Source organism: Papaver somniferum, chromosome 10 (genome assembly GCF_003573695.1).
Source record: "Papaver somniferum cultivar HN1 chromosome 10, ASM357369v1, whole genome shotgun sequence".
Lineage (NCBI taxonomy): Eukaryota > Viridiplantae > Streptophyta > Magnoliopsida > Ranunculales > Papaveraceae > Papaver > Papaver somniferum.
This window is the reverse complement of record NC_039367.1, coordinates 87536716-87608804: the sequence shown is the minus strand read 5'-3', so window position 1 is coordinate 87608804 and position 72089 is coordinate 87536716. Positions and strand designations below refer to the sequence as shown.

At 35.0% G+C, this 72089-nt stretch overlaps 2 protein-coding genes across 2 annotated transcripts; one reads left to right on the top strand and one right to left on the bottom strand.

Moving 5' to 3' along the window:
- Window positions 1-31913: 31913 nt before the first annotated feature.
- Window positions 31914-32270, top strand: LOC113315882 (uncharacterized mitochondrial protein AtMg00810-like). The gene has a single exon (XM_026564125.1). The coding sequence runs from the start codon at window positions 31914-31916 to the stop codon at window positions 32268-32270; it is 357 nt and encodes a 118-aa protein (XP_026419910.1).
- A 1201-nt stretch (window positions 32271-33471) lies between these two features.
- On the bottom strand, window positions 33472-35341 carry LOC113316936 (probable inositol transporter 2). The gene is made up of 4 exons (XM_026565098.1): window positions 34796-35341; window positions 34080-34697; window positions 33913-33993; window positions 33472-33818 (listed from the first exon to the last, which is right to left on the bottom strand). The coding sequence occupies exons 1-4, from the start codon at window positions 34880-34882 to the stop codon at window positions 33498-33500; spliced, it is 1107 nt and encodes a 368-aa protein (XP_026420883.1). The 5' UTR covers window positions 34883-35341; the 3' UTR covers window positions 33472-33497.
- Between the last annotated feature and the right edge of the window lie 36748 nt (window positions 35342-72089).

Here is a 72089-nt window from a genome sequence, read left to right as displayed (position 1 = left end):
TTGGGCAGTAACAAAACCTTTTAAGTTTTAGAAAACTTTACAAAACAGACTTGGATTAGTAAAAGTAAAAATCTATAGGTGGTCAAACTTTTTAGGAAAAATAATCCTAATCAATGAGTAACAATTAGGACTTTATCCTTAAAATTAACAATACGCTGGAATTCGACTATGAGTACCCAAACACCATTTACAAGATGCACAAGCCATTTTCATAATCAGAAATCTAGATGGACTATCATTCTTGAGTTAATATTATGGACACTGTTAGAGCATTGCTCGGTCAACCTCGCATGCGTTGCTATCTCAATCATGTTTGTCAATGTTACTGATCAAAACTATAAGTCTTGATTTCTAGTCTATTATAGCTAAGTCTCGTACTAGGATAGAAAAGTTTAGTTGAGCTCAAGGACTTCATGGCGATTCATCATACAAGAAGAATAACTACTCAAGCAACCGGTGGAACTTCTCGACAAAAAGGTATGTGAAGACTTGAACTTATCTGTCACTCAAAAGTCTATCTCCTACTCTTTGAGACAAGAAGTCGTATGTTATATATATAGACTGGATTATACACATTTGGTATTTCGATCCGAGTATACCTCGCCTATATATATGTCGAAATATGTGTTGGTAAGATTTTCGCTTCGATCAAGTTTATCTTTACCTAGTGACGAAAGTCATGATATGTTTCAATCACTTTGAAAATTGCTTTGACGAAAAATAGTTTGTGAATAACAACTATATAACGTTCTCTGAGAATGTTTCAACGATTGAAATGAGAGTTTAGATTACATAACCAATGGTGGACATAAACATTATTATGGAAACACATTTATGTATAAGTCCTATTCCTTGAACCAAAGTTTGCGAACTTTGTTGATCAAGAGAAATCGGAAGTATGGCAAGTGCCAAGTCCGCGAACTGCCGAAGTTCTCAAACCCGAGAATTTCTGCTGGAGTTGAGAAACTACTTGCGTGAGCCAAGTCCGCGAACCCATTCCGCGAACCGGCAAAGTTCTCGTTCCGAGAATTTCTGCTGGAGTTTGTGAACTCTGTCCGATTGCTTAAGTCCGCCAACCTAGTTTGCGAACTTGAGAAAGGTTATATATCTGAAGATGATTTCTAAATTTAAACTTATAAAGACTAAGGAATGTAGTTTGCAAACCATGGATATAATGTTCATGAACCGATTCGAGTGAATTAAATCATCTTTGCTTCAATTGTATCTTGTATAGTACATGAGATTTCCTTGCAATTGAACAACTCTCTTAACTAGTTCAATTGAGTCATTTGAACTAGTTATAATGAAGAAAAACATGGTTGTATGAAATGCTCATATGACTAACCTTTTGGTTAACTATTATTGAACCAATAATGCACACGTTTGGGTACGGTTAACAGATCTATAGACGTGCAGTTCAAGTGTGCATAACAAGCTAAGTTTTCGATCTAACGGTTGAGAAATATTAAATTAAATCAGGTTTTCATCCAACGGTGAATATTGAATGCTTTGTTACTAAACTAACATTGAGTGCAGACCCTAAATTGAAAGACTATATATATGAGACATCTAGTATTGTGCAAAACTAATCCCCACACCTTACATGTGATACTAGTTTTCATACTAGAGTCGATTCTCATTTAACCCTCTGGTTTTCTTTTCTCAAACCGGGTTAAACGACTTAAAGACTTCATTGGGATTGTGAAGCCAGACCGATACTACTTTTATCATAGTTGTGTGATCTGATCTTGCATCTTCTATCGTACGAGTATAATCATATTGATTGGCTTGACATCTGAGAGTTCTCCGATAGGAAAGATATAAAAAGTAATCACAAACACTTCGTCTCATCGTTTGTGATTCCACAACATCTTGTTTAGCTACCATACGATTAAGATTGTTGTGAGCTGATTGATTAATCTAGGCTGTTCTTCGGGAATATAAGACCGGATTATCAATTGGTTCCTGTTTACTTTGATTATTATCAAAAGACGGAACAAAACCTTTAAGGTTTATCTGTGGGAGACAGATTGATCCTTTATAGACTTGTCTGTGGGAGATAGATTTTTTTATTGTTAAAGCCTGCGATTTTGGATCGTCGCAACTCTTAGTTGTGGGTGAGATTAGCTTAGGATATCAAGTGCGCAGTATCCTGCTGGGATCAGAGGTGTAGGAGCATAATTGTACCTCGGATCAATGGGATATTGATTGGGGTTCAACTATAGTCTAGCCCGAAGTTATCTTGGAGTAGGCTAGTGTCCGTAGCAGCTTAACACAATGTGTGTTCAATCTGGACTAGGTCACGGGTTTTTCTGCATTTGCAGTTTCCTCGTTAAAAAAATTCTGGTGTGTCTGTTATTTCTTTTCCGCATTATATTTTTTATATAATTGAAATAATACAGGTTGTGCGTTAGATCTATCATTTGGAGAGTCCGACCTAACGGTTCTTGATTGATCCTTGGATATTGGTCTTTGGTACCATCCAAGTTATCTCTCTTTAATTGAGACTCGCAGTTTGCTTGAGTAAGATTAAATTGAGAGATTGAGATAATAACTCCTTAATATATATTTATCTAGATTGAGTCTGACTGTCTAGTTGATTCTCTAGAAATTATCTCGGAGTTATTCCATACAGATTGGTAAGAGAAATATTGGGTGGTGTTTTTAGACCCTCGTTTTTTCAAACATACATTATGTAAAGGACAATAAACTTTATAACCTCAATAACTAGCTCTTTATGCCTCATAAAAGAGACTTCTTTATGATTTGAAAACAGGTTTTCCAATGTCTCATTCTAGGGACCACAACATACTTTTGATCTAAGAGAGATCTTTCAACGTCTTTCAAGAGACTACATCATTCCTATGATCTCAGTAGAGATCTTCCAATGTCATTCTTGAGACTACTACATTCTTTTTTATGATCTTAATTAATAATAAGCATAAAGACAGTTAAAACAAGAATGATGTTATGCAAACATAGGTATTTGATTATACACAATCAAAAACATACATGTTTCAGTCATAAAACTAAGACATAACAACAACACCCATAGAAGTTACATGCTCTTTAAATACCTTAGGGCTCAAACATTTAGTTATAGGATCTGCTTAAGGATGCACACGGTACGGTTCGGCTCGGTTCTTTCCAAGACCGAGTACTTGTACCTCCCTAGCCTCGGTTCCAAAATTTTGGACCGGTACCTGTACCTTTTACCTCGGTTCCGGTACCATTCGGTACACGTACGGTACCAGGTACGGTTCCGGTACCAATCAACACTTTTTTTCAGAATTCCAGACAGATTTTCCTGTCAGTTCTCCAGATAAATTAAGTACTTGTGTTACCTGTTTTTCAATATATTAAGCAGTATCTCAATCAAAGAATAAAGTAACAACTAACAAGTAGCAATAATACTAGCAAACCAAAGTGCCAAACAACCAAAGTCTTGAAAATCTGAAAAAATAACAACTAACAAGTAGCAGTACTGCAGTAGCACACAAACATACACACTGACCAACACAAACAATACTACAATAGTCTTAATTATTAAGTTTTACTGTCTTAACAACTAATAGAAAGTTAGCTGAAGTTGAAGTTGTAGCATTGGTGGTGAAGTGGTTGTGGTCCATGGAGATCTATTCCATGGCTGCACTGGTGGTGGCATTATTTTTAACAGGACCCAGTAACTCTGCAATAAAAAGTAACAACAAGTTAGGCAATTAGTAATTATTACTAAAAAAAGTAACAAGGAAAATGAAATTTATGAATATAATATGTTACCTTCTTCGACTTCGACATACTCATCTGGTATGTAGTCACATAAATGATTAAGTTGTATTGGCTTCCTTAGCCAGCTTTGTGTGCAAAGCAATATCTCAACTGTCCCTTTAGATAAAGAGCTACTACAACATTTCTCCCAGTGAATTGGCGCCATATTATGTTCCGAACCCTAGCTGGACTTGATGCATCCATGATTGGTCACTGAAAAACAATATACACATAATTAAAACATGATTTTAACTTTGCAGATAAAATAATAAGCATATTAAAAGCCATATACAATAACTATATGCTTAAGCAACTCAACCATATACAATAACTATATGCCTGAAAAAGCGGGGGTCTAACAACACCACCCAATAATTCGATTAGCAATCTGTATGGACTAACTCCGAAATACTTTGCTAGAGAATCAACTAGACATAAATACTCAATCTAGATTAAAGTATCTCAAGGAGTTAATATCTCTCACTTGTTTTCATTTACTCAAGCTAAAACAATAGCGAGTCTTTAATCCAACACAAGGAATAACTTGGACGGTACCAAAGACCAATGTCCAAGGATCAATCAATATAAATCAACAACTTATGGTATTTTTAAATGGTTGTTGTATAGTGGTTTTATAACAGGGTTCTTTTCAGATTTGTGAAGATAGATTTTTTTTTTAAAACTTAGAAATGTAACAAAATTAAACAAAGTGATGTGAATTTTAATAGAGAAAAATAGAGGTGAAGATTCCACCATTCAACAATATTTATGTAATGTTATTTAATTATTAATTATGAAAGTTAAACAATTGATTTGATTCTTAATAATTGCCAAAATCTTATTTCCAAAATATCAAATGTTAGTCGCAAGCATAATGCATCAAGAGTATAAAACTAAGCAGGCATTATCAAGAGAAAATACAATTGATTAATAAAAACCATTTAAATCATTTTTTTTCAATGCAATTAATCATATAAAAATATTGCAAAAATTAAATAAATAACAATTACCACATAAATATTGTGTGAATGGTTTCCTCCGTCACCCCTGGGATTGGGTTTAGCTCATCATGGTGTAATACATCTCAAAATCTTTTATTAATGCTCAAAAGTTGATTACAATGAAGAGAAATGTCAAAAAAATCAATATTCAACCGTACTTTGCAACACACAGGAAGCGTAAGGGAAGAACGATACAAATGAAGTGTTGTAAGCACTGTTTCTAAGTCGCGGGAAAGGAATTGGAAATTGTCGCAGTTAAGCGACACTTTTCAACGACTTTCCTGTAGCGTATTTTGTTCTTCGTCTTCAACTAAACCAGCAGAACTTTTCTCTTCTCTGCGTGATTTTCTTCTGATTCTCTCGACTCCTAAACTTTCCCCAAAGACTCTCCAAACTTCGCTCGCCTTTCCAAAACTGTTTTTCCTTGTATTTATAGTGAATTGGAGCCAAAAATCCGACCATTGATTGCATATATTCTCCATTTAATCCAAATATTCTCGGCTGCCAATAATAACGAAAATTTCCATTTTTAATCCCATGCACGCGTTAACTTTGATCCTGCACGCTCCCAAATGACTTATTCACGCCTCAACACTCTTCCAACGCCAGCAGAACTCCCCCATGCACACAAGAACTTCAATTTTGCTCGTGTTACAGTACACGTGCTCTGTTTTGGGTGTGTGAATCATACCGAAAATTCCAGCCAAATTTGATCGATCATGTCACCCATACTATGTTCCTTAACCTATATCACATCTTTATACCAAATTTCAGCCATTGAATCGACCCATAACCCCTTCATTTTGACGATCGAAATTCTGCCATAACTTTTTAGAAATTTCCCGCCAAAATCGTTTTGAATGGGGAAGAAACTGGTAGCCCCCTATCCAGAGTAGGGGTGCGAATAGCAGCTGCCTTGGGGGTGACCTGGGGGTGCCCCTTAGTAATTAGGTTACCCCTTATCCAAAAAAGAGAGTCCAAATAACACTTGTCCTCCGGGTGCCAAAATCAACTTTTCGAGCCGAATTTTCCAAAAATGTTTATTTCCTAAAAATACATAAAAACACAATATTAGTACAAAGATAGAGTTCCAACAATACATACACTGAGGACAAAGTAGATACAAAAATGTGTCTATCAAATACCCCCAAACCTATTATTTGCTAGTCCTCGAGCAAATCTAAAATAAAATGACTACACTTAGCACGTGCAGCAAGCCGTTAAACCATTAGGTGGCCCTAGTGGCGGAGTGTTGTCTCCGGAGTGTTTACCAGAGGTGTACCCACAAAACCTTTACTCCAGACCCTAACTATCTACAACGAACCTTGGAAGGCACTAAAGAATCTCCTTGGTTGGCATACAATCATTGACTATAGGAGGAAGTACCCTGATGAGAAATTCCAATTGTTGTACACGAGTTTACACTCAAGCATACTAAAATTCATATAAAGTGACAGAGCTCTACTCAGATAGTTGCACTATGGACATCATATTCGGAGTCAAACTAATCATATGGATAGAAAAAGGAGATGGAAATATAAAAATGTAGATGGTTTTGATGTTAACCAAATGATCGATGTTTCACATATCTGTCTGAAGGCCACTGCCAGAATGAACCTATCCTAATGGACTGAGATACCGGTCTGACTAATATCAACACAACTGGCATATACAAGGGAACCAGTGGTCAATAACTTAAATCTAGATCAACAAACTGGCAAATACAAGGGAACCAGCATTTGACTACACAGAACAATAACTTTTTTTTTAACGGCATGAATAGATCTTATTGATCCAAGCGCATGCTTCTTGTCAGCAGATTACACGATAGTTCCCACGGGTCCTGCATTCCACGCTTGCTTAGGCGACGGAAACAGGGAGAACACACGCATATTTCTATCCAAGTGTTAATACTTATTCCGATTGGTCTAACTGGTCCGGTCTTTTTTTGTTTTTTTTTTTTTTTGTTGGTAACTCAGTCACTCTAATTCAACCTAGCAGTGGTAACAACTTGAATCGTGGGCCCCACCTAATCACTTAGAGAAACATAGTTTAAAATGAAAAAAAGAAAAAAAAGAAATGAAAAGGACTCAACGAGATATGGTGCAACTATCATGTTATTTCTAACACCTGAGCTCTGTGCTTTTATGAATAGACTCTATAGATGTTTCCATCTAATCAGATTGGTTCCTCAACTCCTACAACCAAGATGCTTCCATCCACTTAGATTAATTAGTGCCATCCTGAATAGGCATAAATTTCTACGCTCTGGAGTTTATTTATTGCAACTAAAAGCTAACAAAAAGTTTCCCCCACCCCCAAACTTAAATCTAACATTGTCCTCAATGTTTCTAATTAAAGAGCAGTACCAAAAGTAAAATAACACGAGGAAAAGTTGGAAAGATAGTACCTGGGTGAAGAAAATCAAAAACTAATATACAACATACAACTGCCTCGATGGTCAATCAAGGGTAAACATGGTCCTACAGAGGGACCTCCTCAACATCACCTGTATGAAAGGGCTCTAAAAAGGGTTTCAATCTCTGACCGTTAACCTTCGAAGAACTACTACCATCCTGTGTCTCGATCTCAACAGCTCCATGAGGAAAAACAGTGCGAACAATAAAAGGACCCGTCCACCGAGAATGTAACTTCCCAGGGAAAAGATGCAAGCGGGTATCATACAGAAGAACTTTTTGACCTGGAGAAAATGACTTCCGTAAAATGTTTCTATCATGCACAAGTTTCATTTTGTTCTTATACTCCTTTGCACTATCGTAAGCATCTATACGAATCTCGTCCAACTCATTGAGCTGGAGTTTCCTATGGGCGCCTGCCTCGTCAAGCGAAAAATTTAGCTGCTTAACAGCCCAATAAGCTCTATGTTCTAACTCAAAAGGTAAGTGACATGCCTTGCCATAAACAAGCCGATAAGGCGACATTCCGATGGGGGTCTTAAACGCAGTACGGTAAGCCCATAAGGCATCAGTAAGCCTAGACGACCAGTCTTTCCGATTAGGATTAACTGTTTTCTCTAATATACGTTTTATCTCCCTATTGAAAACCTCTACCTGACCACTAGTCTGTGGATGATACGGGGTAGCTACCTTATGTGTAATAGCATATTTCTTCATCAGAAGCCTAAAAGGCCCATTACAAAAGTGCGACCCTCCATCACTAATTATAGCTCGCGGTGTACCAAAACGTGTAAGTATATTATTTTTCAAGAACTCAATCACAACCCTATGGTCATTGGTTTTACATGCAACCGCCTCAATCCACTTGGAGACATAGTCTACGGCGACAAGGATGTATAGGTTACCAAAAGAATTAGGAAACGGACCCATAAAGTCAATACCCCACACATCAAAGACCTCAACAATTAAAATAGGGTTCAAGGGCATCATGTTCCTACAGGAAATGGTTCCTAATTTCTGGCATCGTTCACAAGTAACGCAGTAACTGTGAGAGTCTTTAAACAACGAAGGCCAATAGAATCCACACTGCAATATCTTAGCAGCAGTTTTCTTAGCACTAAAGTGACCCCCACAAGCATGATCATGACAAAAGGAAATAATACTAGACTGTTCACTCTCAGGTAAACATCTCCTAATAATCTGGTATGGACAATACTTAAACAAATAAGGATCATCCCAAAAGAAGTGCTTAACCTCATTTAAAAATCTAGAACGATCTTGTTTACCCTAATGTTGGGGCATTCGACCAGTAACAAGATAGTTCACTATATTCGCATGCCAAGGTAATTGGGTAACAAATAAAAATTGTTCATCAGGAAAGCTATCCCTTATAGGAAGGGAATCATCTGGGGAACTGATAGACACAGTTATGTGTCTAATATATCTCATTTGTATATACTGTTAGTGCCCGTTTTTGTACTTATTGTATTATTTTATGTCTTTGTAGGAAATTTTAGAGAAATAATCCCTTGCGGCGAAATGGGCTCAAAAAGTGGTGTTTTACACCCCCAAGATAAAGTATTAAAGGCACCCCAGAAATGCACTGGAAACGTCACAGAAATGTCCCGGAGGAACCAAGAAAAATTACTATTTCCACCCAAAAATTACTATTTCAGCCCCAATTGCTAAAGGGACACCAGAATTGGATTAGGGGGAGGCCAGTTTTCTTCCCAAATTCAAATTCCAAAATTGGCGGGAAAATTTGGTTATTTACTGGCACATTTGCCAATCGATTTTTGAAGGAGTTTCAGGCCGATTCAATGGATGAAACTCATTGGGTATCTTCTGCTGGGCTAGACAGGAAGGATATGGGTGTTGGATGTGATCAAATTTGGCTGGAAAATCCATCAGATGAAATAAGAGCAGACGCGTGCATGGAAAATATTTCACGGAGTTTTGATGAGTTGGAAGTGTGCTTCTCGTGTTTGGATGGGGCTTGGATATATTCTGAAGTGTGTTTGAGATAAACAAAGAAAATATACTCACCATTTACAGCTCCAGACGCGTATAGAGATAATTCAGGGAAGAAAATATTCCGAAATATTTTTCTTCAATGACCGAGTAAATGAAGATTATTTGGAGTTAATGGAGGAGATTCAATGGTTCAATTACGTATAAATATGTTCCTAATGTGCTACAGAGAGGCTGTCGAGAGTTGGGAGAAGAGAGGAGAGCGCAGGAAGCAGAAATCACGAGTTGAGTTTCTGCTGCTGCTGCCATTGATGAAGGCAAAGAACACGAATAACGGACTCACGAGGGCATTCGTTTATCACCAGCGTCTAAGACGCACAACCGTGGGTCGCAGCGCAGTCTAAATATCAGCAGCACCTGTATCTTATCGTTCTTTTTGTGACAACTTCTGTGGGTCGTACATTCACTGTTTTACTCATTTTTATCATTTTAATCAACTTTTGAGCAACATACATGTATTTTGAGATTATGATTAATATGAGAAGCTAAATCCCAACACTGGGGCAATGGAGGAAGCCTTATTTCACACTTGGGTAATTATATTTAATTCTTTTCATGACTTTTGCATTGATTTAAATTAATTAGTTGTGATTTGATTTGATGGGTCATGCTTAGCTTAGATGATTTGATGTCCCATGCTTAACATTTACACCTAATATTTTGAGAATCTATCTTGGCAATAAATTAGAGTCGATATATTTAATATATTTTTCGAGCTATTATTGATAAAAGAATTATTATTTGAACCTTAAGAAATGAATTTGGCGGAATCCTACTCCCAGTACCTCTCGCCCATTGTTAATATTTTTGTATATATTTATCCTTTTTTATTAAGTCTAAAAAATTATCCTTCACAAATCCGAGAGTTTGAACCTCACTACTACAACCACAAAAAAAATCTATAATCAGGAACTAACAACTATCCTAGACAAGTGATCTGCTACAACATTTTCGGCACCCTTTTTGTCTCTAATGTCTGGAGAAAACTCTTGCAACAACAGATTCCACCTAATCAATCTAGGTTTAGTATCCTTCTTAGACAAAAGATATTTTAAAGAAGCATGATCAGTATATATGATGATCTTAGAACCTAAGAGATAGGGTCTAAACTTATCTAAGGCAAACACAATGGCTAATAGCTCCTTCTCGGTAGTGGTATAGTTCAACTGGGCATCATTCAGAGTTTTGCTAGCATAGTAAATCACATGAAGTAACTTATTTTCTCGCTGACCTAGCACAACACCAATAGCATAATCTGAAGCATCACACATGATCTCAAAGGGTAGGTCCCAGTTGGGTGCCTGGACTATGGGGGCGGTAGTGAGTAATGACTTAATCTTCTCAAAAGCCTCTAAACAAGCATCATCAAAGACAAACTTAACATCTTTTCCAAGCAAATTGCAAAGAGGTCTAGACATCAAGCTAAAATCCTTAATGAAACGACGATAAAAACCAGCATGCCCTAAGAATGACCTAATATCTCTTACGGTTTTTGGGACCGGTAAATTTTTAGTAAGGTCAACTTTGGCTCTATCTACCTCTATACCCTTTGAAGATACAATATGCCTTAGAACAATTCCTGAACGAACCATAAAGTGACATTTCTCCCAATTAAGCACTAAATTCTTTTCCTTTCACCTATTCAAAACTAATGACAAATGGTGCAAGCACTCATCGAATGATGAACCAAACACTGAAAAATCATCCATAAAGACCTCTAAGAACCGTTCTACCATGTCAGAAAATATGCTCATCATGTAACGCTGAAAAGTCGCAGGGGCATTACATAGCCCGAAAGGCATGCGTCTATACGTAAAGGTACCAAATGGACAAGTAAAAGTGGTTTTCTCCTGGTCTTCTAGGGAAATAACGATCTGATTATATCCAGAGTAGCCTTCTAAAAAGCAGTAGTGACTATGTCCAGCTAATCTCTCTAGCATCTGGTCGATGAAGGGAAGGGGAAAGTAGTCCTTCCTAGTGACCTTTTTCAATTTCATATAGTCAATACAAACACGCCAACCCGTGGTCACTCGGGTCGGGATTAACTCATTGTTATCATTCTGGACTACAGTAATACCAGATTTCTTGGGAACAACCTGAACGGGGCTGACCCACTTACTGTCTGAAATAGGGTAGATAATGCCTGCATCTAATAGCTTAAGAACCTCAGTTCGAACTACTTCTTTCATATTGGGGTTTAGTCGACATTGCATCTCCCTAGAAGGTTTGGTGTCTTCCTCTAAATAGATCTGATGCATACAAATAGTAGGACTTATACCCTTAATGTCTGCTATGGTCCACCCTAAAGCTTCCTTGTTATTTTGAAGGACGGTTACTAGCCTACTTTCCTGATCTCTATCCAAGTCGGAAGAAACAATCACAGGTAAAACACATACTTCAGGGTATCTGGCAATGGTTTTAGGTCCAACTTAGGAGGCTCTTCTAAAGAAGGAACTAGGGTAGACTTAGAAACTGGTAGTGGTTCGAACTTAGGTTTCCATCCATTACTAGTATCTAACAAAGGGGTTGAATCTGACAAAGCATTCACCTCATTAATCACCTTATCATCATCAAAATCAATCCCAAAGTGAGATAGGCATTTCTCTAATGGATCTTCTAACAAAGTGTTTGGTAATGACTCCTCGACTAATGTTCCTATCATGTTCACCTCTTCTATATTCGAGTCATCTAGTTCAGAGGGTAGCTTACTAATATTAAAAATGTTCAGCTCAATAGTCATATTACCAAAAGACAAATTCATAATACCATTTCGACAATTAATGATCGCATTGGATGTAGCTAAAAACGGGCGACCTAAAATCACTGGTATTTGGTTCTCTGGGTCAGGGACAGGTTGGGTATCTAGGATAACAAAATCCATCGGATATATAAACTTGTCGACCTCTATGAGAACATCCTCGATCACACCACGAGGAATTTTTACGGACCTATCAGCTAACTGAAGTGTCATCTGGGTAGGTTTCGTCTCACCAAGTCCTAGATTAAGGTACACATGATATGGAAGTAAGTTCACACTGGATCCTAAGTCAAGCAATGCTTTCTCAACACGGTACTTACCTATTGTACAAGCAATGGTAGGGGACCCTGGGTCTTTATACTCAGGAGTAGTGGTATTCTGAATAATAGAACTCACGTGACTAGCTATGAAGGCTTTCTTCTGGACAATGAGCTTACGCTTTCGCGTACACAAGTCCTTAAGGAACTTGGCATAAGAGGGAATCTTCCTAATTGCATCTAATAATGGAAGGTTGATATTAACCTGCTTAAAAACCTCAAATGTATCATTAAAGTTGGAATCCCTCTTAGTCGGAACTAGCAGCTGGGAGAACGGGGCTCTGAGAACAAAGTCGGGCTCATCAGGACCCTCATTGGTCTCTTTGGAGACTCTATCAGTCTCCTCATTTTCTGGCTCATAAGGGTGAACTACAGCATGTTCACTTTCAGGTGTGTCGACCTTATTATCAACTTTCCTTCCACTCCTAAGGGTCGTAACGGAGTTAACATGACTGTACGATTTCTCTCCTCTAGGGTTAGGATCAGTATGACTAGGGAACCTTCCTTCCTCTCTCTCATTAATATACTTAGCTATTTGGCCGACTTGAAGTTCTAATTTAGCAAAAGACTGGGCACTATTCTTAAAATTCTGTTTGGTTTCCTCTTGAAAATTACCCTGGCTTTTTACTAACATTTCCTGGCTTTGTGATAGCATCTCCTGGCTCTTCCTTAATATACTAAGGGTTTCTTCTAAGATAGTTATTCTATTCTCATATGGGTTCTGGGTCTGACCTGAAGAGTTCTTAGTATAACCAAAACCTGGGGGAGGCTGAGAATTACTAGACTGGCCTTGATTCTGGCCCTTAGACCAAGAGAAATTAGGATGGTTTCTCCAACCAGGGTTGTAGGTCTCTGAGTAGGGGTCAAACTTATGACGGTTTTCAAACCTAGCATTGTTATAGACAGCATGAGCTTGCTCTTCACTAACCTGACCTTCCCAGAATGAGTTATCGGGCTCTATTCCACAACTAGAGACTTGGGCGGCTCTATTAGGTTCAACAAGGTACCTACTTTTAGGCTGATTCAATTCCAAAGCTTTTAACCTTCTAGATAAAGCAGCAAACTTAGCATCTGAACCAAAACTTGTATCTACCACATTGGTGCTACTTCTATTGACCAAGAGTCTTTTAGGGGTTTCCACACAAGACTCCCACTGTTGGGATTTTTCACCGATAGCTCCTAAGAAGGTAAAAGCATCATCAACATTTTTACTAGTGAACTTACCAGCGCACATATATTCGACCATAGCTTTGGTCGAATAGTCCAAACCATTATAAATAATCTCTACAAGTTTCATCTTATCAAATCCATGGTGAGGACACTGGGATAGAAGATCATTGAATCTCTCTAAAAATCTATAAAGAGACTCTCCCTCTTGTTGCATACTAGTACTAATGTTCTGCCTAACAGCTGCAGTTTTATGCTCAGGGTAGAACTTCATATAGAAGGCAGCGATAAGTTCCTGCCATGTTTCTATGGATTCAGATGGTAGGTTGTTCAGCCAGGTCTTGGCTTTATCTCTCAAGGAAAAGGGAAACATCTTAAGTTTCAAGACTTCATCAGTAAGGTCTTTTATTCTAATTGTCCCACAAATTTCCTCAAAGTCCCTAATATGGAAATAAGGGTTCTCATCATCTTTTCCTAAGAATATAGGGATCATTTGGAGAATACTAGGTTTTATCTCGAAATTAGCCGTAGTGGCTGGCAATTTAATGCACGAAGCTCGGTTGGTCCTAGTTGGGAACATGTAATCTTTCAAAGTTTCCATCGCTGGCACAACAGAAGTACCAGGGTTTATGATATTTTCACGAAGAGACAGATTCTCAAAACTGAAGTTTCCAAAAACAGGGCTCTCAAAAGAACAATCTTCGAGCTCCCTGCTTATATCAGAATAACTACTAGGTTTTTCGCTAATCAATCGACCCAGAGTATCTCTTTTCCAAGCCCTATTAACAAAATCGTGCATACACTAACAAAATCAAAAAGAAATAAAAATCCTAACAGGAAGGTTCTAGCAATCACACAGCAGGCTGACTCGACTTTACCACAACAAACCTAGAGATTTCTAGCAAACAACAAGCATGATGGCTCACTTAGATTGTTTCTAGACTAGCTTTTATATCTCGAAAGGGAATTCGTTACAATTTAAGCAAACCCCTCTGGAATCAATCCGAGTCAAAGTAAGTTGAATCGAGGCGAGGGAAGCTTAGTGGAGCTTTGATACCCAAGGCCTCACCGCAGTACAATGCGGCGCAGTCACGCATTCAACTCACAAAAACCGTCATGAACTTCGAAGTATGCTAAAATAATAACCAATATCCTTCGAAAATTTTTCCTAACAAGCTCGATACCCTATCGGTCTCTTTCTAATCAGATTTTAAAGCTTGGGTTCGCGTTAGGTTTTGTTCTCCTAAAGCGGGGAAGAAGGGAGCGGTGATGAAATCTGAACCCTTATCTTGTTTAGGACAGGCCTTTCCCTTTAATAGGAAAATAAAGATAGTCTGGTTCGTCCTCAAAAAATTAGCACCTTAAGGAGTACAGTAACTCGCTTGCAGGGGATTCGCGAGTGTTTCGATTGGACTTACCTCCCGTACCAGACGGGGGATGAACCGTTGTCGTCGACTCGGGCCACGACTCCTATGCCGTGTGCGAACCCGAGGGGCCGAGGTGATATTGTAATCACTGTCCTTCCCTGCACACAGTTTGTATTTAAGGGTACCCTTCCGTAGGGTTTAAAAATTAAAGTCCAAATGTCCAGTCCAATTTAAAGTTCAAAAAGAACAAATAAAATAAAATTACAGTTTTCCTCACACACTCTAAAAGAATTAAAAATTAAATCCTAAAATTTTCCTCTTTTCTTCTCTTTTCGCTTTAAGCTTTTTCCTCTCAAGGTCCTTAGTTTTCACTTTGAACCTGCAAAATAAAGACAAAAAGAAACGTAAAAAAGGAACAAACAATTCTAAAAATACAAAATAATAAACCTAAAAAAAAAATTCTACCTAAGCACAGGTCCGCGTCGGCGGCGCCAAAAATATATGGTATTTTTCAATGGTTGTTGTATAGTGGTTTTAAAACAGGGTTCTTTTCAGACTTGTGAAGATAGATTTTTTTTTTAAAACATAGAAATGTAACAAAATTAAACAAAGTGATGTGAATTTTAATAGAGAAAAATAGAGGTGAAGATTCCACCATTCAACAATATTTATGTAATGTTATTTAATTATTAATTATGAAAATTAAACAATTGATTTGATTCTTAATAATTGCCAAAAGCTGATTTCCAAAATATCAAATGTTAGTCGCAAGCATAATGCATCAAGAGTATAAAACTAAGCATGCATTATCAAGAGAAAATACAATTGATTAACAAAAACCATTTAAATCATTTTTTTTCAATGCAATTAATCATATAAAAATATTGCAAAAATTAAATAAATAACAATTACCACATAAATATTGTGTGAATGGCTTCCTCCGTCACCCCTGGGATTGGGTTTAGCTCATCATGGTGTAATACATCTCAAAATCTTTTATTAATGCTCAAAATTTGATTACAATGAAGAGAAATGTCAAAAAAATCAATATTCGACCGTACTTTGCAACACACAGGAAGCGTCAGGGAAGAACGATACAAATGAAGTGCTGTAAGCACTGTTTCTAAGTCGCGGGAAAGGAATTGGAAATTGTCGCAGTTAAGCGACACTTTTCAACGACTTTCCTGGAGCGTATTTTGTTCTTCGTCTTCAACTACACCAGCAGAACTCTTCTCTCCTCTGCGTGATTTTCTTTTGATTCTCTCGACTCCTAAACTTTCCCCAAAGACTCCCCAAACTTCGCTCGCCTTTCCCAAACTGTTTTTCCTTGTATTTATAGTGAATTGGAGCCAAAAATCCGACCATTTATTGCATATATTCTCCATTTAATCCAAATATTCTCGTCTGCAAATAATAACGAAAATTTCCATTTTTAATCCCATGCACGCGTTAAATTTAATCCTGCACGCTCCCAAATGTCTTATTCACGCCTCAACACTCTTCCAACGCCAGCAAAACTCCCCCATGCACACAAGAACTTCAATTTTGCTCGTGTTACAGTACACGTGCTCTGTTTTGGGTGTGTGAATCATACCGAAAATTCCAGCCAAATTTGATCGATCATGTCACCCATACTATGTTCCTTAACCTATATCACATCTCTATACCAAATTTCAGCCATTGAATCGACCCATAACCCCTTCATTTTGACGATCGAAATACTGCCAGAATTGTTTAGAAATTTCCCGCCAAAATCGTTTCGAATGGGGAAGAAACTGGTAGCCCCCTATCCAGAGTAGGGGTGTGAATAGCAGCTGCCTTGGGGGTGACCTGGGGGTGCCCCTTAGTAATTAGGTTACCCCTTATCCAAAAGCGAGAGTCCAAATAACACTTGTCCCACGGGTGCCAAAATCGACTTTTCGAGCCGAATTTTCCAAAAATTTTATGTCCTAAAAATATATAAAAACACAATATTAGTACAAAGATAGAGTTCCAAAAATACAGACATTGAGGACAAAGTAGACACAAAAATGTGTCTATCAACAACCAAAGGTTGGATTTCCAATTGATGTTTTTGACGCATAACCTGAATTATTTCTATTATATAAACAAATATAATACGGAAAAGAAATAACACAGACACCAGAATTTTTGTTAACGAGGAAATCACAAATGCAGAAAAATCCCTGGAGCTAGTACAGATTGAATACACACTGTATTAAGCCGCTACAGACTCTAGCCTACTCCAAGCTAACTTCGTACTGGACTGTAGTTGAACCCCAATCAGTCTCCCACTGATCCAAGGTACATTTGAACCCTGCGCCTCTGATCCCAGCAAGATACTACACACTTGATTCCCTTAGTTTATCTCACCCACAACTAAGAGTTGCTACGAACCAAAATCGCAGGCTTAAACAACAAACAAATCTGTCTCCCACAGAAAACTCTATCAAAGGATAAATCTTTCTCCCACAGAAAAACCCTAAAGTTTTGTTTTTTCTTTTGATATGAAATCAAGGTGAACAGAAACCAATTGATAATCTGGTCTTATATTCCCGAAGAACAACCTAGATTAATCAATCACCTCACAACAATCTTAATCGACTAGCGAAAGAAGATGTTGCGGAATCACAAACAATGAGATGAAGGTTTGTGATTACTTTTATATCTTTCCTATCGGAGAACTATCAAGATCTCAAGCCAATCACAGATTATACTCATACGATAGAAGATGCAAGATCAGATCACATAACTACAATAAAAGTAGTATCGGTCTAGATTCACAATCCCAATGAAGTCTTTAAGTCGTTAACCCGGTTTGAGAAAAGAAAACCAAAGGGTTAAAGGAGAATCGACTCTAGGTAACAAACTAGTATCATACTCACGTATGGGGATTAGTTTGTAGAGATGGTAGACGTCCCCTTATATAGCCTTTCAAATAAGGGTTTTGCAATCAGTGTTAGATTAGTAACAAAGCATTCAATATTCATCGTAGGATGAAAACCTGGTTTAGATTCAAGCTAATATATCTCAACCGTTACATCGAAATTTTAGGTTATCATACACAATTGTACTGCATGCTTCTAGGTTTGTAAACCATACCCAAACGCGTGCGTTGTTGGTTAAATAATATTCAACAAAAAGGTTAGCCATTTAATCATTTCATACCAACCACTTTTTTCACCAAAACTAGTTCAATCAACTTACATGAACTAGTTAGAGAGTTGTTCAATTGTAAGGAAACCTCATGTACTACACAAGACATAATTGAAGAAAAGATGATTCGATTCGATTGAATCGGCTCATGAACATTATAGCTACGGTTTGCATAAAGCATTCCTTAGTAATTTAATATTCATGTTCAGAGCACATCTTTAGATCATAACCACTTAAGTTCACAAAAAAGTTCGCGGACTTAAGTAAACCGGTTGAGTTTTCCAAACTCAGCGGAAATTCTCGGAAAGAGAACTTACGCCAGTTCGCGAACTAAACACACAAACGAGTTTTGGAAAATTCAGTAGAAATTCTCGGTCGAGAACTTCCGTTAGTTCGCGGACTGAGTTTGCGGACTGGGTTCGCCGACTTGGCAAGCCAATTCCACAATCCTACCGATTTCTCTTGATCAACAAAGTTAGAAAAACTTCGATTCAAGGAATACATGGTTATGTAATCTAAACTCTCATTCCAATCATTGAAACATTCTTAGAGGACATTATATAGTTGTTGCACTATTTCTCGTCAAAGCATTTTCAAGATGATCGAAACATACATGACTTGTGTCACTAGGTAAAGAGAACATGGTCGAAGCGAAACGCTTACCAACACATATTTCGAGATATTGATAGGCGAGGTATACTCGGATCAAAATACCAAATGTGTATAATCTAAGTCTATATATATAGCATATGACTTATGTCTCACGAAGTAGGAGATAAAATAGATAGACTTTTGAGTGACAGATAAGTTCAAGTCTTCACATACCTTTTTGTCGAGAAGTTCCACCGGTTTCTTGAGTAGTTCTTCTTCTTGTATGATGAATCTCCATGAAGTCATTGATCTCAACTACACTTACTATCGTCGTCCGAGACTTAGCTATAATAGACTAAAAATCCAGACATATAGTTTTGATCACTAACATTGACAAACATGCTTGAGATAGAAATGCATGCGAGGTGGACCGAGCTATGCTCTAACAATGCCAGTACCACTTTGCAGATTGAACAATGAAGGTAATTGAATTATGAAAATTTGCTGAGGAACTACAGAATTCTGAGAAATCAAGATTAAAATACAACTGAATGTCATTCATAGACTCAAGTCTTATCCTAGTTTAAGCCTTCGTTGAAAACCAATCCATACTCCATAGTTCAACCACAATGAATTCAACATTCAACAAAATATGCACCTTCCCAAAATATGCAGCATTGACAAGTCTAAACAATTAACATTTCACAGATTGAATAGGAAAAATGAAGAGAAATATTGCAAAAATCCACTACTTGATCAAATTGAATCCAAGAACCCAAAATTATCATAATCAATCTTTCTCGAAGACAGAAACATCTCATTCATCAAATTCAACACCCAATTCAACAAATTATAACCGAGTAAAGCAATAAAAGTAAATCTGAAAGAAAAATTCATACCCCAAAATAAAATTTCTAAGTTGGATGGTTCCTTGAATCCTTTCCCTTCGTCTTCTCCTTGGCGTGATAACTTACCCTGTGAAAGCCTAAATTAAATTAATCCAGTTCCAACCAATTGGTCATCAAAAATCAAAATAAAGCTCAAATTAAAAAAAATCAAGGAACCCAATAGTCCAAATCAAACGATTTAAAGATTAAAATTGGAGAAGAAAAAAAGCTAACAAACTTACAATAGAAACACAACACAATCACTGATTTTTTCTCATTCTTCTTATGGATCGAGAACTGGTGTAATTTGTAACTTGTAGGTTGTAAGTGTAACTGGTGGTGGTGTTTGTGGAGTTGAGAAGTGAAGAAAACTCTTCTTCCCTGTAAATATAATGGAGTTCTTCTCCTTCTCAGAGAGAGAAGAGTGAAGACGGAGAAAAAAAATAATCAAATGAGAAACCCTAGCGGCCTCGCCTTATTATTCTATTATATACCCCTCCTTAATCTAGTGTCTATTATTAGTTCAATACCCCTAGATCTAAAGCCTATAATTAATCGGTATATTCGGTCCGGGATGGTACTGGACTAGGACAGGACCATGTAACTGTACCTCCTCAACCTCGGTTCCTATTTTTTGGACCGGTACATGTACCCCCTTCCTCGGTTCGGTAAAAAAACAAGTACGGTTCCACCGATTTCGGGACGGTCCGGCTCGGTTCATGTGCAACCTTATATTTTATAACATATGTTCAGTTGGAACATAAGAAATATCAATTTCTCGTCTTGATTTTGAGCTTTACTAAGAAATACTTGACATCTATATGTTTCGCTCTGCTTGTTCCTTGACAGTCTTTTGCAAAATTAATTGCAGATTGGTTGTCACAATATAATTTCATAGGTCTAGATATAGAATTTATAACTAAAATACCTTCCATGAAATTTCTTAACCAAGTGGCTTGAGTTGTTGCTTCGTAGCAAGCCACATATTATGCCTCCATTGTAGATTGAGCTTCAATGTTTTGCTTGACACTTCTCCACGAAACATCACTTTTAGCGAACATAAACACATAAGCGTATGTAGATTTTACCTTATCCGAGCCCATGAAATCGGAATCTGAAAAGCATTCAGCTTCTTTTCATTCGACCTCTTGTACACAAGCTGAAAATGCTTAGTTCTTTCTAAATATCTAAGCACTTTATTCACTGCTTTCCAATGTTGTTCACCTGTATTGTGTTGGTAACGTCCCAATACACCAACAACAAATGCAATGTATGGACGGGTGCAAATCATGGCATCCATCATACTGCCAACAACTGATGCATACTTCTTAGAGTCTACTCGACTCCTTTCCATATTTGATTTAGGACATTGTAATTAGTTAATAATGTCACCCTTAACAATAGGTAATTCATCTGGTGCGCAGATCTTCATTTCAAACCATTTGAGTATCTTCTTGATGTAGGATTCTTGAGACAATCCTAATAGACCCTTGTTTCTGTCTCGATGTATCTGAATACTAAGAACATAAGAAGCTTTTCCCAAGTATTTAATTTCAAAATTAGATAAGAAAGTGTCTACTGTCATGCAACATATGAATATTGTTGCTAGTGAGCAGAATGTCGTCAACATACATAATTAGAATGATAAACTTTCTCCCACTGGATTTCAAATATATACATCTGTCAACTTCATTCTCAACAAAACCATTAGTCGACACCACTTGATCGAATTTTAGATACCACTGACGGGATGTTTGTTTTAATCCATATATAAATTTTTTTAAGAAACATACCTTACCTTCTTGACCTTTAGATATAAAACCTTCTGGTTGTTCCTTGTAATTTTTTTTTTATCAAGATCACCATTCAAAAAAGTCGTTTTCACATCCATTTGATACAATTCAAGATCAAAACGAGCCACCATTGCCATAATAATTCTAAAGGAATCTCTCTTGGAAAATGGAGGGAAAGTTTCTTCATAATCAACCCCTTATTCTTGAGTAAATCCCTTGGCCGTAAGCCTAGCCTTGTGCCTTTTGATACTCCCATCAGCATTCCGTTTGATTTTGAAAATACATTTACAACCAACTGTGTTGCACCTTCAGGTAGATTTACCAAATCCCATACTGTTGTCCATTGATTCTAGTCCTTTATATGTGGCAGGAATCCAAAAACAATAGTTCGCTCAATTCACTTCTTGTGAATATGTCAATTGTTCTTCCAGATCATCGACTTTTCCGTCTGATTCTACCATGAAAGTACTAAAATCGGGTTTGATGACAGTTTTCTTGGTCTAGTAGATCTACGAAGAACCATTTCTTCTTTTTCAGCAGCTTTAGATGATTCTGGAATATTAGCTGTTGATTCTTTTCGAACTTCAGTTGAAATGATTTCAGTTGGATTCTCTTCTTCAAACACAATTTGGCGAGATTCACTCCCACTAATTTGATCATCTTCTAGAAACTTAGCATTATTGGTTTAAACAATCTCAACAGGTATGGAAGGATAATAAAACCTATAACCCTTTGATATGATTGGGTAGCCAACAAAGAAAAAACTTGTAGTGCATGAATCAAGATATTTTTCAGCAAGATTAAATAGCCGAGCTTCCGCTGCACAACCCCAAACATGTCTACCTGTCAAAATCTCATCAGAAATATTAGCAACTACTTTACTGGGTACACGATTCAGAATGTATATCGCTGTCTTTAAAGCTACTCCCCAAAATAATTCAGGTAATGTAAAGTTATTTAACATAGTGTGAATCATATCCTTGTAGGTTCTGTTACGTCTTTCAGCAACCCCATTTTGTTACGGTGATCCGGGTGTAGTAAACTGAGGTACAATACCATGTTCTCGCAGGAATTCAAGTAGCTTTCCATGAGATTCTTCACAAAAATCAGTTTTTCCATAATACTCTCCTCCCCTATCCGATCTCAGTACTTTAATTTTCTTCTCAAGTTGATTTTCAACTTCTGCCTTGTAGGTTTGGAAGAATTCTAGATCATCTGACTTTTCACTAATAAGAGAAGCATACCCATGACGCGAATAATCATTTATAAATGTGATGAAGTATCTCTGTCCACCTCTAGAAGCAATCGTAAAAGGACCACAAATGTATGTATGCACAATCTGAAGTAAGCATTGACTTCGAATAGTTATGTTCTTTCTTCATACAAGACATTGAATTCACAGATTTAATATCAACATTCATATTATAAATATTATCTTCATTCGGCCCAAAACCAACCAGTTTAGAGTTATGAAACATACTAAAACAACTACCACCGATTGAAAAGGTAAACCCCTTATAGTCGGGTCTACCAACTGATATCAAACATCTTCTTACAGTAGGTACATAAAATACATCAAATAGATCCAAAAAATTCCCAAAATCAAGAGGTAGTTGCACATTTCCAATTGCTTTAACTTCCACCACTTGAGCATTTGGCATGTATAGACACCACTCCTCCTTACTAGATTCATCTGGCTTGTGAACGCCTGCAAGGAATTAGCGACATGAATGATTTCTGCGGTGTCTAACCACCAAGTACTAACAAGATTAATATCAAAACACATCATATGAAAATCAGTATCTTGTTGTTTCTTTTTCAGCCAATTCTTATACTTAAAATAGTAATTCTTCATGTGTTCTGGATTCTTACAGAAATGACACTTAAATGGAAACTTCTTACCATCCTTGTTAACTTATGGCTCATTATTTGATGTTTCTTTTTTTTTCTGTTCTTGTGGTTTCTTATTCTTTCCAGATTTCTTGAAATATTTCTTTCAAGGACCAGTAGTAAAATGTGCATACTCTTTAGTTTCACGTCGCAGCCTTTCCTCTTCTTGCACACAATGAGCGATCAATTCATTTGCATTCCATTTTCTGTCACAAATGTTATAGTTAACCTTGAAAGTCTCGAACTTCTTAGGGAGTGAATTAACTGCAAGTTGTACTAGAAAATCATCATTTAGATTTATATCCAGACACCGTAATTTGTACCAGATCTTCCCTTTAGAGGATGTGATCTTGAACACTACCTTCACATTATACCGCATTGAAGTCAGTTGAACCATATGAGTACCAGTCACAGACTTCACTGAACTCATAAATTACGACTGAATAACTTCCATCATCTCTTTAGCATCATCTTTTATTGGAATTCCACCTCGAATGACATAAGGAATAGCACCTCGAATGATCATTATACTCATTCTGTTTGGCTTCTCCCATTTATGGAAATTTAGCTTTTCATTTCTAGTTGAAGTATAGACAAGCATGTCTGGCTTAGGTTCTCTTAGAGCGATGTTATATTCCAAGAATCCAAGGACTACATAAAGGTTCGACTTCCATTTGAAGTAGTTCGTGCAATTAAGAGACTCAATACCATCCAAATAACCTTGAACTTGTGTATGATTCATTGTAGCTGAAATATGGATGTATTCCGTATGAATGATATGTATATATTGAATCATAAAACATTCTTAAACACAATGATAACAACATGTTGATTTCAGACTCGATACAACCACAACTCCACCTTTGGGTAAACTCGTGATGTACCAAATCTAATAAAAAAAGGCTAATCAGCTTATACATAGTACTCAACGGATCTTTCGAACCTTTGGGTCGTAAAAATTTATCATTTACTATGTATAAATAGATTACCCTGTTCCATTACAAATATGACAAGTATGATTAACCATTGGGTATCTTCATATGAACAACATCTTAAACACAATTTTGCATAGTCCTTTCATAACCAAAATATACAACTTTTATCAGCTCCCAAAATATTACTTTGGCAACACATAGAAACGGTAAAATCTACATCAAAACTACTACAAGGATTCAAATAATTCTTTAGATCATCCTTGTAACATGGTGACAATAAATCACATATCTTACATGATTTGAATCTAGGGAGTTCATATCTAAACTAATATGTGAATTGCTGAAATTTCATAACTATCACCATAATCTATAAATCAAGTTTTGTAGAATATATTATACCTGAGGCTCTGATATTAATGTAAGATTATCAGCCTATAAACATGCTTAAAAATTCCTTATTAGTTGTAATCATTTTGTTTGTGAACATGCTTAATTCCTTATGCTGATATATAGTTTTATGCATGCCCTAGGATCATATATTCTATAACTGAAGACACTTAACATGAGGTAGATAGGAAGTTTAAGTGCATGCCTTAGATCTAGTAAAAACAGTAGAAAGAAATCTTGTAGGCAGACACTTCCAATTTTATCTTCTCCTTCTTTAATGGTGGAAAAATTTATTTATAAACAAGAGCTAGAATGGAGTCCAACTCATGCTATGAAAGACATCATTCAACCTTCCATCAACAGCTGAAAAACAACCTCACATAACATTGTTATAACTAGTATGGCATTCCAAATAGTATAAGAGATACTTATTATTATGTACTCTTAAACATTCATGATTAACATGGATAAACCTTAATCTCATTGATTAGGATTAATATTAGTCCATTTTAAAGGAATACAAATCATGTTTTGTTGATAAATCAACATAGAGACTAAGAGCTTCAACTCAATTGAAGACTTTAAATCAAATCTTCCTCCCACATATTAAGAGTCTATAATTGATTTCCTGATTACGATCGAAATGTGTGATCAAGGTGATGGAAATTGATAACAACTTGACAAAGTATAGATATCCTCAAAATCCGTACTTATATGAAATCCAAAGTGCATCCTAGATTATTATTCACCTCACAAGTACAAAACCTGTGGAATCACAAAGTTGAGATGAAGAGAAATTTGTGATTTCTATCTGTCTTGTTCAAGTGATAAATCAACAATTAAACAAGATCATGATACTCGAGTTGTCAAGATAAAACATAACTGGACCTGGCTTCGCGAATCCCAATGAAGTACTTATAGTCGCTAAACCTTAAAAGGGTTTCTGAAGAGGACGACTCTATATACAATTATGACACACCAAAAAAATAGTGTCGGGATTCAAAGATGCCAGTTTCTATGAGTTCCCTTTTTATAGACATTCAAATCATAGGTTGCTTTAGGTTTAAGTTAAGATATCTTTGGAACCAAGCAAACAACCTTCACTATTAAATTAAATTTTGAATCTGATTTACATAAACAAGAAATACACTCTAGTTAGGGAAAATTGTAATGAAACCATGTATAAATACTATGTTCAACATGGTTAGCAGAAACTAACCGGTTTGAACTAAAAAAGTTTAACACTTATTTTCATGAACAAAAAGACATTAACCTTGAGTCACAATCATGTGATCAAATAATTCTAGTGTTTCAGAGAATTAATCAAATGTTAATGATCTCATATAAATAATTTAATTCTACTCGAAGATAGTCGACATGGTTAGTAAATGCATGAAGTACAAATACATACACATTCTTGAATCGGCTTAGTCACGATACATGTACCGGTTTGTAAGTTAAAAATATAAACCAAGTTCCGGAGTAAGCATAAATTTGTAGGTTCGTGTACCGGTTTTGAAACCTTAAGACTATCACCGGTACTAGATTTCACAAAATTTTTTAAGTTTGTGTACTAAATGAGTTCAGGAACACATAATTATTTCGGTTCGTATAAAAGTTTGGATACTTAATCCCGGTTCTGTAACTACAATTCGAAAATGGTTTTCATACGAGTATGCATACCGATCCGGATCACGAGTTAAACAGATTCCTCATGATGTGCATACGAATATGCGTATCACAAATATGTAAGTCGATATTTATTGATACTCCACTACGTGTACGAGTACATGTAATACGATTTCTGACTTATAACAGTTATCTCAGTTTGTAAGAAAGATAACACTGTCTTGTATCTGAATATAGTAGTTCTATATCTTTCTTTAAATCGATTTAAAACATTCCTGAATAACATCAATGACACATATTCCTATTCCAGGCTATTTTCGAATGATAAATCTTGAATCATGATTTTGATTCCGAACAATAAATTTTCCTGAACCGAAATTCATCAAGTATGAACAAATATTCATTAAGCTTAATCACTATATTCTGAGAACCAATTATCAAGATTAACTTGACTCGAAATTCTTGTCTATGCAAGCTAGTCTAATTAGTTACTTGAAAAACATATCAAGGATAGAAAAGTGAATATAACTTGAGAAATAGGTGGTTCAGTCTTCATGTACCTTTTGTTGATGAAGTTCTCCAAAAGCTTCGATTGATCTTCGCCTTCAAACGGTAGAACGAAATGATGATCGGTTTGTTTCTCCACTACCTCTATTCTAGACCGACCTAACTAATTGTATCCTAGAAATCAAGATATAGTTTTAACAACTAAATTTGACAATAAGCTTGAGATAGCAACTTGTGAGTTCGACCGAGCAATGCTCTAAAAACCAGAATTCCCACAAACCCAACAAGCACCCTTAATTTTAGTAATGCTAGATTTTGGTTTATGAAACATAGCTTTCTTGTGAGGACCACACTTATAGTTGTGATTGTTATTGTCACCTATTCCATCTTTGGAAGATTTGTGTTCAGTCTAATAAGCCTTGCTGGTAACGTCTTTTGCAGATGACACATTCTTTCTTGGTGCACATAATTCTTCCACTTGAATCTTCTTTCCTAATTTAATCATTCACAGTACTACATCTGCAATCCATACACCATATTTTTGTTTGATCTCTTAATTTTTTTCGAATAAAATTGCTTTTGCTGTTAGAGATGTTTATTTTGTCAATTAGATTTCAGATTTCTATTTTGAGGATTTGAGTTTACCTTTTCTTTGTGGGAGAAATGAGAGAGGAACTATGGAGTTTTTTTTCGTGGTTATGGAAACCCCTTGAGTTTCGTTCTCCCTTTTCTACATCTTTAAGAAGAAATTTCATTTTAATTTGAGGGAGAATGGTGAAAGCCTTGAACTAATATAATGTATGTGTGCTCTTGTCTAATTCAATATTATGCTCGAAAAGGGGTTCAATCAGTGAACTTATGCTGAAAAATTCAATTTCGGTTGCCTATTATATTGCCAATTCCGGTTACTAAGTCTACGAACCTCTGCGATTGAAATGTTCAGAAATTAACAGGGAAGTAACTGAAACTAAGCTAAGTAAAACTTAGTAGCTTTAATGAACCCAACTCTCCAGTTGGCGATGATTTTTTAATGCAGTAATAAGAAATTGAGTCTATGAAGTAATATTTCTTTATTTTAAGAACCACTGTAAATTAATTTTCCAGATATTATAAAAGAGAAATCATATGGAGTTTCTCCTAGTATCGGGGATGAGTCTCAAGATTTGGATCATATGGAACAAGGGAAAAATTCATATTCTCTACATCTGTCAATTCCCCCTGGATTTAAAACATATAACAATTTTCAAGGGATTCAAGAAGACCAGGAGGTTGCTTCAAAAATCGCCGACATCAGCATTACCAAACCATCAGTGTCCGAGCCGGTTCTAGGAGCGAACACTAGATTGTGCAAAAAAAAAAATGCTCTTCAAAACCTCATCCTAGTCCTAGTAAGATTTCAGCAGGTAATCTCGTGGAGCTTGGTTCTATAATGGGGATAAGCTTTCCCTCTTCGAATGAAAATCGTAATGCAATATTTAGTGGCGTGGCGAAAAATCACAAGGGTTTAATCATGGAAGAGGTTGATGAAAATCCTACTTAAATGTAGCTTGCGCTCTTGATTTAGTTCGCAATTAATATGGTTGCTTAGTTTATAAGGTTTGTCAAGAGGCCTTTGTTGCTCTTTGTTTAAGAATGAAGAAAAACAGAATGGATCAACAAGAGTTGTTGATACAATAATATGGATCAACTATGAAAGTTGATAGAATGTGGTTGGATCAAATGGTACAGTAGATACGTTGTGAATGGATCAACAAGTATTGTTTATCTAGTGGTACGGTATTTAGAAGTTTACTTGGGGTACAAGCATTACGAGTTTTAAGAGTTTGTTTACGTGAGAATTGTCTAAGAAGTTTCTTTGTTAGAGTTTGATTATGTTAGGAAAGTCTTTTTACTTGAGAATAAAGTTTGCTAATCATATAAATAGGTTGTTGATCCATGAGTTGAGACACATCAATTAAGAGAAGTATTTTATGAGTTATTTTGTGTGTGTTTTTCATTAAATATTTGATATCATATTCTCTACATCTGGTATCAGAGCACTGGTATCAGATTCTAGGGCTTTGGGTATGAGTTGTTGAGTTGAAGAAGATGACGAGTTTAATTTCAATTAAGGTACATGTGTTTGAAGGTAAAAACTTCAAGCACTGGAGTTTGCAGATGGAGAATATTTTCATGTACCAAGAGGTATGGGATATTGTGAAAGACGGTTATGTAGAACCAGCAAAAGGAGTTGTAGTTAAAGGATTTGCGCAAACTCTATTAACTGAAAACATAAAGAAGAATTCTAAAGCCACATATATTCTTCATAAAGGTGTTTATGAATCTCTCATGGATAGAGTGATTTATATTAAACAAGCTAAAGCAGCATGGGATGGCTTGGTAAGCTATTACACATGATCTGACAAAGTGAAGAAGGTTAGATTACAAACTCTGAAGATAAAGTATGAATTGTTGCAGATGGAAACTACTGAAACAATATCATATTTTTTCTCAAAGACATTAAATCTTGTCAGTGAAATGAAAGCTAAAGGTGATACTAAATAAGATTCTACAATTGTTGAGAATATATTAAGATTCTTACCCGAAAAATTTGAATCAAAGGTGACTACTATAGAGGAGTGCAACACAGTTGCAACTATGAATCTTAATGAGTTATTGGGTTCATTACAAGCTTATGATCATAGATTACTAGAGAAGACAACTGATACAAAACCAATTGAAGAAGCACTTCAAAGTCAAGTTAGCTGGAAAAACAATCAAGGAAGACCTAATGCTGGAAGATTTCAAGGAAGATACAACAATGGAGGGATCTAATATTGGAGGTTATCAAGGAAGAAAACACGTTGATAGATCAAAAGTTCAGTGTTACAAATATAGAGATTGTGGACAAGTAGCAGCAGAAGAACAACCTCAACTTAAGTGGTATTTGGATACAGGTTGCAGAAACCATATGTGTGGCAGAAAAGATCTTTTAAAAGATTATATGAGTCTTTAAGATCCACAGTAAAGTTTGGAAACAACTCAACAATTCCAGTTATGGGAAAAGGAAGAATAAGAATTATTCTTAAGAATGGTTCTAAAGCATACATCATGGATGTATATTATGTTCCAGGTTTACCTCAAAACTTATTAAGTATGGGTCAATTGTCTGAAAGAGGATATTCTATGAATATTTTCAATGGTTTATGCTTCATCAGAGATAAAAGAAGAAGGTTGATAGCAAAAGTACAAATGACCAGAAACATGTTATTTCCATTGAATATTCAGCATAAAAAGGAAAGTTGTTACAGTACTAGTATACATAATGATACTTGGTTATGGAATAAGAGAATGGGACATGTAAACTTTAATAGTTTACAAACTTTAGCAAAGAAAGAGATGGTGTATGGATTAGCTTTCATTCAAATTCCAGAATCAAAATGTGAAAATTATATCTTTGGCAAGAAGCATAAAGATCTTTTTCCAGTTAACAAAGCTAGAAGAGTAGAACAACATATGGAGATCATTCATAGTGACTTGTGTAGTCTTATAAAAGTTACATTACATGGAGGTAATGACTATTTCATAACTTTCATTGATGATTTCAGTCGGAAAGCATGGGTGTATTTGCTTAAATAAAAAAATGATGCTTTTCATTCTTTTAGAAGTTTTAAAGCATATGCTGAGAAACAAATTGGTAAAAACATCAAGATATTAATAACTGATAGAGGAACAGAATATACAGTTGTTGATAGTTTCATGGAAGCATGGTATTTTACATCAGTTATCAGCAAGATATACACCTCAACAAAATGTTGTAGCATAGAGAAAAAACAGAACTATAATGGAGATGGAAAGAACCATAAGAAGAACAAAAAAATTACCAAAGAATTTGTTGGGTTATGCAGTTGATACTGCAGTATATCTACTCAACAGATGTCCCACAAATAGTTTGAATAAAAAGACACCAGAAGAACCATGGAGAAGAGTAAAAACAAGTGTAAGACATCTGAGTTTTTTTGGATGTATTGCATATGCACATGTGCCAAAAGAATTGATAAATAAGTTAGATGATAAAAGTGAGAAATGTATTCTTGTTGGTTACAGCTCAGTAACAAAAGGATACAAGTTATATAACCCAGAAACTGGAAAGATAGTCATTAGCAGAGATGTGATATTTGATGAAGATTCACAATGGAATTGGATTAGTGGATCAACAATGAGTGTTGATCCCCATCACAATAGATCAACAATGAGTGTTGATCCTCATAAGAATGATCAACAACGAATATTGATCCACATAATACTGGGTCAACAAGGAGTGTTGATTCATCTACTGCTGTCAGAACAGTTCCAATTGTAGTTGAAGAAGAAGTACAAATTCAAGACAATACTGAAGAGCACCATGAAGAAGCAAGAATAGAATCAACACCACAACAAGAAACTACAAGACTAATAAGGAAATATATTAAACCTGCTAGGTCGAATGACTATGTTTTATCAAGAGATGATGAAGATACTGATGATGATGTGGTGAATTTTGCACTATTTGGAGATTGTGATCCTGTAGCTTATGAAGAAGCTGCTAAAGAACAAGGTTGGATTCAATCCATGAATGAAGAATTGGAGTCAATTGAGAAGAATAATACTTGGGAACTGACAACACTTCCACCAAGAAATAAACCTATTTGTGTCAAATGGGTTTACAAAACAAAATATAAGTTAATTGGTGAAAAAGAAAGATTGAAACTAAGATTAGTTATTAAGGGATATAGACAGAGATATGGAGTTGATTACTCAGAAGTATTTGCACCAGTTGCAAGACTTGATACAATAAGAATGATTGTTGCTTTAGATGCACAAAAGAATTGGAAGATTTGTCAAATGGATGTGAAGTCAGCATTCTTGAATGGAGTATTGGAAGAAGAAGTTTATGTTGAGCAACCAGCTGGTTACATTATGGAGGGGAAGGACAATGAAGTATACAAGCTAAAAAGACCTTGTATGGTTTGAAACAAGCACATGGAGCTTGGTATACAATAATTTATTCTTATTTCATTAAGAAAGGAATATGTCCACATGAGCATACTCTATATTTGAAAGATGATACTCTTGGAAATCATAATATATTATGTTTATATGTAGATGATATTATATTTACTGGAAATAGTTCTGAGATGATCAAGGAATTCAGGGAGGATATGGTGAAGGAGTTTGGGATGACAAAACTTGGTTTGATGTCATATTTTCTTGGTATTGAAGTACAACAAACTGAAAGAAGAATTTTTATTAATCAACAAAGGTATGCAAAAGGAATTTTGAAGTGTTTCAAGATGGATAATTGTAATCCAATTTTAACACCAATAGAAGAAAGATTGAAGTTGACTAAAGTTGGAACATCAGAGCTAGTAAATCCAACAGATTTTAAATGTCTTGTTGGATATCTCAGATATTTGACTGCTACAAGACCTGATATCATGTATGCAGTTGGTTTCGTTAGCAGATTTATGGAGTCACCAAGACAATCTCATTTACATGCTGCAAAACGTATTCTAAGATATGTCAAAGGAACAACTAGTTTGGGAATATTTTATACTGTTTCAGAAGATCCAAAGTTGGTTGGTTTCACTGATAGTGATTGGGCTGAAGATACAGAAGGAAGAGGAAGTACATCAGGTTATGGATTTTAGTTGGGAAATGGATTTTTCTCTTGGAAACAAGTTGTTGCATTATGTACAACATAAGCTGAATATATAGATGCTAGCAATTGTGCTACACAAGCTGTATGGTTAAGAATGATGTTGAAGTCATTTTTTCAAGAACAAACAACACCAACAACAATAGTTTGTGATAACAAGTTTATAACTTCACCAACTAAGAATCCTGTGCTTCATGGGAGAAGTAAACACATTGATATTAAGTATCATTACATCATAGAGCTTGTCAGTAACAAGGAGATAGCTGTGGAGTTTGTTGAAAGTGAAGAGCAAGTGGCTGATATTTTCACCAGGTCTTTGAAGTCTAACACTTTTGTTTACTTGCGTGGAAAATTGGGAATGATTATCAAAGAGTATCTTGGTTTAAGGGAGGATGTTGAAGAATAAACCAAGATACTATGAAGAATGACAGAATGAATCAACAAGCGTTGTTGATACAATAGTATGGATCAACTATGAGAGTTCACAGAATGTGGTTGGATCAACTGGTACATTTGATACGTTGTGAATGGATCAACAAGTATTGTTTATCCAGTGGTACAATATTTAGAAGTTTACTTGGGTTACAAGTATTACGAGTTTTAAGAGTTTGTTTACGTGAGAATTGTCTAGAAGTTTGTTAGAGTTTGATTATGTTAGGAAAGCCTTTTTCCTTGAGAGTCAAGTTTGTTAATCATATAAATAGGTTGTTGAGCCATGAGTCGAAACACATCAATTAAGAGAAATATTTTCTGAGTTAGTTTGTGTGTGTTTTTCATTAAGTCTTTTTACAAGTATTACGAGTTTTAAGAGTTTGTTTACGTGAGATTTGTCTAGAAGTTTCTTTGTTAGAGTTTGATTATGTTAGGAAAGTCTTTTTACTTGAGAGTCAAGTTTGTTAATCATATAAATAGGCTGTTGAGCCATGAGTCGAAACACATCAATTAAGAGAAATATTTTCTGAGTTAATTTGTGTGTGTTTTTCATTAAGTCTTTGATATCAGATTTTCTACACTTTTTGTATATTTCTGGAATTTTTTGCTTTGATTGGGGTTGTTTTCCCCTTATTTTAGTGTATTCGCTTGTGCACTATTTGTGTGCTTCCTACTACAATTTTTGTCGATCGATCAAAATAATAAACAAAAAAAAACATTTGATGAGAGATCTTTGAAAGTTATGATACATTAGTGATGGATATTGGAGAGTTTTTAAGTAATAGAATTATGCAAATGACTCGATAAACTTCCTACCAAAGTAGGCAATAAAACACAGCACCAGAAGAGTAAAGAGAGGGCCTAAAAATCTGACTAAGTTAAAGAACACTAAGCTTACAACCAGAAAAGAAATCCAATTGGCCATCGTTGCTATCGCTCCACATAAACCTCTAATTTCTGTGGCGTATACTTTTGAGTTAACAGTCCATGGGAAGGTATCTAACTCTGATGACACAAAGAAAATATGGACACAAAGCATATCAGCTGCAAATAACCAGTATAATGATCGGGGGCAAGGAAATCTTCCTTCACGATCTTCGGGAAACTCCTAGCAGTCGAAAAGATCAAATGAAGTAAGGTAACCATTATTCATCATTACATAAACAATGTATAAGTAACAAATTTTCCGATTATTTACTTACCGCACGAAACCAAGGTAGAGGTTCGGTAAATTTTCTCACGCAAGCCAAACAATCCCATGAAACTGCACCTGGTGGTATATCCTGCGTTTAGTCAAACCACCAAACACTAAGGCAGTTAACATCAAAGTTGCCAAGGGTAAGTGTTAGTGGATGGGTATTTGGAGTACCTGTTCCTGAGATAAACGGTGACTCCATGAAGATGGTAGGTTTCCTGAATCAGCAAAAGGTTTCCAATTGTAATACGAGCTTCCATTATTGCTCCGGTTTATGGTTGCGGATGTACTCGTATTAATAGCAGGTGCCGCCATGAATATAAAAATCAACACACAAGCCGCAAATTGCAAGACACCAAGTGCACTGTTAAATCCTTTTTTCCTACAACGTGCACTGAAACATACGCTGGAAATGGCAGCAATAATATTGATGTGACCATATATGTTTAAGAGCGTGTACTTTTTGCATGTAATGTGGTCATGGATGGGAATTACGGAACTTCCATTAACCCCCCACATTCGAATTACAAAAGGAATGCAACACATTAATGCGTTAATACCAACAGATTGTTGGATAACTTGTAGACTAACGCCGTACGCAAGTTGTTTACGAACTACACCACTACTCCATGCTTTCATGAATGGGGACCTATGATGCTGCCCTTTCTCATTCAGGGACTCATTTTCATCCTTACGATGACACAATTTCAAGGCATTAATCTCCTTCACGACATCCTTTTCATCATAGTAAATTATTCTCAAAGCTTCGGCAATATCATCTCTTTTCCTGTCCTGTTAAAAATGACAAAACTCGTAAGCAGGTAAGCCATTGTATTATTTTCTGGTTAACATCAAAATCACATGACATAAAATAATTCCTTATCACTCACCATTACGTAGAGCCAAGCGGGCGATTCAGGAAGCGATGGTAGTACCAACGTAAACTGTAGTATAGCTGGAATGCATGCTACTATCATGATATTAGTTCTTGCTGGTTCATGAAGATTAGTATGATACCCCAAATAGAATGACAGAAGTTTGCCGATTGCAGAAAATAGACTACAATTCGTGCAAATCAGAGTATCTCGTAGTTTGGGAATGGATATTTCTGATAAATAAAGTGGTGAAGTCCCGGAGATCAATCCAACACCAAAACTTAAGATTATCTTCCGGTAACAAAATGTTGCCACATCATGAGTATTCCACCAAAGATGATTAAAGCATCTGCGATTAGAATTGATCTTTTTCGACCCAAGGAATCATTTGCCCAACCAGCAAATGAGACACCAAATACGCCACCGAAGAAACCCGTGTTTAAAATAGCTTCTTGTATGAGAGAATGAAAATCATCTTGGATATAAAGGAGACCAATGATGATTCCTGAGTAATATCCATAAATGAATCCTCCTAAGCTGATACATAAACCGCTGTACAACGTAACAGCGGTGTCCCAAAATTTTGCCATGATTCTTCTTCTTTTATTCCAAAGAAACAAAATTTTCCATGATTCTTCTCTTCCACGTTTTTGCATCTTAGACTGAGCACCAGATAGGTGATTGTGATAGGAGGTTTTGGAGATAAGTTTGTCGATATTGTTACTGACTAAATCAACTAGTAATCAGTAACTAACCAACATGCAAACATCGATCCACAAATCTCTCAATTTCATTAAGTAACCATGCGACCCACTATATGCGATCCACAAATCTCTCAATTTCTGTTTCTGCCCCCATATCATATCAACCTCTTTTGACTTTGCACGTTCTTTTCTTTTTTTTCTTAAATTGTTTATTTTCGAAGAGAAAATTTATTCTAAGAGGCACAAAAAAGTACAGATAGTAAGGCACTCTACCATTGAAGAAACTGGAGTACCAAAAATGAAAGCGGCTGGCAAAAAGCTACACATAAATCTCAGCCTCCCAATTGTGAACCAAATCATCAAATTACAAGCCTTGAAAGATCGACTTGATAGGAAGCCCCTATCGGAACAAAAAGGACTTTACAGCTATAATATTTTTTCGTTCCATAACGCCCACCAAATCGCGATTGTTCCGTATGAAGTCGTCCATTGCATTTGGGAATTTGTCCTTCCAAGACTTAACACAACCTCCCATTGTCTCACTCATTGCTAAACCAACTCTGCGTTATCCAAGAAAGTACGATCACACCTCAGATGAGAACTTACAGTGAAGTGATACATGATGGATTGGTCCGCTGTCAGCTCTACACAAAACACATTCCTGAGATATCACTCTAACATCTCTTTGACACCACAAATATATCTAGTTTTCAAGTTTCTTAGAGTTGAGACTCGATCCACCAACCTCAATTCTGAGTGCAGGGATCCTGGTAAACTGGGCTTTCCCCTATTGGTTAAGGAGACTGGATCGTCACCAAGGACATTCACCACCCGGCAGATTGCCCGTATTTTCATTGGAACAACACACCACCACCTGGCAAATAAGTATGCATAAAAAAAAAAACCTGGTAATATGCCTGTAAATAAACAGATATGAGAACTTAACTTTCTAAACAATACATGAAGAAAATATTCATGTGGGGCGGTTTATTTCGAAATCTAATGTTAGTCCATAAAGATTTTAGAAGAGTTTCTTAATGTTTCTTTTCAGCTGTTAGAGACTTATTTTTTAAGTCACTCAAATTCTTCCAAACTACATGCATCAATTAAGATTTCATAAGAGTCACTCAAACACTTTTGTTATTTGAATAAGAATTGAATTGATTTGTTGTTTTTAAAGATCTGATGAGGCTTTTTTCTTTTTTTTTTGGAAATTAGGCATGTTAGAAATCTCTCCTCACGAGGTGATATTTTGAGAGACTTGAAAATTTTGGAAATATTTGATATCGATAGTGGAACCAATTTTATTTTTCTCTTTTTCCATTTGAACTGATGACCAAAGACACGTAGTGGCTCCTAGATGAGGCTATTTTTGCACCTTCTAGAACCACATAGCATGTTTATACCGTTCCTTTTGAATTCCAATTTTATATTTGTTAGATTAGTTATGCAACCAAACTCAGAGGCATCAACAAGAAGATGCTAACCGTTGTCGGGATATCATAACTAATAAAATGGGGGAGGAGTGGAATAAAGATAATGAAAATTTAGGCATAGGACAACAATGAGCATTATTCTGATAAATGAACACATATTTTACAAGGTATTCATGGTACTTTTTTCTATTAACATTCCAACGTGCATAATAAAAAAATCAATAGATTTTTTGAATTAGATATTATATATATTTATGTCTCTACAAATAACATAAACTATATATATATTGTCTCTACAAGTTATAAAGAATCTCTAGAAAACTCTCTTATAATCACTAAAAATCTCTTGATTTTCCGAAAATCTCCAGGAGTCATTCAATAAAAAAATCTATGAAAATATGATTTGACCACCTCCTGTCACTATTATGCAAATCTGTCTTGTTGCTCATTTGTAATCTGCTTTTATTTATTTGATTTTCATTTTTTATAACTCACTTGGTAACTAGTCAGTCTCAGAGAGGTGCCCTTGGTATCAAAAGATCATACCTCAAACTATTTTTTAACTTTTTCGAATTAATTAATTTTGAAAACCAAGCTTAAGTGACTAAAATCCTAGCAAGAACCCAGAATTTTAGTCGCTTTAGGAGTCAAGCAACGAAACTTTCAACTACACGTAAGTTGGCTTGCTATAAATTTATGGCCATTAAATTTAAGCCACTAACGGATATGTTTGCTCGCTCGATCTGTTTTGCAAGTAATTCATAACGACCGAAAATGTGCTTGTATAGCTATTTACTTTGAGGCACCGTTTAGTAACAACTCAAAAACAAATGGGTTGGTTAAACCTCTCTCAGCAATTAACTTCTACCCACCACCTGTTCAACAGAAAGTTGGTTTATGAAGTAGGCATTTGCAATCTTAGTATTAATGCAGCAGTCTCAATAAAATTTCTACGATGGAACATCAAAACTCTTTCAAATTAATGCTTTGATTCACATGATCAAATGTTTGGACACGCAAATGGGAAAAAAATGAACATGAATCGACTAAATTAATGTTTCTTTTTACAAATCCAACAACCCAGATATCTCAAGTCAGAATCTGAAAATTAACACTCAGATAGTCATATTCAACAATTTTGAAAGTAAAACCTAAGTTCTGCCTTATCCTTGCCCTTCTCAATTGCCGGCAATTATATCAAGCCTGGGAATGCGAAGTTATGCAGAATAACTAAATCAATAACTGCCTTATCCTTGCCTTCTCCACCGCTGGCAATTATATATCAATTGCAATCCCTATAATCAACCTTGAGAATGCCTGAAGTTTGCAGAATAACACTAGAGCAGCAGTCAGATAACAATTCGCACAATGAAGACTGAAATAGCGTGGTGAGTTACTCCTTTCCATTGGACACTTCACCAAGCCATGTCAACTGGTTGGTAATACAAGCAACGTCATGGGTAACAAAAGAATATATGTTCAAAACTGAATGGCACCAAGGAGGCCACTTGTATGGTCTCATCTCTTGTACCTTGCACAATCTAGAAAGTTAATTTTCAGTTTCCACACACTACCAATGAAGCGAAGACCTATCTATTCGACATTATTATGACCAATAACCAACAACTATTCATTTTACATTTTGAAAACCCAAGTACTTTTGTGACTTGAGGAATCATAAAGAGGACAATTCTGATGAAGCACTGCTGTATGTTCTAAGGAATCAAGAGAAAATATGAAATCCTATTAGAAAGTCCAGGCATCTCCCAACAGTTGAAGTTAGAGAGCAGTAGGATTGGGTTAATGAGAATCCTTGCATTGCTACCACCAGAAACATGTTTTTGACCTTATTCCGTCAAAGCCATATCCAAAACCTGAAAATCGCAACATTTTAGATATATATGGAAATTAATGAAAACCTTGTTTTGTGAAGTGTGTTATCCATTAGTGAATGAATTTGAGGTTTGAACTTATCCAATCGCGCCACACTGGCATCATTCTCACTGCCAAGTGAGAATCCGCAACCATATCGTGGAAAATTTATCCAACCGTGCCACACTGGCATCATTGTCACTGCCAAGTGACATATGTGGAACTTTCATATCATCCTTGAGCATTGAATCCCTGCATATAAAGAACAAATAAGGGTCAACACCTAGATACCAGAAGACACTGCACTTGACTATTGTATGCATATAACTCAAGTAGTAGTTTAGATGTTATAGATCTTAGAATGTTGGTTTTTTTCAGTGTAATGTATTGAGGTAATATGTTATCCTATAGATCTGACTAGGTTATTGTTCTTCCCTCATCTCCACTTCCCCTTCTCCTGCTACCACCAACACCAATTTTTCTTTAAACTTTGAACCCACTCTCTCTTTAATTTTGTTGTTATTGAACTTTTGTTATCAAATCAAATTAATCTCTATCAAGAAATTATGATTCGTTTCTATTTAGATAGGTTACTAAGATCTATCTTTGTTTTCCGCTAAAAAGTTAAATTTGTGTGATGATGATTCGAGGAGTTTGGATTTTTACTTAATCGAAGATTGTTTTTCCCCCCTTTTTCAGTTAGGATTTGTTTTAAAATGTTTAGATTTTTACTGATTTCAACTCTAATGATTGTTGAAGAGTTGAGATTTCTGGGTATTTAACTGATTTTGTGTGTTTCTTTAATTTTTCTCATCTTGATTTTTTGTTGTATGTTGAACCATTAATTGAGTCTTCAAAAAAATAAATAAATAATAACTTAGCAGTGGGTTTTATTTTTGCACCTGATGTGAGTTTCCTTATGCTTTTGATTCATATTTTTCATTTTTGTTTCATTTTTTGGGTTTCTTTTTTTTTTAATGTTCTGTAATTTGTATTTCTGACTCGGGTGGTTTTCTTTGTTGTTTTTGATGATTTTCAGAAATCGGTTTAGTCCACCTTACTCAAAAAAATTTTCCCAGGTTTTGTTGTCTGCGGTGATTGTAGCAGTAATGGCGTTCACCGATTTGTTATAATGAGTATATCATATTTACTTCATATACAAGATCCAAAAAGGAACCAAATTTCTGGCTTTATTGCGTGGTTCCTTGATGTTGTTATGGTTGTCTTAGGATTATCTGGTTTGTTCAATGGGCCTCACTCTTTTTTTTAAATGAACAAATCAGGTCTAGGTTTGCTCCCCTCGGCTAAGCCTTGAGGGCACCTTTAAAAAAGGTACATAATATCAGATTTATTCATTGGTTTCTTGATTAATTCTTATCCTGTTTTTGCTTAAGATTGATTTCTTTGAATTTGCTTGTTTGTATATATGCAGGACCAAAGTCTGTCTCTCTTTTTTGGAAGAAGGAAAATGGAGCTAAAAGAACCGATTGAATGATACTAGGTTGCAGAATCTATCAATTGCAGAATCTATCAGTGTTTTAATGCTTGTCCAGTGAGATTCGAAGAACTCTATTGATCTCTCAAAGTTGAAGTAGGTGTATCAATGGTGTTCCTCAGCATTAGGTTTTAAACTGAAGTGTGATGAGATTATTTTTTATTTTTTCAAAGAAAATGAGATTGAATTATTTAATTTTTGTAATATGTGATTGTAATTTTCCTGAATAACATTAGATGTTGAAATTGAATTTAGTGATAATAAATTAAATTAATTTTGCATTTAATTTGGTTTATATTTGCTTTATTAGGTAAAATTGGCCGGAAGCCATTTAACGAACCGGAACATTCCCTGTTGACGGGTTTCAGACAAGTTCAAAGTTTGTACTGACTAAAATCTCAAACATCAAAAACCTTTGAGCAACTGATTATTGGTTAGTTAAGTCGCTTTAAATTTTGTCAACTTAAAATATTACTCGTTAGGATGATTGAAATAAATTTAGAGCAATGATATTGGTCAGTCGCTCACGTAGTTGAAGCATATTTAGAGCGACTTAATTATGGATAATTAGAATAAACCTGAAGAAGTGATATTAATTAGCGGCTAATGGTAGTTGAAGCATATTTAGAGCGACTCACTCTAGGATAATTAGAATAAACTTAAAGCAATCATATTTGAACTATCGCTGATGATAGTTGAAATATACTGAGAGCGAGTGCCTAGCTTCTCTAGGTTTATACAAATCCCACTTCTTGCAACTCGAGAGCGAGTGCCACTTTTAATAGCTATAAGGATTAGAGCAACTCGAAACGGGCTTTTGCAGCTAAAAATGCCCGGTCGCTTAATCCATATTTTCTCGTAGTAATTACCTTTTACTTCAAAAGGGTGTAGTAAACTAAAATAAAAATAATGCTAGACTAATCTGGATAAAACCCGTCTGAGAATTAATCACGTGATAACTAGGATAGTTGTTGTACCATTAGGATCGCAAAAGTGTAAAATGGACCGGCACTTGTATCTTTCAAGATAGTTGTGTAAGATATTTTTCATATCATGGAAAATATCTCATTGGGCCCATGTGATAACTCTGGGCTAATCTAGATGTTGTTAAATTTATTGGGTTTAATTAAGGAGTTATTTCCTAAATATGTTTTTCCTTGATGGACGATCGAGATCTAAAGTCCAATACTAAAATCCTAGGAACTTGGTCCTTTTTCTACCTATAAAAGAGAAACAATATTCATCATTATTATGTCTAAGAAATTACCGCTCATTACAGCTAAGGTCAAGAGAGAGAAACCATGACCTTCACAAGGTATTATCCCTGCTCCAAAGATGATCGACGTACGGTGGATTAACACTATCAGTTAGGGTATTATCCCTGCTCCAAAAATGATCGACGTATGGTGGATTAACACTATCAGGTATCTGTTATAAATATTCTTGCATATAATTATTGTGTGATTATCATGAAGTTCAACGATCCTAAATAACGTATCTATAAAACTAAATCTTATAGTTGGTATGAGAGCATGTGTTTAGAACTAATGATTTTCCTTTATCTGTGTGCAATGACTTTTTTACTTGCGAGCATTTTCATTCTTGTGAAATCACGAACTCCAATTTTTCACATGACAGTGATGCATCTTGTTCGCATACATATACATTTGATTATTGTGTATTTCACTGCCATGATCACTTGTAAAAATGATTAAGAAATTCCAAGTTTTACAACCCAAAACCACCTCGAGATTTGGAATCAGTAAAAGCGGGTAGTTTCATGTTTTCTTCCGCCACCATGGTTGCTTGACGCAACATGTAAACTGATGAGAAAATAAAATTAGGTTAATTTGTTTTTTGGGCGTGTGAGCTAATGGATTAATTTAGAACCATAATATTGGGTATACCAAAATCTTCCAAGGCATACTGAATGAAGAAAAAAAGTTGTGAAATAGCAAAATCAGATAACCCCTTAATCCAAAAAAATTTTAATGGCAAATCTGCCCTTTACGTATTAGTGTTAATAATCTTGATTAGTGATTAAATATTTTGTTTAGTGATTAAATTAATTTTCAGAATTATAAGAGTTGTTTAGATGAAAAATTTGAGGAAAAAAAATCAAAGTTTTGGTTTGGTTAAGAAGGAGAGAAAGAGAAGGAGAAAGTGGGAAAATTCTAATTCTTGATTCAATGGAGGATGAGGAGGGTCATATATCATCTAAAAAACCTAGGAAAATGCATATCAACTACACCAATGATTCCCAAATGGCTGATTTCTTAGATTATGAGAATGATTTTACACCCACTCAAACTCAAGCTCAAACTCAAACACAAACTCAAGATGATGATTTTTATGAGCCAAATCCTGATGATGAAGACATTGATGAGGAACCCAATGCTTCTAATACACAGGTACACTTATATACTATACTTAATCTCACTTTTATAGCTCTCAATTATCAAAAGTTAGGTTTTTTGAATCATGGTTCGGCGAAACAGGTTGAGGTTCGGCTCACATCTATGAGCCGAATCTACCAATTGATGAACGGTTCGGCTTACTGAATCTGTTTACTGCATGCGCCGAACCTATAATTTCCAATTCCAACCCTTTTGCTAGACACTAGTTCGGCTTATATGAAAGTTTCATAGTAAGCCGAACAACATTCTGAATATACCGGAATAGAATCATTACTAATTCGGCTTACATATCCAAAATTGTATATGCCGAACATAATTTTTTAATTTCTGGGTTGAAACCTCTTATGTTTAAGGTTCGGCACATAATATGACTATAGTCTGAGCCGAACATGAATTTGTAAATTTTTGGGTTAAAATATTGTTCGTGGTTCGGCACATATTGAGGATATCGTATAAGCTGAAACCTCTTATGTTCAAGGTTCGGCACTTAATATGATTATCGTCTGAGCCGAACATGAATTTGTTAATTTTTGGGTTAAAATATTGTTCGTGGTTCGGCACATATTGAGGATATCGTATAAGCCGAACCTGTAAATGTTTATAGTTCGGCACATAATGTGATTATCGAATGCGCCGAACCTTGTTATTATATTCCTTTTATAGTGTTTAACCTTGTGATATTCTTTGTAGATCGTGCTTGGACCCATGGAAAATCAACCTGATCCAGTAGACATAATTCATGAGGATACCAAGGATCACTTCCAAAATGATTTGGTATGTAAGAACCTTTTGTATACCTTAATGTTGTCGGAATATTCCAAAGTTTTTCTTACAAATTACTTGTTTTGGAATGAACGTAGATATGGAAAACTAAACCAGAAGTTCTGGATTGGCTTGAGGAACACGCGATGAAGATAAATTGTGTACTAGTTAAAGGAAAACAAATCCGATGGGATCGGTTTGAAATGATTTGTGAGCGTAGTCACACACCTTTTCCTTGCCCACCCGGAATGCGCCCAATTGGCTTTATGCTTCCCACAAGTTATTATATTGGATTGCACGTACAAGACTAATAAATATGGAGAATACCAAGGTCCATATTAAACTCATTAAAATCAATTAGATCTTATCTTCAACTTCAAGAGAATGAAAAGACAAACACAACGCAAAAAGAATGAGTTCATTCCGACACCGGACGAAAAAGTTATGGACAAAACAAGATCGAAAAACTTGAGTGTGCAAAGAGAAGGTTCGGCTGATAACTCAACAACACGAGCTAGCCGAACCTAGAGCCTGCAAATCAATATTTTCGAAGTGTTTACAGAGAGAGGTTCGGCTTGAATGTGATCTAATCGAGTCAGCCGAACCTGACAACCACCTGGGGTAAATTTCACTTCTCAGGTTCAGCCGGGAAGGTTTGCAAGGTATTAGACGAACCTGGCACTGTTCTGGGACGTATTCAATACACATTTTGGGGTTCGGCTAGAAATTGACATTTACGGTTTAGCCGAACTGTTCATAGACACTTTCAGGGAGAAATTTCAAGAACAGTTCGGCTCAAAACTCAACTCAATTATCAGCCGAACCCTCTACTGTAACCGCCAAAAACCCTAAGTTTTTAGCAATTTAACCCATTCAATCCATGAAAAACAACAAATAAAAGACTGGGTTCGTAAGGAATACCTTATTATCCTCATTTTAGTATTTGGAGCTTCAAATGGTTTAATTTCCGATTCAATTTCCGGTTCAATTATAGTTTTTACACCTTCATCTTCAATTGGTTCTTCTTCTTTAATTCATGGATTGGAAGAGGATTTAGAACACCTGACGTTTGCTTTTTTCTTTGTCGATCCATTATATAGTTCAATTTAACCGATGATCGAATTTTCACGAATCGATAATTAATTACAGTGATGAAAAAAAATCTGAGAGAAAAGGAAGGAGGTTTAGCTAGAGGAAGAAGAAGAGATGTTTAGGATAGTTTATTTTTTGATTTTAAGTTCAAGGGTATATAGGTAATTGAACTACCCAATAGACACCCCTTATAAGATCACCTAGGATGGGAAAACTATTTTGCATTCCTTGAAAGTTTTTGGTATGCCTAATATTATGGTTCTTAATTTAAGATTTTAATCATCTAATGATCCAGAAAGCCTTGTTAAATAGTGAATGGGCCGACAATTGAATACATGTCTTCAATTATAGCACGTTGTTGGGCTTAAGCTTAAACCGTGTTGTTTAAACAAACAATTTAACTGCACCCATCATGACCGGGTGATGTCGGTTGACCAAATTGAACCAGGTATGTCTTGACCTTGACTGAGTGAATAATGCTAACCGTATCCAACTGTTGACCTTGATCGAATGTGTTAGAGCTTCTATTTTTTGGCTTTAAGGCTAGGCTTTTTCTATCTAAAAAATACCATTAAGGCGTGTTCAATAAAATAAAATTAGTCTATAATTAATATTAATTTCAATAAATAATGTTAAGAAATTACGAAGTGGTTTTACCTAAAGAAATATGAACCGGTTAATATGCTTCCGCTTTATCGAAATATTGGTATACAATTTCAAAAAAAAAAAAGATTTTTTTATCGAATATAATTGTCAACATTATAATCAAAACCATTTTTGACACTGTTAAATTTATGTGTGCATTATGATACGGTTTTGTGTGTCTATGCATTATATATGATTTCTTTGCCAATGTTGATATTTTATATGTATGAGATTATTGTGTTTAAGATTATTATGTTGGAACTCTTTAGCGATCGCCACAGTGATACTGGAGTGTTTCATCCTAACAATAATCATAATGTTGTTGTAAGCATAAATTAGCAAACCATAAAGTTGGGGTTTTGCAATTACCGACTTATTGTGGTAACTGCATTATATTGTTTGTTTGGATATCACCACAGTGGTATTCAAACAATTTTTGCCTTCGCTAAATATTCTTTTACTTAAATATATTAGAACAAAATTTACCCGCAAGAAATTGGAGTTCACATATTTAAGAAAACACTGACTGATATGATTGTTGATCATACATTATGGATATGAATTGATTTGAATCTTGAGGGTGTCTAGTGTCATTATGTTTCACTTTTCTCCCAATGTTGATGATAATTTCAGTTGTACGTATAAAATTATTGTGCTTAAGATTCTTAGGTCATAATTCTTTAGTTATCACCACAGTGATACTAGAGTGTTTTATCTTAGCAATAATAATAATTTTATTATAAGAACGAATACGCCAAGCCGTAAAGGCAAGCTTTAGTAGTTATTATGACATTATTTTTGAGTTGTTTGGCAATCACCACAGTGATGTCAAATAATTTTTCCAGTCATAATCGTTAGTGCTTATAATATTGTATTTCTTAAATGTATTATAACAACAATTACCCACATGTAATTTGAGTTCACATGTTTAAGATAACATTGAAGTGTACAATATTTGATCATATATTATAGTAATTAAATAACCGGCACATGATTTTACGTTATTTCTTAAAAGTGCATAAAAGAAAATTGACATAAATTAACTCATTATCGAGTTGAGTAACCTATTACGATTTTTTTTTATGTTGTCCAAAACTTATTGCATCCTCTATGAAATTGAGGTTTTATTTTTGATAAATTTCTCCATATTTCTGAAAATGATATTCATTGACTATTTAACACCTTTCATATTAATTCATCATATATCTGTTATTTATCACGATCTTTAAGTTTGTATCATATTTAAATGAGCGATGCATCAAAGAATTTTTCTTCAACGAATATTCATTATTGAATTATATTTATAAACTTTCTTCATGCTCGATTTTGGTTTAAGAAAAAAGTTCATTATGTTTGGATATTTTTCGATTATAGGGTGTTGATATTTATTTATTTTTCACAATTTATGTATGGCATGCTTTTGATTAAATTTTCGTGATTGATGTTTTAAGGTTACTCATTATTGTTTATAAGCGACTAAATTTATGATCAGATCAAGTATGTCCATATCATTGAGTGTGACTGTGCAATATCACAAGAAAATTTAGTGTGATATTTGCAATTGTACATGTTTGATGGATAGTTTAGTTATCACCACAGTGATGCTATGCTCTTATCTGGTAAGTGTTGTATATTTTGAGTCCTCTTAGTTTGATTTAATAATTAGAACAATGCTTCTCACAAGTAGTTTTGCGTCACACGTTAAACAAGCATTAAGGTTATCTAAATGTTTCATATACATGTGAAATAATAGCCACCCACATGTGACTAAAATTCACATTATATTAGGTTGAACATATTTAGAATTATTGGAGTTTGTTAATACATTTTAGGACGTGAATTGCCCACACGTGATTCTAGTTGTAGTATTTGACAGACATAATGTTGAATTATGAGAATGTAAAATATCCACAGATATTTTTCATGTCTTAATTTGTTCCTTGATAAGGTTTTACCCACAGGAGAATCCTGTTGAAGGTACGAAACTATTTTAAGCTTAATTGTCATTTATCTCTATTATAACTTTCAGTTTTTTGTTCTTATTAATTGTTGATTACGATTATTTTGTAGACTTTTAATTAATGGTCCAATTTTTTGGAAGATAAAATTGTTTATCACATGATATTGTTTTTCGTGTTATTATGTACATCTACAAATTGCATTATGAATCTCAATATGTGGAGGTTTTCTCGAACATTCATTATTCAAATTGAGAGGCAATTATAAAGAAAGTGAAAATCATAAAGTCTGACAATGGTGGTGAATATTGTGAAAGGTATGAGAAAACAGGATAATATCCTAAATCTTTCACATAATATCTCCAAAAAGTTTAGGAATTGTTGTTCAATACACAAGGCCAACTTATCCTTGGCATAATGGTGTATAACAAAAGGCAAAATCATACTTTTATGAAAATAGTTAGAAACATAATAAGTTAAGCATAATTGCCACACATCTGTGAATGTATATTTTTTCTACAACTGTGTGATTTAAATATATTTCCGAATAAAGTAGTTTCAAAGACACACTTTGGACTAGAAAGGTTGGAAACCTAGTTTACATCACATTTAAGTTATGGTTGTTCAGTTGGAGGTGAGACTTAAATTTCCATGAATGAAAATTGGATTTGAAAACTATTATTGTTTCATTGGTTTTCCTAAATAATCCAAATGGTATTATTTAATGTTCTAACTGTAGTATGAGATTTGTTGAAACCGAAAATATAAATTCAGTAGTGATGGCATAATCGGTAGGAATCATGATAATGATCCTTTTGTTTAAGATTTTTACCGATATTGTGAATCTTCTCATTATTAGAATGTAAGATAATGAAAGATCACAAATTACTGATCCAACACCTCATAATATAACTACTGCCAATAAAGAAATTTTTTGATAACAACATGAACCAGCATTAAGAGGGTCTCAACAGGGATTGAAAGAAAGTTATTCATGTTGTTTCAGTGATTTTTTTACGAGAATTTATTACACTTTGATATGGAATGACAAAGACTCGGTTTTAGGTACACAAATATTATGTATAATAATTTTGATTAATGGATTGATGCTATATGAGCAAAAATCATTGGTTGACAGCCAAGTCTCAGATATTGTTTAATTGCTCGAAAGACACAAATCAGTTGTATGAAAGTGGGTCTTTCTGACCTAATACGACTGTAATAGCAATTTTAAACGGTATAAAGCAAGATTTATTGCCAAAGATTTTACTCCGAAAAGATGCATTGATTATAAATAATTTTTTCTCTCGTGTCAAAGAAAGACTTATTCAGAATTTTCATAGTATTATTAGTAGCTCAGTATGACCTAAGAGTTGCATTAATTAAATGTGAAAATAGCCTTTACTAATGATAAATTTTAGTCTAAAATTTTTAGAGATCAAAGTATGAAATTTAAGCATCCTCCCATAATGGTATATGAAATTCAACAAAACTATAAATGTTTCGATTTTTGGATGAAATTATTACAGATTTATGCATATACCTCAAGATCAGTGGGAGAAATTCATACTCTTGGTCTTGTATGTTAAGACGTACCACCTACGAGTAGTGATCTTGACTTTATGCATATCTCTATAGTTTTTTGAAGTAAAGGATATGGATGAAGCTTACCATGTGATAGTAGTACATATCATATGGATTACTAAATCTCTCATATAAAGCATATACCGAAAATTCAAAGAATTTTGAGATAATAACGTATTTAACAAATTTTGTTTGATGTTGGATATAAGATATATATTCAATCTTCATTATGTCTTAATTCTGATATGGAACATATAACAAGATGTTGATATGTTAGCTAAAAGCCTGAAACAAAGAACAGATAACGGGAAAGCTATCAATTATTCTGAGGTATTAATCAATATTTATGCCTTACTTGATTTATATTTTACAATTAGTTAGCCAGCTCAATTAAAATTGATTGGGATTTCAAAACTTTAATTTTGGTGGATGTGCGGATTCTATAAACGAAGAGTCCATTAATATTAGTCCCACAATTAAGTTTGAATATTTATATGTCTACGAAACTCAGAGACTTAAGGTTTGTCTCTATATTGCTGAAATTTATCGTCTTAGCTTCGTAACATTAAAGCACGATATGATACAATAGGAACAAAACACATGAACCTTGAGTATATATGCGTGAATTAAGCAATTCAGAAACAATAGTTGTTCATTTATTTCTTAAGCACAATTGCACACACAGATGCACTTAATGAACAATTACCTTTTAAGATCTCTTACGAAAAGATTAAAATCTTAGGTCTGTGGGAGTAATTGATTATTGAATTCAGCTATTTTTTGTGCTTATTTTTGAACACTTATTGAGATCTTATTAATGTATTCTGAATACATTTCTGTATCCATGTTTAGTATACTTTTATGTGAATGGATGAATGTTTACAGAAATCGTCTTTCTTAAAGACATCACTGGACCATTATGATACTCCTATTTAAGGCCTAGTTGAGTGAGGTACTCATGTTGTGGTACATGGAAGGGAACATGTTGATAACAGGACAATGTTCCACCGCTATGAATCGCATGAGTAGTTTGCTTGATCAAGGTATTACGTTAACCACTAATGTATTATGTTTAGCAATTATGCGCGCCTTATGTTTTCTACGATTAACCATTATACAAGTTATCTCATGGACCAGTGCGAGAATGTAAGATATTTTCCATACCATGGAAAATATCTCATTGGGCCCATGTGATAACTCTGGGCTAATCTAGATGTTGTTAAACTTATTGGGTTTAATTAAGGAGTTATTTCCTAAATATGCTCTTCCTTGATGGACGGTCGAGATCTAAAGTCCAATACTAAAACCCTAGGAACTTGGTCCTCTCTCTACCTATAAAAGAGAAACAATATTCATCACTATTGTGTCTAAGAAATTACCGCTCATTACATCTAAGGTCAAGAGAGAGAAACCATGACCTCCACAAGGTATTATCCCTGCTCCAAAGATGATCGGCGTACGGTGGATTAACGCTATCAGGTATCCCTTATAAATATTCTTGCATATAATTATTATGTGATTATCATGAAGTTCAACGATCCTAAATAACGTATCTATAAAACTAAATCTTATAAGTTGTTCTATCATTAGGATCCCAAAAGTGTAAAATGGACCTGCACCTGTATCTTTCAATGTAACCTTGGCAAGATTTTTCCAAAATACACCTAGAATAATTGTTAAAATAATATGCTAAATTTCAGATAACTTGCGAACCCGGTAATAGGTTATACCTGAGTACTATAACTGAAATGGGTGAATGACCGGTGGTGGTGACACATGAATTAAGGAAACAGTTTTTTTGGTTAAAAAGACCGTGGATTTGAATTCTCGAGTCTATAAGACAAGTAAAATATGACTATCATTTAAATAACCTAGGATCCAAATATATTGTTATAATATCCAAGTTTGGATATACTACCCAAAATATTAAAAACATTTAATTGTAACTGACCATCATACCCTTAACCACAATTATATTTATACGTTGTTAACAAAAACAGATATCAGGTTTTGATTTTAAGATGCAGACTTGAAAAAGTGAGCTCCAATTTTCGGATCTAATTGATGTTTATTTCCTATCAAACTCATCTCTAATTTTTGCTCAAATCAGTAAGGTTTTTGATTAAATATGGTTTTTACCGGAATCAAGAAATGGAATCTGAAATTCAAGGTTTACAAGTGTTTGGACAGTTGGGTTTTCATCGAATTCGCATTGTTGTTGAGAAGTTAAGGCAACGATGTTGTAGGTGGTTCCAATTGTGTTGGTGATGGTGCTTTTAGGAGCGGAGAAAGATGGTAGAGAAATATATTATGTGGATGGGGTGGTGGTCGATATGGTGTTGCTGTTGTCGATGACGGTGATGGATATGGTCGGTTGGCTCGATGTTGTTGCAATCCAATAAGCGATACATCTGGATACATCAAGAATTAAAAATTAATCAGTTTGATTTTATAAGAAGCATTGACTAAAATTTATCAAGCATCAACATAAGATGTACCCAAGTACGACAAGCAATAACATGTGATGCACTGATTAAGATTTTTGAATGTGGTTGTAGTAAATGGTAAATATGGTTTGAACTCTAATATTGTGAAGCAGAGTTTTTAGATTTAATAAATAAATAAATTATACACAAATATTAACAATATGGGCGAGAGTACTGGGACTTAGGATTCCATCAAACTTCCATTTCATGCAGTTCAAATACCAATTCTAAACAATGATAACTCATAATATAAAGTTTCATTGACTCTAATTCATTGCCTAAAGTAGATTTCGAAAGTAATGGATGTAAATTTAAAGTATGGGTTATCAAAAAATTTAAGTAAGTATAACCCATCAACTGAAAAGACAACCATTCAATGATAATCATAATTCCATTAAATAACTTTGCAATTAGTCATAAAAAGAATTAATATAATTACCGCATTCGGGAAATTTGACTTCCTCCGTCGTCCCAGTGTTGGGTTTAGATCATCATGATGAAAACATGCTCAAAATAATTTATTATTGCTCAAAAATGGTTCATAATAATGAAATTGAGAGAAAATGGTGAAAATCGGGAAACTGCAGCGTTTACAGGCTTTACAGAACACCGTTACAAAGAACGATAAACCGAAAGTGATGTTTAACCGTTGCATACGACCCACACGCTTCTGTCGTTGTCGCTGTTGAAGAACGACTGCTCTGGCTGGTCCGTTCTTCGTGTTCTTCAATGGCAGCAGCAGCAGAGGAAAATGGTTTGGTTGATTTTTTCTTCCTCTGCAAATCTCCCTCGACTCCCCCAACTCTCGACACCCCTGATTGCAACCTATTTATACTCAACAGGGCGAAGAAATCATGCGTAATAACTCCAAAAATCATGTTATCACTCGGCAGTAAAGGAAAATATTTCCGTAGATTTTTTTTTTCTTGCCTTCTCACGCTGTCGATCAGTGTTTACACGCTCCGAACATGCTTCGTACACATCAAAGAAAAAGTCAACACGCTGTAAACACATGCAATTCTTCCCAAACAACACCAACAGAATCCCGAGTATCTTTCTTGCACGTGAATGCGCTGTTTTCATCCCACGGTAATTCTAACCAAATTCAATCAAAACAATCAGCCACACTAGTTTTATTAGCACATATCACAACTTCCCAACAAATTTTAACCTTTAAATCTCTCTAGAACACCATCAAAAAATCAAACCCTAAATCTGTTTCAAAAACGGCCATTGTTTCCCACCAATTTTCTGTTTTAAATTTTGGAAGAAAGGGACCTCCCCTTTATTCATTCCTGGGGTCCCTTTAGCAATTGGTGTGGAAACAATATTTTTGGGATGGAAATAGTAATTTTCTGGGTGTTTTTAACAACTTTTCCGGGTGCTTTTAGTGTATTTCTAGGAGGCCTTTAGTACTTTATCATAGGGTGTAAAACACTACTTTTCGTGCCAATTTCGCCGCAAGAGCTTATTTCTCTAAAAATACCTACAAAGACATAAAAACAACAAAATAAATACAAAATCGAGCACTAACAATACATAAAATTGAGACATATTAGACAGATAAATGCGTCTATCATGCACCTCGATACATAGAACAGTAAAACCAGAAGCACCCAGGTGCATCCAATGTGAACTTGGATGGATCCAAATTCTGCCACAAATAACATAATATGCACCCAGCTGCATCTTGTGTAAACATGGATGGATTAAAGATTAACTCAAATGCATCCAGGTGATAACTAAGATGAAAACCAATTTATCCACGAATAATATATGATGCACTCAGGTGCATCCAGTGTAAACATAGACAAATCACAAAACTAACTCAAATGTAGGTGATAGTCAAGATAGAAACGGATTCGTTCACGAATATCACAACATGCACCATTCAGCGTATAAACATTAATCAATACCAGATTCACCTAGGTGCATCTAGTGTAACAGATGAATACCAAATTCTTACAAATCAGGGAAATTTTCTTTAGATCAAATCTACAATAAAATTATGAAAGAAAATTAGTGGAGGTGATCGTGATAGAATTGGAGAGTGGTTGGGTCAGAAATTGTGTTAAACGTAGTAATGGAGGTGGTAATGGTGGCGAGATTAGGAGTTTTATGGAGTTAGTGACGGTAATGGTGGTGTGAATTGAAACTCAATTTTTGTTTGTTTTTTTTTGGCTAATATGAACGGTGATTATCGAGAGAATAGACCTATTATTTCTTGTTGGTGGTAAGCAAATATGATGATTCAGTTCATTCGGTGGTGATACAGACAATTTTGGAGGGAGCGAATTTGAGAAAGTTTAATTACTGTATTGGTGATGGCGTCGACAATAGTGAATCTGAGAGAGTTTGGTAATGGAGTTTGTGGTGGTGATGATGGTGCTCCTTTTTTTCGATGATGGTTGTGGAGATCTTGGAGGAAGTTTCTGGTTTTGATGGCATAAATGAAGAAGATAACGAAAAGGAGAGGTTCTTTATAAGATAACGATACGAACGAGGTTGAAAAGATAAGTGTAAGGGTATGAAGGTCTCTTTAGTTATATGTCTTTTGGACAGAGACACATAGTTTAGTAGTCCAATATTACCAGCCTTTAGGAACCTATGGTCATATGACCCATTTTCCGGTTAAAGAAATTCCTCTTTTCTTTCCAAATGCAACCACAAATAAACAAATTATAAAAAAAATAAAATGTTTTTGCATTCACTGAAATGTACCCTTACATGATCCCATATCACACGACCTTTTAAATTCCATTACTTCCCACAACAAAATACCAAAATCTAAAACAAACTTTCCACATCAACCTCAATCAACGATCTATACAAACCAACTCATCATATGTATCTATACCCTGAAACTTAGGAATATAATATGCAGAACCCTCTTTATACTCCAAACAATTGAAAGCGTAAAAATGAAGTTTCAAAAAATCAAAATAAAATTCGATGTAACTTATTCTCCCAAAAGAAAAACCCTAATTTCTCAAATCAAAATCAGTAACGGGAATTTGAGGAAAGGAATCATCATCTTCAACAAAAACATCTTCACTCGCACCAGGTTTCTGATTCCATCCAACTGAAGAATTCGTTAGTTATTATCTCAAAGGGAAGATAAGGATGAGAGAAGAATATGTGATGCTAAAGAAGATTGTTCTATGGATGAATATCTCTCTGCATTTTTAATTTATTATAGTAGTAGTATGTTACGTGTAAAAGTTGTAAAAAATATATCTTTCAACTTGGATTATCATCAATCTCGTTGTACTGCTATGGAACTTGATACCACTTAACGGACACTTCGCCATTATGAATTTCTAGTCGATTGGTGTATCTGTTCTTATCTATGATATATATTGATTTGATAAAATAAATAAAAAAAGAATCTCAGAAAACCATTTTGATTTTATGCTAATTCTGATGATATTGATATCTGATAAACATGAGCATAGAGAAAGACAACAATTGTGTATGAGATGAACTTATTCTGTGTGTTACTTAAATAGGTAAAAACACCTACTTATATAAGAGTACAATAGATAAAAGAGGAAGGAAAATATACAAAGATATATGACCATAACTAATTGTACAACACCTAAATAAAAAGAATTTATACTATATAACTGCATATTTACACATCATAAGTGTCAAGATATTTCAATATCTTAACCCCCCCCCCCCCCCTAGACTCAAGGTGGTATAGAACACATCTTGAGTCTGGAAACCAAGAATTGTAAACGAGATGTCGGATGAGACTTAGTGAAAAGATCATCAATTTGAAACTCAGACTTGACATGAGAAAGAATAATTTTGTCGTTCTTGAAATGTTGCCTTGTGAAGCGACAATCAATCTCTATATGCTTAGTTCATTCATGAAAAACATAATTATGAGTGATCTGTATAGCATCCTTGTTATCACAAAACAAAGGTGTTGGTTTATGAAGACGAATTCCCATGTCACTAAGAAGCCACCGTAACCAAATGATTTCAGAAGTGGTATGAGCAAGAGCTCGATATTCTGCTTCAGCACTGGAACGAGAAATGATCGTTTGTTTCTTACTTCTCCAAGATATAAGAGAATCTCCTAAAAACATACAATATCCAGTAATTGATCGCCTATCAGTGACATCTCCTTCCCAGTCAGAATCTGAGTAAGTTCTTAGAGTGATATCATACTTAGATGAAAACTGGAGACCTTGATATAAAGTTCCTTTTAAGTAACGTAGAATTCGAAGAACGACAGCAAAATGTGTAGAACGAGGATCTGACATGAATTGGATTACTATATGTACTGCATGACTAATATAAGGCCTACTAATAGTCAAGTAGTTTAGACTTCCTACCAGTTGTCGATACATTGTGGGATTTGATAATTGAGTGTCGTCTGTTGGACTATGTCTCACATTGACTTCTAGAAGAGTATCCACTATCTTAGTGTCAGTGATCCCCACTATCTTAGTGTCAGTGATCCCTACACGTTGAATAATTTCAGATGCATACTTAACCTGAGATACAAAGTATCCATTGTCTAATTTACCTACTTCAATGCCCATAAAGTAACTTAAGAAGCCAAGATCTTTCATCTGAAAACAAGAACTGAGATATCTTTTGAGATTATCAATTCCTTCAAGATCACTTCCTGTAATGACCATGTAATCTACATACAAGAGTAGAATTAATATTTTGTTGGCTGATACACGAGTAAACATTGCTGAGTCGTAAAAACTTTTTATAAAACCATACTTAAGAATTGCACTTCTAAAGTTCTCAAACCAGGCACAGGTTGCTTGTTTGAGTCCATAAAGATCCTTACGAAGTTTACACACCTGATTTGGAGCACGAGGTAAACCAGGAGGATGTTGCATATACACCGCCTCTTGTAATTCTCCATGAATGAAAGCATTTTTGACATCCATCTGATGAAGATTCCATTGTCGAACTGCAGCAACAACAATAAGCGTACGAACAGTGACCATACACGCAACAGTAGAAAATGTCTCCTCATATTGAATCCCATATTCTTGAGTATATCCTTGAGCAACCACACGAGACTTGTGTCGGTCTATACTGCCATCTGATTTAGTTTTCACTTTGAAAACCCATCTACTTCCTGCAACTGATTTTTTCAGGTGGAAGATCTACCATGTCCCATGTACCAGCTTCTTTGTGTGATGTTAGTTTCTTTCATTGAATATTTCCATTCAGGAATAGCTGCAGCTTTTCTGTATGTTCTTGGTTCATGAAAAGACATAATAGATGACAAAGAACAATGATAATCTGAATACTTAGTTGGTGGTCTTCGATTTCTAGGTGGCAAAACATCATCCTCCGGATCTCTTTCTAGGTCTGCACTGTTAGGCTGAGTCATAGAGTGAAATTGTTCATCAGTATTTGGTGGATCAGCAACTAGAGAAAATGGATTTTCAGGAGTGGATATACAAGAAGTGTTATGATTGGATTCACTAGGAAAAGGATCATAATAAGTGAAAGGCTCAAAAGATGAAGATTTGCTGCTTGGAAGTGACAAGAATGGAACTTTCTCTCAGAATGTAACATGACGAGAGACACAAAGCATTCTATTAAGTGGATCATAACAACGATACCCTTTTTGTTCAATACCATACCCAAGAAAAACACACAAGACATTGTTTTAACCAAGTTTATGATGTCTCGTTCTGGAAGGAGTACAAAACAATTTGAACCAAAGAATCGAAGCTCATAATAGTTTGGTTTATTTCCATAGAGATGCTCATAAGGTGATATTTCTCCTATAGCAGCTGTTGGGACTCTATTGATAGTATAGACTGCGGTAAGAACTGATTCTCCCCAAAAATTTGAAGGGACTTAACCAGAAACAATTGGATTCTAGCAGTTTCTATAATATGACGGTGTTTACGTTCTGCAACTCCATTTTTTTCTGGAGTTTTAGTGCATGACAGTTGAAGAATAGTGCCTTGGTTTTTAAGAAATTCTTTGAATGGATTGGAAATGTATTCCCCACCCTGATCAGCACGAAAAACTTTTATCACTTTACCAAACTGAGTTTTTATCATGGTTGAGAAATCAACATATAACTTAAGGAAATATGCTCTAGAACTGAATAGATATACCCATGTATAACGTGAATAATCATCAATAAACCGACATAATATAAAGAACCTCTTTTTGACATAATTAGAGATTTACCCCAGACATCAGAGTGTATAAGAGCAAATGGTTCAGTTGAGATAGAAGTACTAAGATTAAAAGATAGAGATGGTTGTTTTGTCAGTTTACAAGAGATGCAATTTGGTTCTTTATCTAACTGAGTATCTTGTAGTAAACCCTTACAGATCATATATGAAAGACGAGAAAAGGAAACATGGGATGTGGTGGCGTGAACTGAGAGTGCCAAGACATGAACTGAGATGTGGTGGCGTGAGATAGAGTGGTAGTTACAACAATGACATGATTCTGAACTTTGGAAGGAATGATTAGAGATTGAAGTAGATATAATCGACCAACTTTACGGCCTATCCCAACTAGCTTCCCTTTTTTGAGATCCTGGATAGCACAACCAATAGGATAGAAAAGGATATTAAATCCTTGATCACATAATTGTCCAATGGAAATAAGATTCATTGTGATCTTAGGAACAAGCAAAACATCTTGCACACATATGTTATTCGAGACTTTTATCACACCAATATGACTTGCCATAACAACTGATCCATTAGAAGTATGTATCTTAAGAGCTATAATAGGATGAAGATTATCAAAGACTTTTTAGTCATAAGTCATGTGATTTGATTCTCCAGAGTCTAGATACCAACCAGTTGAGAAAATACCTGATGGATCTGAGAAAACAGATGCAGCAACAGAGTTGTTACCAATTGAGAGTGCTTGCTCGATCATTTCTTGTATCTCAACAAGATTTGGCACTGAATTTGATGAATCATAGTTTGTAGTAGTTGTTGGTTGTGCAGTTTGGCTGATAAAGATGGAGATGGTGTCACATATAAAGCTGGTGCAGCATTGAATCTGGTTTTCCCACCAAATCTTGTTTGCCCACCATATGAATTCTTCCTTCTCATGTTCCTGTATGAGGGAGATGTACAATTCCTTGTGGAGTGTCCTAGTTCCTTACAGTAGTTGAATTGAGTTGTAGGAGTATCTTGTGGTACTGCAACTGGTGGCAAGGTACAATTTCTTTCCATATGACCAAATTTCTTGCAGTTATTACATTAAACCTGAGAAAAGTCACGCTGTGTTGGATTATTTATTGAATTACTTCTCTGGAAGTTGAAGGCTAGTCGGGAAGAAGGCATGGCAAACACTCCTGAAGGTTTTGGCTTGATACGTTTCTGCGTTTCCTCAGAATAAGCTATGACAAAGCAGACTCAACAGATGGACGAGGTGAACGATGAATAATAACACCCCTAACTGACTCATACTCATCTTGTATTGCCATCAAAAGTTTCACCACTCTTGTTTCTTCTCTATACTTTTCCCACAATTCTAGATCACTTATCCATTTTGGCTCCATAAAAGCCAATCGATTCCATATTACAGACATTTCAGAATGAAAATCAGAGATAATTGATCATGTGATTGTTTCATGGAACGAATATCTTGTTCAAGCTTATCTCTTTGAGCAAATTTTATTAGTGTGTACCTTTTTGAGAGAAAATCCCATGCATCCTTTGCAACTTCAAAACTGGTAAGCTGTATACTGATTAAAGTGATTACAGTGTTGTCGATCCAAGTTAAAATCTTGTGATTCATTTCCCAGGTTTCATTGAGATCAACTGATTCTTTTTCTTTATCTTTGCTAGTCGATGTGTTTGTTTTAGGACATTTCTCTGTACCATAAATGTATTTCCACATACCTTTCCCTTTGAGAAAACTCTTCATAAGGAAAGACCAATGAGTATAGTTTGTTCCTTCGAATTTCGTAGTGATAGGTTGGGAATCTTCTCGATACATGTTAATCAGGTTTGAAGAAGTAGCTTGATTTTCTGATTTTAGGGTTTTAATAAAGAGACTGAGAACCACATGGATTGTAAGATAAGGGTTGTATCAAAGTTTATGCAGCGGAAGAATGGATTCTCAGATCGTTGCTAGCTTTGATTTCATGATAAACATGAGCATATAGAAAGACAACAACTCAGAATGAGATGAACTCATTCTGTGTATTACTTAGATAGGTAAAAAACACCTAATTGTACAAAGATACAAATATATATGACCATAACTAATTGTAAAAAACCTAGATAACAAGAATATATACTCTATAAATGCATATATACACACCATAAGTGTCAGGATATTTCAATACCTTAATAATATCTACAAATCCGAGCCATGGGATCTTTTAGGATATTCAATCTTTGTAATCAAAATCGATCATTTCTAACCCAAAGAATCACTTGGCTCAAATACAACACATAAACCTCACCAAGGAAACCCATGTTCAAAATTACTTGTTGTATTAGAGACTGAAAATCATCTTGGGTATCAAAAATTGAACCTGTTGAAGCTAATACGAAAGTCGTGGTACAACGTAAAAAAAATGCCCAAAATGTCCCATGATTCTTCTGTCTCAAATATAGTGAAACAGAAAGTCAAATTAATATTTTTGCAATGATTCTTCTCATCCACATCAATTCTTTGGTGGAACACTATAACTCAGATAAGATATTGTAATAATTAAATGAATAACCTTGTGCATCAACTATTGTAATATTATAAGAGGTGATTTTAGAGATAATTTTCGATATTATATGAATAACCTTGTGCATCACGAAATAAACCACCTATTAATGAGTAACAAACAAAATACAAACATATGAATATTGACCCACGACAATATTATATCCACAAATCTCTGAATACTAGGAAGAAATCAATATGAATACATTGACTTTGTGATGAAGATAAACTAGCAGGAGAATCTTTTTATCTTATTTTAAACCAACTCCAGTTCGGTTCTCAAGTCTCGCTTATAATATTAGTATATAATATAAAACTTTAGTATGATTTATGGGCAGTTTTAATTGTTATTTGATAATGTTAATATGGTCGAATTTATAAGATTTTTTCTATAGTTTAAGTAAAAACCTGTTGCAGTGGAAATGTAGGGAAGGCAAAGAGGAAGAAGGTTTCTATAGATTAGCATCAATCTTATTACATAACTATAGTATCCTTTATGAGCTATGGTTCTGTAGCTGGGTTTGCTCTCAGCCGATATGAGGATTTAAGCCCTACATGGAAAGGTAAACCCTAACTATATAGATGGTCCGCACATCTATGGGCCATAGGCCTTACACACTCCCCCTTGTGCGGTCCAATAGAACTTCATATGCAGTGCTTCACATATAGTGCTTCGTAAGTAGTTCTTCAAATGTCGTCCTCTCCTTGATGACTTGTGCCAAAATCAATTTCTTCATTAAAACTTTGACAAGGAAAAACCCAGTGGGATAAAACCTTGGTAAAACTCTTCACATGTTATCTCGTAGTTTACATGTAGTTCATCACATGCAATACGATCTTCAAAGACCGACAAGTCTAAGTTAATTGCCTCGTTAAAATATCGTCAAGAAAACCCAAAGGGACAAAACCTGAACTAAAGAAAAAGAGTACAATATTAAGCAAACTTAGAACATAGTTGGACTGGAATACGTTTCCTCATTAAAGCCTTCACAAGGAAACCCATTGGGACAAAACCTTGACAAATGGGAAAGAGTACAACGTGACAGATGAAAGTAATGGTCATCCGTTGTAGATGATCACTTTGATTCTTTGAAGTTGATTAGTCGCTTCACAACTTCTAAGGCAGAAAATCCTTGTTAGAAAGACAATAACCTTGGTTGGGAAGTTGATTCCCGGTGTTTGTTGTTGTCTCATTAAAAATCTTTTTGAGCAATAAAACCCTATGGGAAAAAGTAACCTCGGTGAAGGAAAAGATTTCAACACACCATTAGATGCTCCCATGATATCAGACAATTTTCATTAGTCTAATGCAGTCAAAAGGAGTTTATCACACTTTACTTTGGTGACTTGAATGTTTATAAGACCATGTTGTTGATTCTGGAAGTTTTGTTGCTTAATAAAATATCGCATTTCATTTCTTTGGTTCAGATATTTTTAGTAATATCAACGCGATCTTTATATCTTCAACGTTCAACATACTTGATGTTTTTAAGTGTTGTCTCGCTAAAAACCTTGTCGAGTAACAAAACCCTTTGGGAAAAACTATTATCGATCGAAGGGAAAAAGTGTAAAACACAACTTAAATTTCGAAGTAAAAACATGTCGGCATCTCCCCCTGATTACTTTCAGAGTTGTTCCAGACAGTTCCTTTAGTCATGTACTTTTCAAAACTGCATATTGGTAATGACTTAGAAAATTATCTACCATATCTTCGTCTGATTACTTTCATTGGAGAAGAGATTATTGTTCCTTCATAATCAACAACTTTTGGATTGCACTTTCATTAGAATTCCTTTTAATGTCTTTATAGGGATAAAATAAATTTATGTCAATGGTTACTTTTAAGTACATGATTACATTCACTATACCATTCCAATGACGTTGCATTGGCGCGGAGCTATGTCTAGCTAACAAGTTCCCTGAGGATGTAAAATTTAATCGAGTACATTAATATACTAAGTACAACAATGCGTCTATTGTACTTAGATATGGGAATTTCATCTCCCAACACATCTTCGTCATATTCCTTTGGACGAAATGGTTACTTACTCACATTTGAACCTCGACTAATCATGGGAGTGCTATCAGGATGCATGTCTTTTTTAAATTGCCTGGAAACATTAGAATATGCAAACTGGTGGAATAATATACCACAAGCTCAGTATTTGATCGAGTTTTCCCTAGTTTTTTCATCTCAAATTCGGATTTTAAATAACTTTTAAGGTCTCTTATTACATCAAGAGTACACATCATGTTTGTACCATCAACACAAATAGCTACAATTCCAAATTAGGAACTTTCTTATGAATACGCAAGGAAAAATAACTTATTTTTCTATCCCCTCCAAATCAAATAGCCACTTATACGGGTACACCACTTCCGCCTGATTGCTTCAATCTCTAAGTGAACGTTCTATCGAATTGTAAACGCACTCTGTAGTTTAGAGTTACTTGATTTGGGAAACAAAAGTATATCAAGTACTTTTGTAAATATCTTCTATCTCTTAATTCTTTCAGAGATACGTAACAACCACATACATATGTTGCATTTCAAGTCCTTTTGAAATTACCAAGCTAACTAACTAGAGGAACTCTATAACGTTCATTACAAGAAAATAGTTCCAGAGATTTTTGAGAAACCTCGCGCCACAAGGAGAGTATTTGTATTTTAATACTACTTTCTTCTCATTATGATTTATAAAAAATTAATTATGTATGTACAATAGGATCTACACTTGGTTGGTTAGCACTACCACACCAAATACTCGTATATTTGCCAAAGAACTAAGTTTTACCTGGATTATGTAGGCCAAATATGCTATTTATTTGAAATTAATCAAAATAAAGCATGGTTCGATCTCATTGTGCTCTCTTTATGGAGAAACTATTTATGAATTATATCATCATTGTGCACGCATGATCCTTCCATTGACTCATGTGCATTCTCATAATCCGTCAGGATTTCATTGTTCTCTGGAATCATTTAAAACTTCGGAGCATCCTCCAGTATTGATTCATGGACATAGTCAGAGACAATCAAATGATATGATTTCATTAATGATACAAATTAGGTTGTGCCTTGCTCATCTACTTCCTTTCTAGGTGAGCATTGATCGAACCTGGTGGTCTCTCTATCTTTCTTTTAGGAGTCACGGCCTCAACTATACTTCCACCAAGTGTAGTTGCAACACCTTAGTCTATGGTGTACCCCATACCGAGGATTTCTAATCTTGCAGGAATATTTGCAGCGGGTATGTGTGATCTTGTCACCTTAGCGACATCAATGTACATTTTGAAAATTGATTATTCTTTGTCACTTCACATTTATATTTATGGAGCACAAGAATCAATATGAGACACATTGGGAACACACCACGAAAATTCATGTCGTTACCTTAGAAAATACGTTTTCTTATCTCCTCCTAACAACGAGAAGACTATCTCATTAAATTGATAACCTGTAATTCTAGTAGTAAGAGATATCCTGCCAAAGGTTTTCAAATGCAGATAATTGTTGAGAGTAAATATCCAACAAAATTACTTAATCATTTTCGTGACCCATCATAGTATGATGTGGACTCATAATGGCACATATGTAGTGCAACCAAAAATGCGTAATAATACAAATCTCGGGCTTAAATTCATTTACCAACTGGTACGTAGAAAAGGTTGACTAACATTGGGTTTCTAAAACGAATTAAGTAAAGATGTGCGTAATATTGTATATCCAATAAAAGTTAGGTTAATACGCATAATCTGTTCCTTAGACACCATATGTAACCTTTGATGGTAGCCTCTGCGAGACCATTGGGTATAAGATGCTCTATATTTTCACCCATTTTAAACTACCATGCAACTGGTTTCATCCTATACTAAAATTGGGTTGAATTTGCTTTCACCCATTTTAAACTAGGATGAAACCGGTTTCATCTATAGGTAGGATGAATCTATGATTTTTGAATTAGGTATCACTCATTGTAAACAAGGATGAAACTAGGTTTCATCCGATACTAAACTGGGTTTCATCCTAATGATTAGGATGAAACTGAATTTGGTTCCATCCACATTTACACTAGGATGAAAGTGGTTTCATCCCGTTTTAAATTGAGTTAAATTGAATTTTCTTTTCGTACAAGCTTAAAATAGGAGGAAACCAATTTCATCCTTTCTTAGATTGAATAGAATTTTGTTTTCATCCATGTTTTAAATAGGATGAAACCAGTTTCATCTAATTCAACAGTGGATTGAATTTGGTTTCACCCATGTTTAAACTAGGATGATAATAGTTTCATCTAATGTTACGTTGGCTTGAATTTAGCTTCACCTATGTCTAATATAGGATGAAACTGGTTTCATTATGTTAGATCGGGTTGTGTTTAGTTTCACTCATTTTTAAACTCAGATGAAAATGGTTTCATCCAGTTTTATGTTTGGTGGAATTTGGTTTCGCCCATGTTTAAACTAGGATGAAATTGGTTTCATCTAATGTAAATGTTGATATGTGTGTTGTTTCCGTGAGGATTATGATGAATTTGAGTTAGAAGCAGCTATTGCAGGATTTGAAATAAAGTGATGAGATGTGTGCAACTGGTGGAATTACAGGTTATGCCTTGGCGTGGGATTGTGTTGAAGTTATGAAAGAGTTGCAGCTGGTTATGAAGTAGTTGCAGGGGTGATGCTGAAATGAGATTGTTGTGATGTCGAGGATATGAAATTGATGTCGTTGCAGTTAAATGTAATGTCTTGGAGGTGCTTGTACTGGAGTTTGGTTGCAGCTACAGTTATTGGATCTGGTGGCAGTAATTGAGCTAATGGGTACTGGTGGTGTTGTTTTGATGATGGAGAAACTGGTTCTAGTGAAGTTTCAGGTGGACTGGTTGGTATTGCAATAGAAATGCAGGAGATGACATTACAGATGTGCAGGTGATTGCAGTTGTGGTTGGCATGAGGCAGATATGAAGGATCTGCAATGGATTGAAGTTATTAAAATATAGCAGTGGAGTTGTTGCTATAGCACTTGGCCTGGCAGAGAAGGTAGTGAACTGCAGGTTGTCTTGTAACTGTTTACAGGGAAGCTGGAATGATTTTGCAGTTATAGCGGTTGAATGTTGTACAAGCTCTACGTACTCTGTTTTTTTTGTACAAGCTCTGTTTTCCGTACTCTGTTTTTTTCTCTGTTTTACGTAATATGTTTTGCTTGCAATTAATTCGTAAAACATAGCAATTAATTATTTTATTTTATTGTTGTACTCTTTTTTTTTTGTGTACTGTTCTTTTCGAACCCAGTACACATTTGAAGAAGATAGTGACATATTGGTTTGTTCCAATTAATTCATAAAAAATATTCCGGGTGAAATAACCAAATTGATTATTTAAACAGTATATTTCTAATTTTTGGTTATATAAACAGTATCTAAATCTAGAAATCTATTTCACTCATGAATTCTTGCTTTCGATCTTTTTGACCAATTTTGTGAAAAAAACTCTTTTTGTGTTATAAAGGGGAAACTGGTGTAACAAGAAAACAAAACAGGCAACTCCATTCTAACATCTGCTCAATATACGTAATGAACCTATTACCAAAGAATTGGAATGTAGAATGACACTAAAATCAGATAACAGTTTTCCTAGGATTTTCCTATTTTAGACGGGGTGAATTTTAGTATTTCACTGAAGTTCTGCTAGCAGAAAATGGGTCAAATGGACAGTAAACCAACAATCCTAGTTCTGGTGGATGGGTAAACAATTGTGTTGGGTGAAATGGACAAGAGACACGTCATTTTAATTCGGACAATTATGTCCTTCACCAGTCTTCACCTTCCTCCAAAAAAGATTTCACAACTTCTCTTCTCCACCATTGACATCATCTCCACTACCAAAAAACCCCAACATCCCCATAGAAAACATGATTTTTCTCCACCACCATTAAAGAATTCACTAATACCATTTTCATCACCACCACAAACACCACACCACCATCGACAAAATCATCTTCCTTCACCACCATCGCCGGCAACAACACTAATCTCCACTAGCATTACCATCGACATCACCATTTTCTGTAATACTATCATCGGCATGAATGCTAACACCACCACCATCCGCAGTAAATTTTCTACATTCCCTAATTTAATTGAAAATTTTCAAATTCACAAACTAAAATAATTAGGTTTTTGTGTCAAATAAATTTCAGGATATGAGAAATAAAGAACATGCTCGAATTGGTTAGTTCCCATATCCCAATTTCTATGTGATTACATTTGATTTCAAATTTGGTTTCATCTTGGTAAAAAAAATGACGCCCATGTGTACATATTTTTAGATCTGTTTATAAATGTGGAAAGTGTATGTAAATTGTAATGCTTTAATTTTTATTTTAATGGATTTGGATACATACTAGTTTGTTGAATTTGTTTAGATCTTTGTATAATATCTGAAGCAATTGAGCACACCTTTGTTTACATTTTTGTTGAATATTTTTCATTTTAGTGTACACTCTGATTAAACCTGGATGAAACTGATTTCATCTTGCATATTCTAAAACAAAAAAAATTGGGCAGGGTGAAACTAGTTTCATCATGTGTTGCCACTGGATGAAACTTTTGTGCATCATGTGTTGCTGTGACATACTCTCATGACAAGCTATCTAATTTGGTATGTGAATTGTTAAACCCAAAAGATATTTTTGGCATGATGCTTTAGTATTTAATGTGATTAACTCAGTTCTCAAACCTGAATTTTGTTAAACCTGCTATGAAAGCCAATGAAGCTTGGAACTTGTCATGTTTGTGTGCGTGATGATTATTTTTTTCCTGGTTTCATCATGTGTTTCCACTGGATGAAACTGATTTCATCTTGTGATTACATTAGATGAAACTGGTCTCATCATGTGTTGTCATTGGATGAGCCTAGTTTCATCCATGTTTCATCATGTGTTGATATTTGTAATTATTCTTTTCTTTTATTATTAAAGTTTCATCTTAATTGCCATTGGATGAAACCTTTGTACATCCTGTCATATGAAACTCAAGTGTTAAATTGGATATGTTATTTATGATTTTTATCGAGCTAATGAAGTGTTGATACAATTTGTTTTGAATTTGTTTTTGTTTTTTCCATGCTTATACCAAGATGAAACTGGATCCATCATGTTTTGGATTGAACTGAAAATGTTCTATCCAAGTTTAAACAAGGATGAAACTGGTTTCATCATGTATTTTCCATTGGATGAAACCTATGTATATCTTATGCTATTGCTGAGTACAACTGGTTTCCTCCATGTTTCATTGTGTGTTGACATTTGTTATTGAACTTTTTTTCATTTATAAAATACAAACTGAATCAAGACTTATTTTTGCATTCATGATCATGGAATGGGTGATGACTAATGGTTACACCTTCAAAGAAGAAGAAATTCTAAGGAAGATGATGAGCACAAAAGAGTAGATCTCATATGATAAATATTTAATGATGAAAGAAGTAATCGGAAGTTGAATGTAAACTAAGATCGTCGCTTCATTAATAGGTTGTTTAGCAATAGGTCGCTACAATCAAGCTATTGATGTAGTTTAGTTTAAGTTTAAGCTTTTTTGTTCGTAAAATATGTATCTTTGCTCAAGTTTATGAGTTTAGATTCAACTAACAATGTATATTTATCTTAATTGCAGGCCAATTAATATGAAAAAATTTACTTAAGTTAACCTGCATTATAGTTTTTCCATAATTTCATATAATCTTGTCAGATTATGCAGGATGAAACCGGAAACATCCTGACAAATTATTTACTTTTTTTGTCAAAATGCAGGATGAAACTGGTTCAATCCAAGCCAATTCTTTTATTTTTTTCATATGTGCAGGATGAATTTTTGTTGTTGTTGTCATAGTATGCAAGATGAAACTAATTTCATCTTGCCCAAAAGTCTGTTTTTATTGGAATGTGCTAGTTTCATCCAGGTTTAGTATGTGATGTAAGCAATCTGTTTTGTCATTGAACCATTCTCAATATCATAAACGTGAAACCAGAGAGCATTACTGGAAATTAACTAGTGTTATTTCAAAGTGATACATGACATACGTCAATCATGAACATAACACACTCTCTATAGTCAGTTCATCAATGTCCTAATACTCCAGCACTTTTGCGCTCTTCTTTCGGGCACTCCATCGAACAGGTTGAAGGGGTTTTTATGGTGATGAAGAGGTGAGTATCATGTGGTATTTTTGTCCTGTACTTATAGCACCCCTTCCCTGCAAACTCTTCTAAGCACTCAAATACACATAATCGTTCAAAATTTCTTTCGTTTGCTTTCACTTATCGACAACCACAACTAATATTTTTCAGTTGTTTTCCTCGGGTCTAAAGATTGCTTGAAAGAAAACCAAAATCTTTTTTGTTTTTCTTAAATTGTAAATCAATTCTCAGTCCCAGCTCTTCCGATAGAACCCATAAGAACTACCTAATCTCTCTTAAAATTTGTATCCAAACAGAACTCAAACTGCAGAACTCGAATTGCACTTGAAACCATTTCAATTGACTTCAAACATCAATGGGGGCAACAACACATTTACATGGATTTTTCACACAGATTCTCGAATCAGAATACATCTCAAAAACTCTGTATATTTGTTGCATTTCTTCCATGTTTTAGCTTCATAGATTTTGGTGAAATTGGGTGACATTGGGTTTTTAATAGTTGAGTTTGTAGGGCTCGATTGGCTGCAAGGAATGAAAAACGTTGCTTAAAAGGCTGAGGGATATTTTAGGAAAAACATATCTCTTTATTTATTTTTTCCTGGATAAAATATCCAAAATGGATAATTGCACAGTATTTTTTTTGAATTGTGTCCATATAAACAGTATCAAAATGTACAAATCTTTTTCACCCAGGAATTATTAATTTTGGTCTTTTTAACCAATTTTATGTTTTGCTAGGCCAATGAAAGGTGTGGAAAGAGGGCAGAGTAGTCAAAAAAAGGAAGAAAAAAAAGACCGTAAACATGTATGTTCGTTAACCCACTAACAGTGATTGGATTCCGTCTCATCCCAATGTCCACCGTTCTAACCTTAAACATGTGAAAGTGAATCCGAGTGTAACCGAAATGTTCACTTTTTCCTTCATTTGCAGGCGACTGCAAGCTTCATCTGTTCTTCTCAGCAACAATTTCTATTTTTTGAATTCAAAGATGATAGTACGATACCATTACTAATTTGCACCATATAACCGTTTTGTCTGCTCAGGTCAGGAGAACTGCTGCACCAGTACCTTTCCAACGAAATGCGTTAAGGTACGTTTGGTAGTAACAACCAAGACTCTAGATAGTATGACCGTACACTAGATCATTTGGCAGATCTTTTATTTTCCAGAGACCCATTGATTTGCAGGAATACAAAATGTTTCTGATTGGTATATCAAACCCTTGATGTTACGTGATATTTCTAGATTTTCCCAACAAGTAGGACCAGCGACCCTATCGTTTCATAGCTACTTTTCTATCTTGACATTTCCAGCAGCCTAGTGAATAATCACGAGATGGTTTGTGGAAGTTTGGAAATTGCAACCTAGTGAGCATTTTTTTAGTAACTCATGTATCTAATTTTTTCCATACTCCATTAGTATTAATTAACCTGGCGTTTTTAGGGGCCATCCCAAAGGATTTAGGGGCCATCAATTTATACCCAGCCAAAGACTCTAGTTAAGGGGTACCCTATATGATATTGAAGTTACATAAATGCCCTTCTGGTAAAATTGTATAAAAACCAAATCAAAAACAATTCTACTCATTTCAACTCTTCTTCTTCCAGTTTCATATTATCTTCCGATTGTGGAAGAAAAAAAAATCTCCTCGTTCAACCGAAACATCGCCGCGAATCGTAAAATCAAAACATCGTCGATTCGATTATAAAACAATGGATAAGAGAAATGAAACCCACAGACCTAGAACCAAAAATGTTGCTCGGGGTATCGATCCAAACATTGGAATTTTAGCAAGAAATAAAGAAATTCTTGCTGCAAATGAAGAAGAACGCGAAGAAGAAGTACCCGTCAATGTAGTCGGTGGTGGCGATTCCGATAGTCAAACACTTCGTCAACTTCAAATGGCCCCAATTAGGTAAGAATCTATCATTTTTGGGGTTTATTTCGCTTTAATTCGTCGAATCGAGAAAAAAAAATTCTAGGGTTTTCGGTTATTTATCCAGATTCGGACGATATGCATGCTCATTTACTTCCGAATGTAGTCGTGTTCTTCATTTTTCAAGAACATCGACAGTATTCGGGAGAAAGATTTGATGATTATCTGCCGAATATTGGTGGCCATATCTTCCTGGATACAAACTGCTAATAATCGATAGTTTAATGAATTTTTTGGCTACCGAATATATTTAAGTAGACACACAGTATTCGGAAGAACACTCACTACCGAATGTATATATTGAAAAAATCTCAAGGAAAAATCCCATTTTGGGGCCAGTATTTATTCGGAAGACAATATAATGTTTTATACCTCCGATTGTGTAGGATAAAATTTTAGAGTTTCTGAACTCCAGTTGATGAATATTCGGTTGTAAACATGTTTAGTTATTTTCCGATTGTTTTTCATTCGGAAAAAATATGTGTCTTCTTACTTCCGAATTTGTACATTCGGGTTATAGATGTGCACTTTGTCTTCCGATTGTGTAGGATGAAAAATTTACAGCTTCTGAACTCCAATTGATGTATATTCGGTTGCAAATATGTTTAGTTAGCTTCCGATTGTTTTGTATTCGGGAACAATATGTGTCTTCTTACGTCCGAATGTGTACATTCGGGTTATATTTCCATACTTTGTCTTCCGATTGTATAGTTTGTAAATATTGTTCCTTTCTTTGTTGTTTAGACAAAGTCGAGAAGGGAGGAAGAAAGTGACAGCTAGTGCTAGGAGGGAAAGGAGTGCCAAAGATAATTCAGGTGCTCAACAAAGCAAACAAGAACAAAGCAGTCAACAAGGAGTGCAACCAACTGTTGAACAACAAGGCAGTGAACAAGGGGTGCGACCAAGTGTTGAACAAGCCGCTCAACAAAGTGCAGGACCAAGTGTTGAACCAGTTGATCCAGTGGCAAGAGTAGAAGAAGAAGAAGGACAACCAAGTGGTACCCAAAAAGTCAAAAAAGGAAAAGATGTTGTAAGGAAGGATATTGCTAAGAAAGAATCACATCTTGTCCCTCAGCACTTGAAGAAGAAGGGTATTCCAGCAGGCACAATCCTTGGACTACCAGCGGATGGAGGAAAATTGCTATTTGGATACAAAGACTCATGGGACATCGTACAATCGGAACTTTACAAAAAAATTTATCCTCCGAATATTACAAGTTCAAAACAAACTACGCCATGGCTCTAGGTGGTTCCAAGGGCCAATCTAGAAGGTTAGACAGCCCATATTCGGTAGTTTGGGTAACTGTTTAACTTTCGATTATTTCAATTTCAAAATTTGAAAAGTATCAGTTTTTCCCAAATTCTGATTTTTGGGCCATCGTACAATCGGAACTTTACAAAAAAATTATCCTCCGAATATTACAAGTTCAAAACAAACCACGCCATGGCTCTAGGTGGTTCCAAGGGCCAATATAGAAGGTTAGACAGCCCATATTCGGAAGTTTGGGTAACTGTTTAACTTCCGATTATTCAATTTCAAAATTTGAAAAGTATCAGTTTTTCCCAAATTCTGATTTTTGGGCCATCGTACAATCGGAACTTTACAAAAAAATTTATCCTCCGAATATTACAAGTTCAAAACAAACCACGCCATGGCTCTAGGTGGTTCCAAGGGCCAATATAGAAGGTTAGACAGCCCATATTCGGAAGTTTGGGTAACTGTTTAACTTCCGATTTTTCAATTTCAAAATTTGAAAAGTATCAGTTTTTCCCAAATTCTGATTTTTGGGCCATCGTACAATCGGAACTTTACAAAAAAATTTATCCTCCGAATATTACAAGTTCAAAACAAACCACGCCATGGCTCTAGGTGGTTCCAAGGGCCAATATAGAAGGTTAGACAGCCCATATTCGGAAGTTTGGGTAACTGTTTAACTTCCGATTAATTCAATTTCAAAATTTGAAAAGTATCAGTTTTTCCCAAATTCTGATTTTTGGGCCATCGTACATTCGGAACTTTACAAAAAAATTTAT

Bases quoted from the DNA above. Each gene is read 5' to 3' on its own strand.
- LOC113315882 (XM_026564125.1), top strand. From the start codon at position 31,914: ATGGATAATTGTAATCCAATTTTAACACCAATAGAAGAAAGATTGAAG.
- LOC113316936 (XM_026565098.1), bottom strand. From the start codon at position 34,882: ATGATAGTAGCATGCATTCCAGCTATACTACAGTTTACGTTGGTACTA. The intron at 34,698-34,795 runs GTGAGTGATAAG...CATTTTTAACAG, and splicing joins CCGCTTGGCTCTACGTAATG to GACAGGAAAAGAGATGATAT. The intron at 33,819-33,912 runs GTAAGTAAATAA...TTCGACTGCTAG, and splicing joins CTCTACCTTGGTTTCGTGCG to GAGTTTCCCGAAGATCGTGA.